Source organism: Simochromis diagramma, unplaced genomic scaffold (genome assembly GCF_900408965.1).
Source record: "Simochromis diagramma unplaced genomic scaffold, fSimDia1.1 OVJJ01000717.1, whole genome shotgun sequence".
Lineage (NCBI taxonomy): Eukaryota > Metazoa > Chordata > Actinopteri > Cichliformes > Cichlidae > Simochromis > Simochromis diagramma.
The window spans coordinates 279646-349019 of NW_024387503.1; the positions used below are offsets into that span (position 1 = coordinate 279646).

The 69374-nt window shown below is 44.6% G+C and overlaps 1 protein-coding gene across 2 annotated transcripts; it reads right to left on the reverse strand.

Annotated features, from left to right (window-relative positions):
• Positions 1-4355: 4355 nt before the first annotated feature.
• On the reverse strand, positions 4356-53204 carry zeb1b (zinc finger E-box binding homeobox 1b). Of its 2 annotated transcripts, none has more exons than XM_040018708.1 (8): positions 53097-53204; positions 19505-19660; positions 13924-14085; positions 12811-13013; positions 12448-12553; positions 10276-11978; positions 8810-8987; positions 4356-8133 (listed from the first exon to the last, which is right to left on the reverse strand). In XM_040018708.1, the coding sequence occupies exons 1-8, from the start codon at positions 53152-53154 to the stop codon at positions 7394-7396; spliced, it is 3306 nt and encodes a 1101-aa protein (XP_039874642.1). In that variant the 5' UTR covers positions 53155-53204; the 3' UTR covers positions 4356-7393. The 2 variants fall into 2 exon arrangements, with proteins under 2 accessions (XP_039874642.1, XP_039874641.1); XM_040018707.1 differs by having other exon boundaries at positions 8810-8990.
• Between the last annotated feature and the right edge of the window lie 16170 nt (positions 53205-69374).

Sequence of the window (69374 nt, forward strand, 5' to 3'; positions counted from 1 at the left end):
TTTTAAATAAACATTTCAAACTATTTACAGAACAATCAGCTGTTCTGCATCAAATTTGATGCCACACTAATTATTTGTGCCACTCCAAAAAATAATTTCTGTCCACTATGAGATAAAGGAGAACAACCCAAGTCTGATACCTGCAGGCCTGACAACAGGAGATGTAACATTCAGTAATCGCCTCATTGTTCTGACACACACAACAAAACTATTGACTACACTACACACCAACTACACAAGATTTGCGCTAAACGTCTCAAGTCTCTCACATCTCGAAACACCACTGTCACTCCTAAAACTTCCCCCCTTCATAAACAACTAAATGCCATGTTGCCATATAATTTTTGATTGGTCGACATGTTACATTTTTCGACCAATAGGAAAAGGTGTGGGGTTTTTTGGTTTTGCTCACAGGTGGAGAGTGCTTTCCAGCGTTTTCCTTATAAAACGCCTTTTTCACCGTTTCTTCCAGCAGTAAATATAAACAACGATAGTATTCAGGAAGAAAACCAAACATTGCAGATATTTTTATCATAACTCTGGTTTTACGTGGCCGATCAACACAATTTAAAAACTGGTATAAAGTCCACACTTTTTCCGTCAATTGTTCCGTCTGTCCTGCTCACATCTCCAATGGTTGTACACGTTGTCATTAACGTGGCTTCACTCCACATCAGCCACGCCGCTTTGCTAGCTAAAACACCGGTGTCGGCACATAAGGACGCTGTCATAGCCTGTCAACGACGTATATGCGAATGTGAATTGGGCTATGGATCGTTCTAATCCCATATGGGAGCAGCCAGTCACTGACTAACATTGCAAAACAGAATTCTTAAAGTATTAATTTTAATTTCAATTCAGGTTAGATCTTTTTTGTGTGCAGAGACCCAATTACACACGCGCGGGGCTTAGAGGGAACATTGCTTGTGACTTAGTATTTCTTTTGTTGATAAGCCTGTGACCCGAGGCGCTGAGTAAAGTCTGGAAAATAGGACTATTTACTGCCTTTAAGGGGCATAGGAGACAACTCCCATGCATAAACTGTAGTTAAAAGATGGTTTAAGCTTCAAAGTCTGAAAAATGAATGGAAGGACCTTAAACCTGTATTCTTTTTAATGGCCTGCAGGGGGGCAAGCTAAGTCTATTATATTCCGGTGCCTCTATGGGAAAGGAAAAAGAAACTAAACATAGTGTCTGGGTAATTCCACTAAGATTCTGATAGTGGAAGAAAAAAAAGAAAAGTGAAAAAAACTATTTAAGATACCCATGGAACACAATTAGCTTATCTACTAGCGTCTGTTGACCCAGGCTTATATAATGGACCATGAACCCAGGGAGTCAAATACAGTCTAGAGATGGTTGGTTTTTTAATTGTATCCAAGAGAATTGTATTTTTTATATAAGATGCACACATGTATAATAATAAAATGATATCACTTGTAGAATACAGTATTCCATGATTCCTGATTCCTCTACACTGATGAGGTTAGTAATCAGCTAACTAGTAGAAAAAAAATGAATGAAATGGATGGATGCCCTGTCGTTCTGAAAATTGTCATATTTGTTCAACCAATTCAGGATAAATTGCAGTCAATACTTCTGTTTTAACATTATTATTGTCAACAAGAGGACAAAAATGTTTTCTCTTCTGTGGGCAAATCCTAAAAGTGTTTTCCTGAGAGAAAATCTCCCTGAGCTCTACTTTTGTTTCAACTTTCATTTGGAAGCAGGACTGTGGTGCTGGCATGAGGCACTGAGAGGATTAAAAAGAGGAGGAGATTATCAAGGAGACAGAGGAAGAAGAGGACAACAGGTGTGTGTGTGTGTGTGTGTGTGTGAAAACTTACAATATAGTATTAACATTACATGAAAAAGCTCTGGCTGCCTCATTTTCAATATAAGGTACTTTAGAGCTTTTAATGAAATTGTATTGTGATGTTTACTTTCATCTTGCTCTCCATTTCAAACTATTCCATCTACATGTATGTACATGTTCCTGTGTGACGAAAAGAATAAAAAGCCTCATCAGCAAAACAAGTTGGCTCCACCAAACAGCTGTGCCCATGTGTCTGTAACTTGATGATCCGTGAATGCTACTGACGCTGACTGAAATGCAGTCAAGTCTCCACTAAAAGGTTTTGTTTTTCAGTTCTATCACATCAAATATTTCATGAAGTGTCTTCCTGTTTTCCGCTGAAGCTAAAAAGTGTTTCCTAAAATGTGAAACTGTTGCTTCATTTTGTTCTGCTTTTTTGGTCATTTGAGGTTTTTCCTCAGAACTTTATGAATCCACCCATCTTCTGTGGCTTATCATGGTCCGGGTCATGGGCAGTGTTGGGTGAAACTTTTTTAGTAACATTATACATTACTGCATCACTGAAAAATGTAATGTGATTACAGTAATTCGTAATCACATTACATTAGCCACAAGCATCTGCACAGACAGGGGGCTGTAGCTCAGGAGGCTGGACATCTACTAATTGGAAGGTTGGTGGTTCAATCCCTGGCTGCTCCGGCCTTAATGCCAAATACTCTTGGGCAAGATGCAAACCCCCAAGTTGCTCTCCAGTGAATCCATCTTGTGTGAATAGAAAGCACTTATGTGTGTATATATGAGTGAATGAGGGAAGTTGTATAAAGCACTCTCAATCATTTACTGCACGCCAACCCAAAAACTCAAAATCTTACCAAGTATATTTGTCTAATTTCTAGTCAAAATATCTCATCACTCTTAAAATGAGACACAATCAGCTACAGAGTAACATTTCAGTGAGATATAGAAAGCTGTGTTTAGACAGAATTCTGGAGAATTTTCACTTGTTCCTGTGACAAAGTGGCTGGGGTTTCATTCATTTACCATTTGTCACTTACATATGTTGTTAATTTGTCTTGTGTTATCTTATAATGAATCATACTGCTTTAATGTAGACACTGCAGATGTAATCTTGGCTCTACATACCATCCCGGTCTGTTTGTGGTAGCATTGGTTACATTCATTACACCTGTGCAAATGTTCTTAAAGCTAAATGTCAGTTAATCATTAGTTGATTTGAATCTTTCATTTGTTCATGTAGTTTGGTTACACTTACCATTCTGTGTTCCTTTGCGCAGGTCCAGTATATAAAACAGGGGTATGAGAGGGGCCGCCCGAGTACTTCCTGGTTATATAGGGTGTGATGTCAATGATCGAGTTAATTGGGTGTAACCAAATGAAGGCGTTTTTCTTTTGTGTAAAATTATTTATTTACTTTAAAATAACCTCATGAGTCGGATTGTGGGAAGAGACTGACTTTTCAAACTGTCAGTTGGGTAAATGAGTTTGTTAAGTGGAAGAATGATTTTATTCCTGTTTCTTTGTCTAGACTGTGTTATTTGGTCTAACCTGTTTTCTCAATGGTAGGGATTAATAAGGGTTCAGCTGTGGGTGGAATTCTGTGTAAAGCAGGTGGGATTTTGACTGCCAGCGAGCTTATGTTTGAGTGAAAAATTGTTGAATGGTGATGCCAGAAAACAAAGGACACTTAAAAGAAACTTGAACAGTCTGCTGATGCTTTCTTCCTATCACTTTCCTTGCTGCTTATGTTATGCTACCCCACAGTTCCAATGGCAGATTTCATTCCACTTATTTCAAGCAAAAATATCTCGTATTAAGTGGGAAAAAGTCTAAAAACAAGTTTGATGAGATATTTTGACTAGAAATTAGACAAATATACTTGGTAGGATTTTGAGTTTTTGCAGTGTAGCCAAGAGCCGAGAATGATGTTAAAGCCCGACTGCATGCTGACCCCAGCCCAGCAGCCGGACCCTGATCCTCAACAGGTAAAAAAGACAGGCTCCATTTCCAACTGTGTGTTTTTTAAAAGCAGAATCACCATGGCGATCGCTTTGAAATCTCTTTGTGCTATATTTCATCTTTGCTTTGCCTTAACCCCGTTTGTGTTTATATGGAAATACTAAAGGGAAGATCCTATCCTATGAGTAATGTAGTAAGTAATGTAATGAGTAGTGTAACATCTTACTTGCTCTGGCAAGTAATTAAGTAATGTACTGTGTTGCCTTTAAGAAAACTAACAAGTCATGTGTCTAAACTACTTTTTTAAAGTAACGACTCCTACACTGGTTGTGGGGCTCACCAACATCAATCCCAAATACAAAATGTGACCATGAACTGCATTTCTCCATGTTTTACACCACAGCCAGATTTAATTCAGTGTTTTCTAAAATGAACATTTCAAAATTCTTTTCAAAATTCTGATTATGAAAGCAAAAGCTTAGAAAGACATGAAAGCAGAAGTGCATGAAAGAGCATTTTGTAATTTCCAAACTCTTAATGAAAAATCTCATGACAAACCGAACAGCTTGTAATTGATGTATTTTATTGTGAGATGGGGAGTCATAAAAAATGAACAAAAAAGACAAAACAAAAACAATCACTATAAAAAAAGATGAGGGTGTTAAAGAGGGGGGGCATATAAAACTGGGTGCGGTCATGACACTGACATATAAAGTAACAAATTGGCACAAATAAAAACAAATAAGAACATACGTCAAATATTATTTTGGCTTGGCAAAAAGGACAATTTGTGGGATTAAGGATCATCCTTCAATACAACAGAACACACTCATGCTATTAGACATACAATTAGTTTTCAAAAGTTCAGTAGCTTCATATTAGAAAGGGGAAAGAAAACTAAACTAACATGAGAATGGATGCAGAGGTCACAGGTTCCAATTTTCAGGCTTGCAGGGTGCGAGTTTCTTTTTTTCCCTAAGAAAAACATCACTTCATTTGTTCCAAAAACATACTTCAGTATGCCAGAGTCTGATTTTTCCAGGCTTGTAGTTATTTGCCATTGATTCTTTTTTTGTCCCATACTAAAATATATTATCGTATTAATACAAACTACAGTATTGTACACTACATAGTGTAATAAATAACCATAAAAGAAATATAAAAAATAAGACACATAAATATAAAAGTTCTCTATGACTAAAGAGACATACCCAACTCGCTGGGGGTGGGGATAATACTGCCATTGCTGAAAACATACAGTACGCACACGGACACGGAACATAAAACAACGTAAGAGCAAAAAAAATGAAAACAAATAAAAAAAAAAAATCAAATAAAAAATAATACTGACAGGTAAAACGATGTTGGATTAAACTCCTAGGATTCATATTTGCCTACATTTTGTTACCTGAAGAGACATCTGAGCATTTCATGGTGTGTTTAAACAAGTGCACTGAATTAGCTTCAGAAAGGCAGGACACAAAAATAAGAAAGTGTATTTCATCATCACCCATTTGAAAAACAAAATGTGCATTGCAATTTTTTTTCCGTTCGTTTCTCAGATTAGGTGAAAGCAAATTCTTTAAAATCTATAACACAGGAACACATTTTACGCTAAACTCTACTCTCTCTGGTGCGGCGACCAGCCAAAGTTAACAGTATCCCGGCTTATCGGTTGATCTTGGACCCGGCAATACCTGATCATAGCTCCAACAGCAATATTCAGTGGCACTTTTGATATGCATGCTTCTCTTGTTTAGTTTGATCATTTTAATGTTATTTTTTTGCATAAGGCTCTGAGGGTGGGGGGGTGGGGCGGGGTTATAGGAAGGATGAGACAGTTTTCTACATCCGCTTTCTACTCGCTCTGAACTTTAAATAATTTGTTTGACATTTTGAGCTTTATACTTTCTTGCTAGTAACTAAAAATTAGCTTAGCTTAGCAATAAGCTAAGCTAATGGAAACAAAGGGAAATAGGTAGCCTGGCTCCGTCTAAAGGAGAGGGCGACGGATATTTGAGTGCTGCTTTATCAGCTTAAATGTAGAAGATATTGGGATACTTTTGGTTTGTTTTTAAGAATTGCAGAAATTGAGGCCTTTTATATTTGGTGTCATTACATAGCTGTTAGCTGTTGCAGCACATGTAGCAGAGCAGCATTACAGATGAACAGACTATCTCATAGATATTTAGTGAAAAACTTTCTTGAAAAGTTTAACATAAACAATTTCCCTTTTCAATATAACTCCAACATACTACATATACTTTGTATCTTTATATGGAACAACAGCCTTTTCTATAGGTGAAGTTAGCATTCCTTCAATAAAAAGCCAGTAAGATTTTTCCACTGGCTTTTGGATTATCGTGGAAAATCTCTGTGGAAACTTGAATGATACGTAACATGATTTGTTAAGCAAAATCATCTCCACAAATTGTTCTAAAGTTAGGCTTTGCCATGACTTTGGCATCACCAATACTAAGCTGCTGAGTATTTCCCAGAAACTTCTGTAGCCTCATTTAGCCACTCGTTAGCAAACGTCTGGTCTGGGACATGTAATAGCGTTTTCTAACATAGTTTACGATTGCACAATAAAATGTGACCATGTCTTATGTTAATCTTATAGAAGCTACGAAAGGTTATATAACTAAAGAAAAAACCCTACTGATCTTAAGACAGCAGAACCAGGAGTGGGAAATGCCAATTGAACTGCATTTAGGCCACAGTGAAGCATTTGCATAGGGGTAAACATGACTGTGTGCAGTTTTAGGGGATTAAATTAATGATCTATAATGTGCTAGTAATTGTTCAGACGCTGCCAGGCTACCAATATGGCTAAGTGGTTTTGAGCTTTACACCAAATTGGTATCAAGAAAGCAAATATTTGCCCAACATGTCAAACAATTTTTGTTAAATGCTGATTTTAAAAAAAGAAGAAGAAAACAAAGTCTCAAAGGAACTAAATGCTGATGATATTTTCTTCATAAGGCTCATGATCCAATCAAAACTATAAAAAAATAAAGAATTGTAACGCTAGCATCTGCTAGCATGATGGCATTGTATATCTAATGTGGTAATACTGAAGGGTAGACAACACAACTCAACTGCTCCATCAAAAGGTAAACCAAGCCACTTGTAGTGCACAGGATTTTTTCTTATTTTCCTTCCAACCTAACAAAATACTGACTTTTTTTTGTTCTTGGCAATAAAAAGATATAGAAATATCTCCCGAACTGTACAGGTTTTAAAGGTTAAAATATGAGTGATAAAATTAGTAACACTGATAAAAAGAAATGACCCAAGGTGTTTTAGTAATAAAACATTATCTAAAACGTGTCGGCTCTAGCTTCCAAAGTCTGTATAATGCATGTCCTTCATTTGTTAAAATTCACGTTCGTCTTCGTCTTTTTCTTTACAAATGGATTTTTCTAACAGCGAGAAACCGTTCTCCTGTGGAAAAGTCACTAGTATTTTTTCAGGCACACCTGGATTTCTACACAGTAGTGAACTGTCAGAGTGACCAGACATCATCTCGTGCGTTCTTCCTCTGCACACAGCGAGGAGGAGTCTGATTGTGTCTAGTAGAGGAGTCTGGTTCCTCGTTTAGTCTCCTTTCTCCCATGGCGTCTGCTTCTCATCTTCACAAACCTCGTTCCTGTTTGTTTCGCTTCGACTCTCCTCTGCGGCCTCTCCTCCTTCTCTTTCGCTCAGGCCACCTTCAGTTTCAGCTTCAGGGGAGCTTCCTTCAGTTTCCATCGCCTTCTCCTCCTCCACGTTGCTTTCTTCCTGAACGCTCCCGAGCCCATCCTCCTGTCCGGTGTCAGCCTCCTCTTCTCCTGTCTCGCTTTTTTCCTCCTCTCCTCCCTCTTCCACCGCTACTCTCTTCATTTCCTCCTCATTCCGCTCCTCTGGCTCGTCCTCCTCTTCCCCTCCTTCGTCCCCTATCTGCACCACCTGGATATCATCCATGTCCACCACGCCTTCCTCCTCCTCCTCCTCCTCGCTCTCCTCATCCTCTCTGGTGCTGCTCCCTCGCTCATCTGAGTCCAGCTGGGACGGGGCCAGGAGCTGTCTCTGTGCCCCGCTCAGGACCTCCATGTCGATCTGGGTCTCGCCGTCCTCCTCCGGGCTCTCCCGCCCTCCCGCTTGGCTCTGCGTCTCCTTCTTGCAGTAGGAGTAGCGGTGGTTCATGTGCTGGGAGTAGGAGCCCGAGTGGGAGAAACGCTTGCCACACTTGTCGCACTGGTACGGCTTCTCCCCCGAGTGGAGCCGCATATGTTCGATCAAGTGGTGTTTGTGTTTGAAGGCCTTGCTGCAGATGCCGCACTCGTGAGGTCGCTTCCCTGCAGAGAATAACAAAGCAAATAGATGTCAACACATCAAACATATTTATGCAAAGAGAAAATATTAACAATAAACATTCAGGGAGCAAATCCCCCATCATGCTGTCTGAAAGGTGCCAGTGCTGGAAAGCTGAAATCAGTATCTATCATCAGTGTATCCAAGGAGAACATTTCCAAACAATACAACAAAATCACAACGATTGTGCTTCAAAACTTTCAAGAAAACTTTATCCAGGCAGGGAGCAGCTAGTTTCACCTAGCATGAGATCATTTGGAGCCGAAAACTGTGGTCCCGAGCCAGGTATCAGAGTAATAAAGAAAAAAAACATCGAAAATGCCTCTGAGAGTGTTGACCTGAGCTTGGCCACAGAATCATCATCATGGAGCAATCCAAATCACTACCAGAGCTCGCCTCTTGCTTCACATGAGAAGCTGGCAGCGCAGAGGTGGGGAGTTGGCGGAAAGAAATTCTCAGACCTCTTCTGTGCATGTTGAGTAATACCTGCTGGAATGGAGGTGTCCACCCTTCTTTATGCTGTAGCTCAAAATCCCCCTTTTGCTCGCACTCTGACTCATCTTTCCCAGGACCCAACAGAGTGAGCGATGGTGAGACAAGTTCCGGTTCTGTTTTTCTGGCTGTGTTTGTGTGAAGGCCCTGGGAAACACGAATGTTTACCTGTGTGTTCGTATTTGTGCCTCAGGAGCGAGCTGCTCTTTTGGAAGATCTTGTCGCACAGGTCGCAGGCGTACATGCCGCTATCAGTCTTCTTCATCTTCTTCCTCGGAGGGCCCGAGTCTGAGTCGTTCTGCTCCTCGACTGTGGAAACACCCTCTGAACCCGTGTCTTGCCTGTCCTCCTGGGGAATATGAGAAATTAGACACACTTGTAGGAATGCATAGTTATGCTCAATCTGTTTGACAGCAAAAGACAATTGATGACTCAGAATACCAGTAAACTATGTGTCCTTTGTGGGAAGTGGTACTGAATCATCCCCTGATCATAGGTTTTTACCAATCTTTTCCTTTTCCTAGAAACAACCGCACTCTGAACCTAGCAACCTATCCACTGCTGTAGTCAAACAGGCTGCTTGGCATGGCTAAGGAGCAAATATATATGCATAGGGCTCCTTTTTACAAGACAGGTCTATGCCAATCCACTTAACACAAAAGTATAATACAACAGCGATAAATCAATGCGGCAGGCAGAGGTGCGGCGCTTAAACAGATTCCAACAGATCAATAGAAGCTTTGCAGTAAAGTGCAGCCTCATGTCCTCTGGGTGACAGCCCAGGAAGATCACTCACACACCCAGGCATCTACATCCATCATTAGAGGCCCATTAGATGTCTGCACAATGAAGAACTATTAAGGGCTATCATTTTTACAAAGAGCCCAATTTTGACATTTCTATATATGACTTATTGATTTGATTTTGGATGGTTTCAGACTATCTATCATGTGATGGTGGTTCTGAACAACAAGCCCGTACATGGATTGAATGTTTTGACTGATTGCTCCGAAAAAGATAAAAGCCAACTTGATTCCGATGCACTTGATTCTCAAAGTTGTTCATGGATTAAACCCTCAATCCTTTATATAACTCACATAATTGAAGGCAAACATATTTTCTGATAACTCGGGAAACTAATTAAGCTCTTTTGTAAGCATTAGAATTAAAGTGTTAATTATGAAAAATATGCTTAAAGGGAGCTATTCTGCTGAATAAAGGAGTGGCACCGGGATTATTCTGAACTGTAAATCATGCAAAACTGCTCTGTGAATAAAAACAAAGAGCTGGAAATGGGTGTAATAGTTTAGCGTTTTAAGCTAGCGATTAAACGATTAAGAGATGAAGCTACCACTAGCCTCTTAGCTTAGAGTACCATAAAGCCTTGAAAGGGGCGTGACAGCTGGCCTGGCTCTATCAAAAGGTAACATAACCCTTTCTGTCTCCTTTGGCACGTAAATAAAAGGTAACAGTTAATTAGTGTGTCCTATTAGTGATGAGTCAGAACCTTTGTTTTACATATTTACATAAGCTAGCTGATGGCTAGCTAGCTTCATATTTAGTGTGCAAATACGAGTAGCATCATTGTATCAGCTCTGCTGCTAATAAAATGAGGGGACATAAATGGTGCACACCTTGACTCCATTGAGGTGGATGGTTTCGTGCGTTTCGGTCCCTGCGGGGCTGTTTGCTGTAGTGGTATAGGTGTAAGCCAGCTGGGGGATCAAAATAGTCTGTTTGTTGTTGGTGGCTAGTGCTCTTAGGCATTGCATTGTGGTGACGATGTCAAGAGATTTGGCACTTGGCTGGCTGGCGTACAGTGCGGTGGGGCAGGTGCCCATGGCTGAGAGTGGCAATGCCTCTTTCTTTGTGCAAGTTAAGTTTAGGGGTTCGTCCATGTTGGCGGAGCCAGAGGAAGGGGAGGGGTAAAGGCAGGTTTTATTGGCCGCTCTCTCTGCTTCATCTCTGGCTGGCTTCGGCAGCGATAGGTCTAGGGGTCCCTCGGTGCTCTGGGTTTTCTTCGCTGGGCCAGGACCTCCGGCTGTCAGATTTAGTGGCGAAGGGGAGGCCGGCGAGCTGTGAGCGCCGTTGATCTCTGCTGGGGTAGCTTCTGTTGGGCTGTCCTGGGTCACAGGAGGAATTATAGTGGCTTTGTCCTTCCCTGGGACCAGAGACACCACGCTGTTAGATTCACAAGTGTCCTCTTCCTCTGAGGGAGGTGTTGGGGCACCCAGAGATATCTGACCCTCCTGCATTTTTTCAAACCACTTCTTTACCACAGAGACCGGGAGGCTGACCGAGTCAGAGATCTTGGCCAGCTCGTCCTTGGTGGGCTCTGCGTTTAAGGCAAAGTAGGCCTTGAGCAGTGACAGGAGGTTCTTGGGCTGGCTGCAGAGACCTCCGTCTGACAGCAGGGCAGCAACAGTAGAATCGGACCTATCCAGGCCTGCGCCATTCAGTTTGAGACAATCCTTCTTGCAGTGCTTTAGGGCATGGAGTGCATCCAGCCCACCGGGACAGTTGTCACACAGGAGACAAGTCTTAGTGGTCTTCTCCTCTTTTTCTTTTGTCTCATTGGCCCTGTTGCCTCTGATAGTCAGATCTTCTGGGAGTTTCTGGGACTTGAACGTGTTGGTGGTGGTTTGAGCTGGTGACATAGGCTCTGGCTCTTTCTTTAGATTATGGGCTGTTAGCTGACCCTGGTTGGGGTCCAAATTGTAGTTGATAATGATTTTTGCATTTCCATCCTGACCCACTATTGGCAGACTGATGGCTGAGATGAGTTGCTGTTGTGGGGTGTGAAGCGTTCCAGTGGTTAGCCCCGAGTTCACCTGGCCTTTGGCATTGTTTTCTAGCACCTGACGGATGACATTACCATCCACCGCCACTTTGAGCGCATTCTGCAGGTCTGCCAGATTGATGCTGATGGGCGATACCAGCCCCACAGTGGGTAGGACCACAGCTTGCACTGTGCCCTGCAGAGGAGCTGCAGCTCCTCCACCGAAAACGGCGCCATTCATGGCGGTCACAGTCGGGGACGATATCACTGTTGGCTTGTACTCGTAGTCTACAGGTTCTGTCTTGATCTGGTTTAGCGGCAGCTGCTCCTGCAGGGGCTTGCTGTGCTCCAGCTTCTCCCTAATCTGAGTGCGGAGGACCGAGGGTGGTGTTGAAAGTCCTGGCGACTGACCCTGGCTCTGGGTTTTGGCGTTTCCTAGGCGCGATCTGCCGTTAACTGAGATGACGCTGATGCACTTCTTACTGCTGATGTGGGAGCTATATGAGCCCGAGTGGGAGAAGCGCTTCTTGCAGTTGGAGCACTCATAGGGTTTCTCTCCTGGATAAAACCACAATATGTACAAGGGAGAGATAGAAAAGGGCGGTTGGGGGCAGGAGAAACAAATTTCCATTAGTGAATGAAGCTAAATGAGCAAGCTAGGCTATGAGCAGCACGACAGGAAAAAGCTCTAATGCATTTCAATGATGCTTAAACGCTGATGTAATAGCACCAGTGGGAAATGCCCTTCTCTAATTGCTGTCCCATAATGCCAAAAGAAACACAATTATTGCACATTAAGGAAGAGCACACAATGGACTGAAACATGATGAAGGATATCTAAATATGGGGAATTGGCTGAAACAGAAATAAAACATAAATATTGCTTCAGAGGAGACTCAAACATCTGCGGCCAACAGAGGCTCGCGAGGCGTACGCCCGCCCCGCTCACGTCCAAGCACACGCCCATCCACAAACACACACACGCATACACAATACGCTGCCATGGAGACAGGGGTTGTCCACTCACCGCTGTGAATGCGTAGGTGCTCCTTCAGATGGTGCTTGTATTTAAATGCTTTGCCACATTCAGTGCACTTGAATTTACGATTGCCTCCCGACTGTGTGATGTGTCTCTGTCGGGAGAGGGGTGAGGCAGTGAGATATACAGTGGAAACGCAACCTTTGAACTGCGACTAATTCATGTCATTAATCAATGGAGGGCAAAAGTTCTTGTTTATTCATCCTGTTTGGAAGCTGCTAAGGAAACTAAGCTAAGATAAGCAGGGTCGATTTGAACAATCGCTACAGCGTTGTGCAAGCAGGTGTGCTACTGGAACAAATCATCTCTAATCGTTCTGTGAAAAAGAAATTGTCAGAAGTCAGTTTCTACCTGATCTCGTCCACTCTTGTGGACCGTCATGTGCCTCTCCAGCTGGGCGCGGTAGGCGAAGCTGTAGTTGCACTCGGGGCAGCTGAAGCTTTCCTCCGTCTTTTCGTGCCTGTACTTGATGTGCTCCTTCAGAGAGCTGTAGCGCTTGTAGCCCCGTGCACAGTACGGACAGGTGAGCAGCTGAGAGAATGAATCCGGAGTTCCTAGTGGAAAAGAAGGGCAGAGAGTGAGCAGGGGAAAGAAGAAGGGGTTAAAAACTCCTGATGTTACACGTGGCCTGCCACAGTGCGACTCCTGTGCTATTTAACCAATCCCTGAGGGATCCTCCCCCACAGGTAAACAGGACACAGGTACCCAAATGGATGATTAATCATCTATCCAAATGCCTGCCTGTCTTTGTAAACAAAACATATGTATACGACTACATTTTGAGACTTCATTTGCATTTCAGAAGCACTTGCAGCTTTCACTCCCTTCATATCTCATGATCCGATGTCCTGTTGCACATTTGAAGCATTTCAAAAAACGCCCACGCACGCGGAGAAAAGTGAGCGTGGTAAACAACAGCCTCCCGTCTGGATCCAATCTGGTTAACACAGGGTCTCAGTTGGCCAGCTCCCACACAGGTAAAACATTACTTTGTTAACAGGTGATGTATTAAGTTTCCCCTGCGGGACAGGTGAGGGCCTCGAGATGGGAATGCACACACATTATCGCTCAGGTAGCTGTGAGTCAGAGCTCGCACAGACGTGACAAATTTACTCAGGTGTTGCTTTTTCCTCCTCCTCTCACTATCCCTCCCTCCCTCCCTCCCTCTCACCTCCCTTTTTCTTTTTTTCCTCTCAGTGGTAGCAGGTAAAAGCCAAAAGCCCGGGAGTCATAAAGGCCCCAGTGTGCTGCACTTAACAAATAGCAGTGTGTGTAATGATGTCGGAAAGTGGCGCTAATGGGGTGGAGTTAACACCTGAGGTGATACAGCGAGCAGGTAGAGCTGTTTCCCCCCCGCCCCCCTTGGGGCGAGTAATTACTGGGTGGGTAGCTGTAGCTTTGAGAGCTCAGAGGCTTTGAGATCTAAGATGAAAAGTGTGTTTTAGAGCGAGCAATGCCCTGTACCATTTTCGTCGTGGATGCCGGTATCGGGAGTGCCCTGGCGCTGAGGCTCGTCGTCCGGGGCTTCTGGATAGATGACGGCTGTGTCTCCCTGCTGGAGCATCTCCTCTACGAGGGCGTCTGTGCTCACATCATCCTCGCCATCCGAAACACAATCCTCCTTCACTGCGAGAGGACAAACATAGAGTGATTACAGCCTCAACTGCAGAAATGTTATTGATTACCTCATTATTTTGACACCTTTTTTTCTATTGATGCACGCTGCACACATGAAACCTTAACCTTTGTATATGAGATGCAATAATCCATGGTGTCAAAAAGAGTGTCATGACTGAACTGAATCCCACAAGCCCAGAACGAGGCGTGCGGCGTTGAGGGGGAAAACACAACATCCTGAATGCTACACTTCACAATAGGATGAGAAACTAATTAACATCAAAGGCCAGAGGCTACTGTATGAACACCATGCTCTTTGTTAGAAGTGAATGGACAGCCTCTGTTCCCTATGTTAGGTAAGGCACTTGTTGAGACTGGACTGATAATTAGGTGATGAATCTTGTCCTAATGCATTGCAGCAGACAGACATTTCACGAGACCCAGCACACACAAACACACACACACACACATGGACGCACAAACACTGTGTTCTCTGAAGAGGCTTGGCCTTTAGACTGTGCTTAATATCCCAGCAAATGAGGTGCTGTATGTGGAAGCCGAGCGCCTTCCTTCTCCACATCACGTGAGCCGGACTAGCTAGTAACGAGCACTAATTACCAAGCTGCGGTTATAGGAAGTGTAACCTGAGGACAGACTTGGGGATGCATGAAAGCTTCCTTCCTTCTTTCTATCTCTGCTCTCGCAGCGCTTCCTGGAGTGGCTGCCGGAACCAGGTATAGCATGTCAGCTATTAAACACAAGCATTATTCCTCAATGGATATTATGGATATGTTAGCGTGCCTGTGTGTGTCATTAAAGAGAATAATTGGAATAGTGAGCTATGAGCTAAAACCAAAGTTAGCCTACTGCGCTGGTGTTTACCAGGCAGATGTTTTATGGCTCGATTTAAGCTCTCCCCCTGCTTAGTGCAGATTTGAGGATTGTGTTTTGTGAATTGTGAGCATGCTGAACGACGGGGCCAGCTGTTTTCTCCTCAGAGACGGGAACAGGTGTAGCACTTCATGACTCGCCGACGCACAGTGAATACCAGCGCTCTTACGCACAGCCTCACTCCGGCTTCCTCTGGCGCACCTTAACAAAGCTGTGAAACAATATGAGGGCACTCATTTGTTGCTATGGTTATTAAAGACCATTTGAAGAAAACCTCCCATCCTGGAATGAGCCCGTGGGAGATAATATGGAGAACGAGGCGGTCTGTTGATGAACGTGTGTGTGTGTGTGTGTGTGAAAGCACAAGCCAGCAGCAGGTGCTGAGAAAGTCTAATCGAGGAATTCTCAGCCCACACTAGGGGGCTGAAAACCCCCTGAATATCACTCAGCTTTTCTCCCATGACCTCAGCAGCAACAGTAACACCCCGTAGACATGTTTACCTCATTTTTCATAGCAGAAGAAATCATTTGGCATTTTGGGAAATGGCTTTCTGGCTAAGGGTTAGATGAGAAAATCAATATCTAGCATTTGCTCTGACGAGTTAAAAAAAAACGACCGTAGCAGAGGTAAGCTGAATTAACCACCTCCCACTCAGCAAAAAGCCATTCAAAAGACAACCCTGCCACACATCTGAACCACATTCAGATTAGTTGAAAAAGTTAAAGGTGAAAAGACAGAGAGAGGAAGAGATCCTTTTCCATCTAAATTTGGTCACAGAGTTGAATCCCATCCTTCACTGCTTAAATCCAGTGAGCGTCACCGCAGTTGATCCTAACCAGGTGGACCAGTTTATCACACAGCTAACCCAGAGAGACACACAAATCATCAGCAGTCACATTCACACTTCCGCAAAATCCGACAAGAGAAAGCACAGCACGAATAAATAACAGAGGAACAACTGTGAGTAAGTAGCAGATACGCCTCAAGTACATACACTGTACTTGCCATATATTCACAGTATGAAATCAGCCTGGTTTAAAAGTGGCCAAGTATCCAATTCTGAGCAAGACGTGTCTTGCTACAGGAAGATCAATCAATTATTTTATCTCCCACGATACATACTGGCCAATCCAGATAAAAAGACAGGCCTGTTTTTAAAAAAACATAACACATGTGATCTAACTCCACACTGTGAAGTTACAGAAAAGGAAGCTCATTTTTAGACATGCTTTTCAATGATTTAAAAATATACCTCTCCTACATTTCATGTTTTAAACTTATCTCACCAACACTTTTTTTGGGTGGGTGGTAATATTTTAATTTCTCTACTGGAGCTAATGGGATCTAAACCCATCATTGGTTAAATATGGAACAGATCTGATGGGCAGATTTTATTCATTTCACTATTTCAGGGCTCGATAAAGGTCATGACGGGCTGAGCAAAATTAGCCCAGAAAGCAGCTTCCATGGACATCTGCTGCATGTTGAGCTGCGTTTAACTGGCAGACACGAGAGTCTGTTGGAAGTGAAAGCTTCATATTTTAAAGTTATGCTGACATGCAGAACATGTGTCACGTGTGGCAAACTGATGATCCGACAGCAGATCAGCACTTTGCTACAGCAAGCTGGGTTTAGCTCCCATCTCACGCTTAAAGGCAACATCCAAACACACCTTTAGGCTACCAAAATGTTAAGCGTGTGTGTGAAGTAGAGTCCCAGTTGGGGGTGCGTGTTGGAAAGGTATGACGTGTTTCTCTCGGCTCTTTGTTAGGTACAGAGCCCGGCCAGAAGGGTTCGCGGGCTTTGCCGAGGCGGCTCCGTGTTATCAGGCTGCTCCCCTGCTATGAAACATCACACATAGGCCATTTATGTTGCTGACATAGGGATGTGAATGCACCGCTGCACAAGCGAGTTACAAAACAGCTGCAGAAACTCGGCCCCCGTGAGGTTGTAGCAGGATGTTCTGTTGCAGCTCCTGTCTAAAAAACTATTTATTGCACGGTGTAACCCAACTACAGCACATCTTAGAACAAAATCACCAGACCACCCACTCTCTCCTCTTCTCTTTCCCTCGCTCCCTTCTCTGCCCACATCTCTGCAACAAGATACAATGCTGTCCCATGATGCATTTCCTGCCCTGGCCAACCTTTGCCCCTGCTGCTTCCTGTGGTCGTGCGTCCAGACCCGTCTGCCGATTCTATCTCGGCTGGGCGATGCGTATCAGCAATCGGGATTCACACAGGCACTCGTTAGAAAAGATGTTCCACTTTATCTCCTGTCAGCAGGAGAAGGGATGTGAGGTATTTCCAAGTCCCACAATGATTTACTTATCCTTGGCTTAGTGATATCAAACATTTGTGCTCTGAGTCTCTACTGAGCAATCCTTCCAACCCTCGGGGGTTTCTTCCTTTCCCGTGGCTCAGTTTTAACATCACATGATGTGAGGCACACAGGAACGCACTGTAGGTGTTGATGTGCGTCCATGAAGCCACAGAGAACCACAAAATGGAGTTTCAGCAAGCATCAAATATTGTCTCTGCATATTAAGCTAACAGTGAGGAAACAGGGAAGACTGTGTTTCCCCAGCCTTTCACTGCAGCCTCACCATATCAAAGCTCTCCAGCTCCAGCCTACCTATTCTCTGAGATGTAATCACACTCCTCGAGTCATTAAATGTAAAGCAGAGGCCCTCCCAGGTCACCGCTCTCTTTACCTTTCCCTCCTCAAGACTTAGTCAGCCTGTCCTTAGAGGACAGCAGACTGCAGTTTACTGCAACAATACTGCGCTGCTCCACAATCATTTAGGAGTGAATGAGTAATGACAGCGAGCAGGGCGACCCATGATACCGTATAATCAAGAGGAATGATTCCCAAGGACAGAAATGGTGAGGGAATGGATGAGGAGGTAAAAAAAGGAAAGTAGGGACGGTGCAGAAAAACAACACTTTTTTCCAGTTTGGAGCACAGCAGTCTCTGGAGAATGGGTGTCAAGGCTTTAATTTGAAGCAAACTGGGCTCTGCTGAGGAGAAGACTAGTGGGTGGTGGTCACTTTTTCAAGGCTTGCACCAGATACTCTGTTCTCAGGAGTGCAGGAGAGATGAAGGGCCGAGAGCAAGGGTTTGTTTAAAGGACTGCGGCTTTCCCGTGTTTCATCAGTGCGATCCAGGGCGACAGCTAAGATGCTGCTTGATGTATGAGATGTGGGCTAGACAGAGCGTGTGTGCTTGTACATGACTGAAGGCAAAAGAAAATATGCCTGATCAGGCATAACTGTGGAGCGCGGCCAGCTCACTGAGCTGTTTCAGTGTAACTCATGCTTTTGAAGTGTTTAATGTTCACAAGCCCGAGCCAAGACCAATGACATTATTCTTCCTCCAACTTTCCCTTGATGCGAGGAGCTACAGCTGGAGAGCAGTGATGAGAATGACAGCATCGTCTGGTGAATAGGTGGCTGTGGCGTGCACAGGTCTGTGGTGTGACTGCATTTGCCTGTGCGACAAAAACTGAAGGCTGCTCACTGCAAAGGAATTAAAATACATTAAAAAATCACTGCACAGACTGAAAGTGATATGTTACTGGACATTTTCACTCTGCTAACCTGAGCTCTTGCTAAACTGAAGCCTCCTTTCTGTTTCACACATCACAGCCCAAAACGACCAAGTAGCACAACAGGCTAAAATGCTGAATATCTCATTACCTTCAGTTCTTGGCACAAGCCTGAAGCTCACAGCGCCACAAGTGCGAATACAGATTTATGTGCGCATGCAGTGTGAGGTCAGCAGCACAGAGGCCTTGAGCCCAGGTTGAAACACCAACGTCCTTCAGCACCTGCAATTGTTGTTTAGTGTGGGTAGGAGGGGGGAGTGCTGTGACGTCAGCCCCTTCCTGTGGCGGTGAGCTGCCTCTGATGTCACTTCCGCGTGCTTTGAGGTAAAAAGAAGTTCACGGAGGCCCCGCCAATGCCCACCAGTGCCATAAAGCACTCCACTGACTCGGTGGGCCACAAGGTTATTTTTTTTCTGCTTGAAGGTCTCTCCCTCTGTTGGCATTGTCTTTGTTTAATATCATGCTTCCTGCCATAGCTGGATGTAGTACCTGTTTCCTCACACTCTGTTTCACAATGAGACAAAGCCTGGTACTGTGTGCAGATGTCAGCGAGGCCTTTCTTAACTTAGCCTACGGTCCATTTGCTGAGGTTAAAACAACAGCAAATGCATAAACAACCCCCCAAAAAACAAGAAGCTTTTTCAGAAATAAGTGTGGCACGAACGCCAGTCAGAGGAGAAATGATAAAAATATAAATGTTCTGATAGTTGTTCATCTTCAGATACTGAACAAACCAGCATTTGTCTACAGACAGGTGTAGCAAATACTAAATCATGTTACGTTCGAATCTCAAAGCAGAAAATCAGATTACGCGAGCACTCGTTTGGAGCTTTTTCCTGGCGCAAAAACATCAACTGTGTTTCAGAAAGAGGCCAAGATAGCTGGTAGGCCTGCTTCACAACAACTGACAACACACTGCACATCCTCACCTCGGTCCCAGCAGTGCTCCCTGGGGTGCTCATCTTCTGGCAGGGTGCTTTCGCAGTCGGCCCCGTCCGCCAGGCTGCCTTCCTCCTCCACGATGTGCAGCTTGTCCTCGTCGTCCGAGTCTGAGCCGGCTTCCACCACATTATTGTAGTTAGTGACTGGAAAAGAAGAAACAAGGGAAGACATCAGAATGACTGGGGTGCATGTTTTTGAGAAGCTGCTGGAGCGGTACGGAGATAATTGGAGATAAATGTTTGGTAATTGAACGGGTAACTTTGGGATCCAAACCCACAGCAGTATCACTTGTCATAGGCGGATTTTTCCTAAAACACTAATCTGTGGACTGTACGCTGAGCAGCTCCGTCTCCCGCTGTTCACTGAGTGAGCAGCAAGGCTTCAAAAAGCGACGGAGAGCAGCGGTTTACACTGTGAAAGGATGAACGTGAAGAGACCTTTGGTTGTTGTGATTTATTGTGAGTTTGTTGTGGCTGTCACAGTCTTAAAACTTCCATTATGTGCTGCTGACTGACTCCTAAGACCACAAAAAATGTATCCACAACAATCCTAGAAGCTGCACACATTTGGCATTTGTATTTTTTTGATTAAGGTAATAAGAGGTGTGCTGTATGTGCGTTGTGTTTACGAGCGCTGAGTGTGCAAGGAGCCAGCGAGGTTAAATATATGTACTATGTCATTTAAATGTCAAAACTATTAAAGGGAATGGCTGAAGGAGGAGCAGGAGGAGGAGGGGGCAGGGAGTGGGAGCACCAGTTAAATAAACCCAACCCAATAACCCAGGCTAAATAGATTAGATGAAACTTAAAATGACCCCTACCGAGGGGGGGGGGTGTTGTTAAAGCCAGAGAGAATAAAACCACACGGAGTGAACGAGGGGCCGTTAAAAATAATGCCGGAGACGTTTTTGATGCTCGGTGCAGTAAAATGTGAGCGATCTGAATCCAACGGTGAAGACAAACTTCTGAACAACAGGCTCCGTGCAGCAGAGGAACAGAGAACATTCACACTTGCACACACACACGCACAGGCAGACTAAAGCAGTGTGTGAGATCATTAGATTTCGTGCTGAAGTGGTGTGTGTGCTGTGTGGGAGTCGGTGTGACCTGCTCGGGCTGAAGGAGCCAGGAGACATCGAGACAGCCAGCCTACAGAGAGGGTTATTACGGGGAGTAAATTTTCCTGACCGACTGTCTGTTTCACATTTGTGTGTGTGTGTGTGTGTGTGTGCGAGCGCTGGCTGTGTGCTCCCGTGTCTTCTTTTCATTTCCACCATCTCTCAATTCCACCTGTGCTACTTCCACCCACTCTCCGTCCATTCCTCCCCTCCCCTCCTCCTCCATCCCTCTGTTCCACAGAGAGAGCTACAGATCCTCTCGGAGGCCAAATCAATTCTCCAGCGAGAGCAGCCCCGTCAGCAGAGGGCCCGGGCTGCGGCGCTCAAACTAGCTCTCCGGCTACTTTATCTCACATCACACAACGAGCTCTATCACACGCACACACCACCTGCATTCACTCACAGAAAATGCACTGAGTACAAAGCACCTGAACAGTTTTTTCCCTTCACTCTCCCCATCCCCACTCGCCCACCTCTTTCTGAAGTGGCTGCAAATTTGTCAGGAGGAGGCGTATCTGGGAGAATCGTGAGCCTCTGGTTCAATCAATGAGAATTGTTTCAGCGAGGTCGCTCTCCTTCTGTCTTTTGCGTCGTGCGGGTCATTTACAACTGGTTCGTATTCAATCAGTAACTGTGCAAAAGGCCGAGGGGGGCGGCGAGGGATGAAAGGCGGTTGAGGAGGGAGAGGAGCTGTTATTCTGCGAGTCGTTGCGCGGGGTCATCGCTGCTGTGCCGCAGCTGTGAAATCCAATCGGGGTTCATCAGGAGAACTATTTCACTCACAACCTCTTTCCTCTTTCTCTGAGAAAAAGAGTAGGTTCTCTTTTTCTTTATCGTGATGTGAGCGCCACACTCAAGAGATACATTCGGCAGGGTGTTGCACATCCTTTGGCTCCGCTATCCAGGATACATCCTGCAATCTATTTAAAGACCTTGACAGGCAAGAACAATTGAAGCCACAAAGCTGGGATCCCATTCAAATAAAGCTATAATTAATTAGCTTGATGTCGCGTTGCTATGTATGAACTGCTCTGCATCGGTTCTTCTTGCTTGTCTGCCTAACAATGCCAAACTCTCTCTCTGCTGTAAGAGCGACCCAGCCGGGGATTGTCCGCTCAGGGTGCAGCACTTCATTGTGAAACAGAAGCTGCTTTGGGATGAGTCTGAGAGGCTGTGGGGCCACAGCCACTCAGGTGTGGAGCTGAGGTCAGCGATTACAAAGCCAACGCGCTCCGCCAGGCAGTGTCAAAAGAAAATGATCAACTATAAAGCTGTAGAGAGAAAATCAATGTGCTGGCGTGTGCAGATGGGGAGGTGGCAGCGAGCAGGACAATAAAAGCAGCAAAGTACAGCAAATGGGGTGAGAGATAGAAGTAGTGGATTGCGGGTGCCCGTGTGTGTCTGTGTGATAGAAGAGTTGAACAGACAGGGCCCTTCCTGTGCCAAATGGTTGGCGGTGTTGAAACAAAAGTGTGTGTTCGAACAGGAGATGTAACACCTAGCATCAACAAAGGCTGCGGTCCCTTCTGGCTGACCAGGCTGAGCGTTTGGACAGCTGGCTTCATTAGCGCTAGCATGCTAGCACACAACAGGAGGATGACTCCTACGCATCTGAGAGAGAAAAAGTGCTGGTAGGTGGAGGAGGTGAGGAGCTTTACTTCTTCAACTATGCTTATTCTAGGTTTCAATGTGTGGAACACCTGAGAAAATAACAGCCTTTAAGTGTGGCTTAGGCCTGAAGATGCACCAGAACTCCTCCGTGTGGATCACAGCACTCCATGGTACCTCGCGTCTCCTGCAAAAAGCTCTCTTTAACACGCTACAGATGCAGGCTGTCGTTGAATGCTTTAGTAAAAGACTAAAGCCACAGTTGCTCGAGTTTCTCCACCCTCGCCATCACTCGCCACCCTCCTTCCCCATTTGCAAAGTTCCCAGAGTCTTTTGAAAGACAGTGCCAGGCAGTCTGTGTCAGCCACACTTAAATAAGCCTGCTGGAGAGAGAGAGGGGCCTGTCTTGTTATGACACCTGCCAGGCTGTATCAATTACTGGCAAAGAACCGATGACTGGGTGGGTTACTCCCAAAACAGGTCCGGCGATCACCTTGGCAGACGTGTTGTCACTGATCTTTCAGCGGCACGGAACACTGAGTGCCATGTGTCCCCGAATGCAGGTTCACTTTTGTTGGTCCTGCACGAGTACTTAGTGTCCTGTAATTGTGTAAACACACCGGCTCTTATTCTAAGCTCTTGCTATTTAAACCTGGCCTGATTGATGAACAAGAGGGAGGAGTGCTTGGTGCAGTTTATGCTCTGCCACACTGAGGTGTGTCAGAAAGGAATGGCACTATCTCAGCTCAGCCTTGTTGGGAGGTTGCTATCTCTGTGCTCTAGGGCCCTGAAGGTGTGAGTGACTGGCTTAAAAAGTGAGCTTTGGATTTGGACACAGTGACACAGACAGTCTTTGAACAAACATTCATTAACTACGAGGATATCCGTAAGGAACCTATAACTCATCGCTGCTGACTGACAGCCTCGTGTACTAGAATGTGTAGGAGCTATGTCTGGAATGTCCAACCAAAACACTTTTCTCAGAGTTTGTCTCTTAAAGAGACAGATCAAAGGGTGTGTTCTCTGGCTGCTGCTAATTTCAGTCAACTGACTGACACATATTGTGAGGTCTGCTGTAGTTCTGCTCACGATTAGACAGATTGACTCACAGCGAGCACCGGCAACTCTTTGTCTGCCCTTCTACCTCTCTTCTATCTCTATATTTAGCTTTAGTACAGGCTCCCTCATTGAGGTACGCCACTTATCTCATTTGGAGCTCAGGGCCAGGCAGGCAGCGGTGAAGCTACCACAGGCATCCTCAAAGAGGACAGGCTCTGCCGTCACTGAGTCTGCCCTTGTGGCTCTGCAATGCCATTTTCTCAGGGAAGGCAACCACTACAAAAAAACCCCAGCTCGAACCAAAGTAAAACAAAGCCGTGCCATTCAAAACCTCAAGAATGCCGTCTCAAGGTGAGGCGCCTCATTCAGTGCTGAGGTAAACGCTGCTGGTTTTGTTAAAACAACAGCCGTCCTCCCACAGAGTCAGGAAGGTCAACTCAAGTGGCGATAACAAAACAAAAGAAATGGGGATTTTTATGGTAAGCTTGCTCACAGGCTGCAGGTCGACAGAGGCTGACCTGAACTGCTTGGTTTGAGAGATATAACTGTGAATAACACAAAACAGAATCCCTTCGCACCACTTAGTTAGCTGTAGAGGACGTTTAAGTCTCAGAAGACTGTTTTTCCCAGCAAGTTTGCGACTGGCTTGTTCCTCCACAGATGCAGCACAACATGCAGCTCCAAAAACTCCCCAAATGACTCTTACTCACCGTTCCAAGCAAGGCTGGGAAGGCCAAAAAAACAGAAGCACTAGTACGGGCCAAAGTTAAGAATAGCAGTCCTGAGAATTAGTCACTTTTAACGCAGTTCTGTATTTACTTGCTACGACTGCTAGAAATGAAAAATATTCCCGTTCATTAACACATATGAGACTGCAGCATCTGTCAAAGCACTCCAACAACTTGTGGAGCAGAGCGCTTCACTGGAATCACTTTAGAGGTGAGCTGGAAGACAATGGGCTTTTGTCTTCCTAATGACACTGATCAAGGTTTTAGCACGTGAGCTAATGAGCCTCTGCGGGTCACTCATCTCCCATCTGATGAGCACTTTCCATGATAACACTAAACCTAATGGAGGCTATTGTTCTCTTAATCTGCATGATGATACTTGGAGGTGTAAAGGTGGGTGTTAATGAGTGTAAAGTAAAGCAAATAAAGGGGGCCTTGCTTGTTAGGTCATATGTTTTTATTATTAGTCAGAGTTAGTCCTAATAACTCCCCAGATAAGTGTACGCGCACTGAGTCGGAGGCTGGTAAAGGTACGAACCAGAGCGGCCGGCGATGGTATTTCTCTGCAGGGCTAATGATGAACCACACACATTCACTGCACTGGGTGTCCACAGTGAGTTGCTGCTTCTGGCTCCTCTTAGCTCTTCTAAATAAGGCCAGGTGGGCTGGTAGGAACCAGAGGGTGTCTTCACACCACACACACACACAATCCACAGCATGCCCTGCCACCAAGTTTACACTAGTCCTCCAGCTCATGTTTATATTGGAGGTGAGAAGGCCCCATCCAAGGTAATAACACTTGTACACCTAATTGAGAGAATGTGTGTTCTGAATGTAGCAGTTAAAAAATCTGCCTTGTTTATTGAAGGATTTTAATAATTACGAGTGACTGTGAGAGAAAAGAATGTAACTGATACATTTACATAACACAGATGCCCCCCCCCCCCCCAAAAAAAGAAACTAAATTATTAACAAAAAAAAAGGAGAAGTAAACCTCCTGCTTTGCTACCCACTTCCAGTATCTCTAAAGCCTCCCTCTCTCCATCAGTGAAGAGGCCTGTTCTCAAACACTCAGCAGGTCTGTGGTGAGAAAATGCAAACTCCCGCAACCGGTCCAGCCATCCACAGCACAGGCAGGTGACAGGGAGGCAGTGATGTAGGAGTTGGGTAAGTGTGAGGTGGTGCAGGGGGGGAACACGGAGGTGAGGAGAGGAAACATCTGCTGTAGATTCTGGTAAAACCTGCAGTCACGCTTCCAGCAACCACCTTCCTTCTGTTCTCTTTTACCTCTTCACGGTTGATCCGTCACTGTTTTTTCTTTCTTCCTCCCTTTTTCAACCACCAGGCCAACAAAACTATTTTACCTGAGTGATGCAATTTTATTACTCCTCACTTCTGACTGCACTGGCACCCCCCCCCCACACACACACATGAAAAAACACTGCACCAAAAAGAGCAACACAAATATTTAGCCAGCACAGAAAACCTTTAGCGCACACCTGGGTAAACAGTTGTTTTCCTTCTGTTAACAGCCACTCTAACTTTAAGCGGAAGACGACTGAGCACAAACCTGGGCTAATGTTGCGTTAGCCTTCGTCAAATCTCATTTGGTCGTCGCAGGCAGAATGAAACGTCCCCGTCACCTCTGCTGTCAGACTCCATTCAGGCTGCATGTACAGACTGATGAGTTTGGAAAGCTGCACAGCACTATATTGGTGTTCTTCTCCTTTCATTTTGCCAATTTGTATGTCTGGGCTTGACATTTGGAGTGGAGGCTCTGTGAGGATATTATTAGAGCGGCTGCCTGAAGGTATTCAGCCTGTTTAAATGTAGTCAGCTACATCAGGAGCATCAAACTTCATTACATGGCTTGTTTCCTTTTTCTCCAGCCACTTCAGCATTAACGGCAGTAGCGCGGCCGGGTCAGCAAATGCCGTTTGAGCAAACACAAGTGAAATTAAAGTGGGATGTGTGCAAACTGGACTATTTATTTGTCATCAACAAGTGGGAGAATTACATCTAAATGCCAGAAACTCAACTGTTCTTACTTAAAAACGTAAAGACTGAACATGTTTGAATCCAGAATTGAATTCAAAATCCTGCTCCTCACATACAAGGTCTTAAATAATCAGGCCCCATCATATCTTAGTGACCTTGTAGTACCATATCACCCTATTAGAGCACTTCGCTCTCGCTCTGCAGGCCTACTTGTTGTTCCTAGAGTATTTAAAAGTAGAATGGGAGGCAGAGCCTTCAGTTTTCAGGCCCCTCTTCTGTGGAACCAGCTTCCAGTTTGGATTCGGGAGACAGACACTATCTCTACTTTCAAGATTAGGCTTAAAACTTTCCTTTTTGCTAAAGCATATAGTTAGGGCTGGACCAGGTGACCCTGAATCCTCCCTTAGTTATGCTGCAATAGACGTAGGCTGCCGGGGGATTCCCATGATGCATTGAGTTTTTCCTTTCCAGTCACCTTTCTCACTCACTATGTGTTAATAGACTTCTCTGCGTTCAATCACACTTGTTATTATCTCTGGCTCTCTTCCACAGCATGTCTTTTATCCTGTCCTCCTTCTCTCACCCCATCCAGTCGCAGCAGATGGCCGCCCCTCCCTGAGCCTGGTTCTGCCGGAGGTTTCTTCCTGTTAAAAGGGAGTTTTTCCTTCCCACTGTTGCCAAAGTGCTTGCTCATAGGGGGTCATATGATTGTTGGGTTTTTCTCTGTATCTATGAAGCGCCTTAAGGCGACTTATGTTGTGATTTGGCGCTATATAAATAAAATTGAATTGAATTGAATTGAATATGGAAATTTGAATGGGGAAGAGAGAAGCAAGACCCCCAGTCTTAAAGAGAGCAGGCATCAATAAAAACAGATAGCACACTGGGGTAGAGATGGGTTGCAATGCAGCTTGCAGAGATAAAGCAATTGTGAACACGCCATGTGAGTATAGCCAGCTGGATCTGTAGATGTGTATCAGCTGAGCCATTGGGTGTGCAAGGTATTTTTTTAGTTTCCCGACTGTGGAAACTACGCAGGACTAGTTTGCATATATTTAAGGCATATATTATCTTACTTGCTACTTACACTCTGAATATTTCTTTCCATCTAAGCAAAAATAGAATTTATATTTGAGTGAATTTTTCCTACAAACTTCTTATTTCCCTTTGGGAGAACGCCAAAACCTCCTTTTTGGAGGGGAGGGGGGATTTTTTTTGCAACTGCAAGACTGTGGCCTAACAGCTTGGCTGAAGCACACTGAGGTGTGTGTTTAAATATATGCAATGAGCAGGGATGATGTTATCCAACCTGGTTGTGTAGTGCAGGCCTATATTAGGTTAGTGTAGCACAGGGCTGTTGCATTTTAGGAGCAGGTGACTGGACATTCCTGCCTGTATTAGGCTTGACAGTTTACTGTGGGGGAGTGCAGAGCACGGAGAATTACACTGGCCTCTGAAGAGGGAGGGAAGAATGGAGGGAGGGAAAGAGGGAGGAGTGTGGTCAAACAAGTCTCCATGTGAAAAAACCTCATTAAATCTTGCTTACCTGTAAGCGTACCTTACTGCACAGCCTCATCACTGCTAACTTCAGTTCATTAAACACGAATGAACATTCAGCCATCAGCGCTGTCACGTTTACACTGTTCAATTCTTCACTGTGGCCGAGAATGCGTTTACAATGTAGATTAATACTGAGAAGGCCAGTCGGTAGCAAGAGAGCAAGAGATGTGCAACAGAAAGAGGGCAGAAGAGGTAAACAGAGGGGAATGGTGGCAAAGTGGGAGGACAGGAACTGCTAATGGCTTAAAAAGACAAAGCTGGGCTGTCACATATGATGCTCAACTGAACTGATGGCTGCCCCGGGGAGGGAGTGACACAAACTGTCTGACAGACTGGCATGAAAAACAGAGAGAGGAAACAGAGGGCTGCAAGAAGAAGGCATGAAGGAGGAAAATTATGTGAATAATAACAAATAACAAATGACAAATTAACAAATGAAATCAAGACAACCAGGGAGTGGCAGTACGAAAGAGGGTTAACCCAAAAGAGCGAGGGCAAGGGACAACATTTGGTTGGTGCACAAGTGCCTCAGTAAAGGTCAGGTGTTGACGCTGCGGCTCTGCTTGACAGATGTCTCATCGAGGGGACAGGCTGCAGGGCAATAGGCAACACACACAGACACATTTGCACACATTTGTACACACATTCACGGACAGGTGGAAGTGCAGAAATAACCCAGAAGTTCCCTTTTGCTCATTGGTTGCATCTAGTTTTACAACACTTGCAAGTTCCCCATTTATGGCGATCAGCAGGTCGACACACCTCAGCGAGGACTCGGTCCAGATCTGTGTTGACAACCTACTGTGGCTTCACTAATAGCGACGCTAACACTCAGAAGCGCTGTGCGAGCTCTTCCTTTTTTATGAAAACTCTCCTCTGTGTAGCATTTCAACAGCAGCTAACTACTCTCCTGTTTCCAGAATGTCATCTCTGTCACAAGACTCCAGAGGCCAAACGTCCTGCACAACCCCCGACACACACGGCGCGCAATCAAACACATCGCCCGAGGCCACCACGCAGTTGTCACAGTGGTTTCTTCTTATTCGCGTGAAGCGCAGAGAGAAAGGGGTTAACGACATAAACTTGCATCCACAAACGCTCTTTTGTCACCTCACTCCTCCGCTAACAACCCCCACTCCCTTCACCACTGTCCTTTCCTTTCTCCCCAGGCAAAATGGCCTTTCCCTCTGTGATCAGGAAGGGTTAGTCCCCCCCTACAACACCAGCCCCTGGGGCGAACAGAGCTGAAGAGCAGTCAAGCAGTAGCACTCACACCATTACCCTGCTGTTAGATGAACACAAGGGTGGACTACAGACGTCCTGTTGGATGGACAGCTACAAAAATCTGTCTTGTTAAACCAGGCGAGAAGGAACGTGTGCATGTGCGTATACATGATGCAAGACCTCAACTAAACCGTGTATGTGGAGTGGGGTCACATTATTCCACAGGGCTGCTCAACACTCACTCCCTTCAGCTGTACTTTGTGTAACTAATACATAAGCTATGATGAGTAGAACAGGGGCGGACAGATGAAAAATGGCAGGCCGAGTGAGCAGCGTCACTGTTAATGCACCCTCTGGATGTGGCGCTCTATAGTGAAATGGCTGAGGCAGCAGGCAAGCGCAGGTTCATCATGCAGTGATGTATCGACGGGCCCTCTTTTGTCCATTACGTTCTCAGGCGCATGGGCGTGTGTCTGGGTGCCACCGGCCCGGGGAGACCATTAGTTCCCCGTGTCAGAATTTGGAGGGGAGTATCGACGGTGTGGCTGGGGTAATCGATATGGGCAAATCTCTCACTCCTCTCTGCCATCTATGCTAACGGGCCTCCAGCGAGTCAAACACAGCTTCTGTGTACTCCTGCCATTACGCCCTGCTTTGTTTCCTCCAGCTTTGTAAACAGGAGAAAAATGAACCGTTGCTTTTGAGGAAGGGGAACACGTGTGGAATGAATTCGAAAAGTGCGACTAATGCGACTGCCAACCAAACAATGCAGTCACTCTGTGCGAGTCACATGCAGCTGTCTTGTCCTTCATTCAGCTTAGTCATGTTCTTTCCTGCTCTGTTCAGATGCTCGTTTCTGCTCCGTGAGGCCAGACCAGGGTTTCTTTGCATGCTGCAGCCAACAGGGTGGGACCCTGATTACCCAAGTACACTGCAATCATTGGACTGGACTCTCGGGACTATTCCATGTGAAGTCACCTATAATGTGAAGTAATTTAGCAGGGAAACAGCCAGGGAAATGTTCTCTCTTTTCTTTTTCTTGTTAAGTACTCTCAAGTAGAAACACTTGAGAGACCCTATCTGATGGTCCTAGGGGGGAAAACCTGCATCAGGAAAGATGATGTTGTTAAGTCCCCTTTTCGAGCCAACTTTCCCCAAACTAACCCTATAGCTAACCAGCAGCATTACTTACAGCAACTGGCTGCTGACACATTTCCTGACCTGTTTTTATTAAACAAGTCATCCCGGCCTACACTTGATTTGGATTCTGCGAGAGCTGAGATGATACTGGGAGAAAAACACGAAAGAGCAAGAAGAGGATCCTGCTTTTTGTGTCTCTGACAGCACGGTGACTGAACAGGGTCAAACAGAGCCACGTTTCTCCCTGCCGGTCAGGGGGAATTCCATCGGGCAGTGTGTGACCCTGAACACCGGCCTTCCTGTTTGACCGCTGTGATTTGACTTTGTCGCCGAGAGGAAGAGGAAAGAAAGACGGCTCTGTCCAAGCACTAGCTCTTCTTGTCACCCCACCAGCATGACTGTTCCTTGTCCTGTTGGTTGTGAAATAATTAAAGCAGTAAGGTGAACATTTGAGCAATACTATGGGGATCTGGTGGTTTCTGGGCTGAACTCAAGTCATCTGAGTCATCTGTTACTGTCTCTGCAGTCAACAGATCTCAGTCTGGAGATTTTGAACATGTTCATACCAAATGCTAAGCAATACCAAGCAATACAAGACACAAACTAGTTCCACACAAGCTGAGAAATTCACTCAATGCAGAGATTCTGCAAGGCTCCTGATGGAGGCGTACGATTCAGCTTCACCGTTAAACAGATTCAGTAAAAGAGTTTGGAGCAAGACCACCGGATTTCGTGGTAAAATCTGCTCTCGTTGGCTGTTAGGCGTCAGGATTTCTGGGTTGCCAAATAGTCTAAAAACATGTCAGTTACTGTATTTGCATGAGATATGCCAGGCAAAACTTAACGTTTGGTCTCTGCACATCATTAGGCAGCTCTCACTGAAGCTGTTCTGAAATGTGTTGCCAGCATATTAGAAAGGTATTTAGTGTTATTTTTTTTATTTTGTCACCCTTTCGTGTGTATATAAATATAATTTGTGTGCGTGTGTGTACAGGTGTTGCCAGATCAGTGATAACACTCTTGCTTTTAATAAACTCTGCAGCAGTGCCGTGTGTGTGTTGGTGTCTTAGTGTGTGTGTGCATGTGTGGCTTGCTGAAAGGTCCTGGGCGTGTGATTGATGGGAGCTTTAGCACAGTAAACACATGCAAACGCACACACACACACACAGGAGATGGGTGGAGAGAGGGGTGGTCATACGCAGCAATGTTCACCTAACATTATTCATCCCGTGTTCATCCGTGTAAGCTGAGCACACTGCTCCCCATACTGATGAGCCAAGTGGTGTGTATTAGTCACTTTATTTAAACACACACAAATAGCAGTGAAGGAGGCAATTTAGAGCATTCGTGCTCTTTTTCTTTTGTCTTTCTCAATTTTTGCAGTACTTCCCTTTGTTATCTGCACGATGGGCTGATTCAGAGCAAGGAGGCCGGGAGAAGGCGGCTGAGAAGGAGAGAATGGAGAGAGAGAGCAGGCAGGGAGGAGGAGAGGTTATTTTGGAGTCTCTGAACTGTAATCACCACCTACAGCTGCTTCCTCCCAGGTGCTCCAACTGGACATCGACAAAGAGAGGGAGGGTGAAAGTAGAAGAGCGCAGAGAGAGAGAGAAAAAAACACTCCTGGAAGAGAAGTATTGGTGTCTTTCTGTTCATAAGTACCCCAAATTTCCATTTATCACTACATAACTAACCATACACACATTCTAACACCTCTGCTGCAGACAAATTGTGTTGTGTTTCCACAGTTTTCCCTCCTTCTGAGACCCTGCATGCAAACGGGAAGTTTTATCTAAGGAGTAGGAGGAAACTGAAGCTAACACAGAGCTGACACGACACTTCCAGTACCTGCCAGAGGAGACAGGATGGTGACTACACTTTCAGAGGAAACTAGTCTGGCTGTGAATTACACCAGACAGCGTGTGACTCGCACAAATAGCAGGTGAGACTGACTAATTAGCCCAGTTTAGCCCGTGTGGTAACATGGCCTGCAGTTTGCATCACATTCACAGCACTGAAAGTTAATGGATAAATAAATTAGCATTGGTGTAAAAGGTAAGGTAACACAGGTACGGTGAAAATGTGCAGTTATGCTGTGGTCATGTGTGCTTAGGTTAATCTGATAACCTAACAGTCCATTAGAGGGCTTGCTCTATCAAAGTCCATGTAATCAGGCGACTTCTTCAGCAGGAGCCTTATCGTACAGAAGGAATGCATAAACCACAAGTCTGAACATACAGCAGAAGCTTGTTATTAGGGTGAGCTCATTTAATTCTGATCATTAGCAGTTCAATCTTTTCATTTGCCACTGCAGTGAGATGCAGCAATGCCGTCTGATTAGCTTCTCCACTTTTAAAGCAATCTCCATTTAAAGCTAACTACTGAGATGACCATATTAGGAATATCCATTCCTTTTATACAGACCAGAGAGCAGGAAAACAACAGCTGGAAACTAAGCATTTAGAGCAATCTGAAGCATGAGCCTTTTGGCTCTCTGTACTTTGGGCCCCTATCTAAAGAGAGGGTCAAAACTGTAATTTCAGTGGTCACAGGGACATAATGACTGCATGTGTTGAATGACCAAAGCTGATTTAAAAAAAAAAAAAAAAACAAGAAAAAACTCTGCGCATAAATAAGTCACGACAGCTTTATTCCAACGAGATCTCCTCTACTTGACCCACGAGGGCACCATACAAATGCTAAATCCCTGCTACAGTGCAAGAACTTTAGATTTGCTCTTCAGCAGTAGGGGTGGGAGAACCACCACCTCTGCCATCAGGGAACCCTGTAAATTTCTATTTAGTATTCCTCAAGCACCCCATCTCCTCCTTCATTAAACCTCTCTGCTCACAGGGATTGCTTAAACATATGCTGAAACTTCTATCATGTTTAACAAGGGGATCCACCATTCTAACAACAACAAAGTAAGCAAAAGCACAGTGTGTGATACTGTACGAACACTGCACGTGCTCCAGTGTTTCCCCTCTAATGCACATTTTAAGGATCTTCCACCATCGGGCACAAACACACTTCATCATTTCAACAGCCGCAGCCAGGCACAGTTGTCACTGCATAAAGTCTCAGAGGCCAAATACATCACGCATCACACAGCAAAACACCTTCCACATTTCTGCACTGCTGGTGTTTAAATAAAGAAAAAAAACCCTCCGTATGGAAGGCTGCGGGTGCGTCCCTCTAAGTCATCCATGGCAGCCTCCCATTATTGTCCAATAAAAGTAGTTGGCGCCATGTGAGCCGTACATGTCACCGCCAGCAGCTCCACTGTCTGCTGCATTTTCCGCTGGTTGCTGCACATAGTAACAACGAGAATCTAACAACAAATATGGATAAATATATCAAAAATGTCTCGAACAGACGAGTTCAGAGTGACGCAGAGAAAAAAAAACCTTGTGTAGTCTGGAGGGGAACTTATTCTACTCTTTTCCGACTCAGTACTTTTATTAGACTCTATTAGAGTAGCTCTGGATCATTCGTGGTTTGAAACCATACAACTGGCCTTGCTGAAGCCCTTCATCTAAAACAAGCTCCTCCCTTTACGCCAACTTTCTTCTGATTAGTTGCTCATCACAAACGAAGAGAGTATCACAGAGATGTGATGTTTGCCCCATTCCTGATTATTTACTGTTTTGCACATTTTTCACACTTAAATGTTTCAGATCATCAAACACTTTTTAATTCTGAGATAACTGGATTCAATACAAAAGACAGCTTTTAAATGATCATTTCCTTTATTCAGGGAAAAAACGCATCCAAACCTACCTGACCCTATGTGAAATGGTAACTGTCTCCTCTTATTAAATCATGAATTAGTTGTGATTAATCACATTTCAGTTTCACCAGCCACATCCAGGTCTGATTACTGCCAGACCTGCTGAATCAAGACATCACTTAAATAGAACAGTGCCCTTTTCACAGCACCGTATATCCCTGTATATCAGAGATATCCTCCCTTACTGACCGTCAGAGCTACGAGAAAACAAGAGTGTTTAGAGCTCTGGGCTCACATCATGTAGTTTAACCCCATACATAGTTTAAGTTTAGAAGGCTGCATTTTTGTATCACATACACTTGTGTAATGAAGTGCCTGTGCTCAGATACAGACCCCATAAAAACCATCAATCCATTCATGCATAAACAAAAACTAAAAAAAAAAAAAAGAGCTGCACTGCAAACCACCAGAGGTTAAGTGTACAGCACTGTCATCCTGTTAAAGCTGGAGCTTCTAGCCTGGCCAAACAAAACCTGGCTGATAAGGATGGCGGTGGCATCAAAGCCTTACAGATTATAGATTACCATCAAATCAGCCCGTGCACTGCTGAGATGGACAGGCACCTGCTACTTTACTGTAATGCCCCTTATCCACGGTGCTGGTGATTAAGACAGGAAGCGTGTGCGTGTGTCGGTGTGTGTGTTTAGGGGTCGGATCTGGACTTGTATACACAATTGCTTTTCATTAATAAGAATGAGAGAGGTCTCCATAAAACAATGGGATGCTGGTGAAACCCTCTGATGTTAGCCTGTTTTTACTACACCCACCAGTCGGGTTTACATATGTATGTACTCATAATCTATAGCACCAGCATCCACTGTTATTCCAGTGTAGCCGTGGCCCAGTGCCAGCCTCGCCCCTCTCACATCACTCAGTTACAGCCGTGCAGTTTGCTGCCTCTCTGCCCTCATCGTTCTCCTTTGCCAGCAGCAGTGTGAGGATTAAAGGAAAATCCTGACCTCTTCATCCGACTCTCTTTAATACCTGCGCTCACTTTAAATGGCTCCTTGAAAACCTAACTGGCTGGATTATGCGCTCAGGTGCTTGCCCGCCTCCTCCCTCCCGCCTACCTATGCTGAACATACCTCACTGGCATGACCTCAGAACAGGTGGAATCCAACTAAACTGTGGGAATTAGGTGTATGATTGAGATGCAGCCTGTACGATCTGGCAAGCATTAAAAAAAGAAAGTGCAGGTCATAGGATGACAGTCAACAGGATATGCTGATGTTCAGTTTATCTCCAACACACACACACATACACACACACACACACACACACACACACATACACAAACATTCCCGCACCCTTAAAATTTCACCAGCAGGGCAGAAATGCTCCCTCCTGTCTGTCTCCCCGTTGGAGTCGCTGGCCCAGCACTTTTCTCCATTTTCATCTTCATTCGTAACCTTTATCTCCCTCCTCTCCTCCCATCGCCTCACTTTATCTCTGCCTTTATTCTTGTTTTTTTCTCCCTAAACCACACTTCTCTAAAGGTGGGAGATGCTGATATTGTGTGCGCTCTACATGAAACAATATATAAGAGAACCTTGGGGCCTGTATAGGTGGGGGTTAGGCATGCTGCCAGCTTAGTGGCACCGCTATGTACGTGCACCTTTTGTGCTGCTGTTTTGCAGGTATAAATATTTCAAGATGACTTCAAGCTTCCTCACATGAAGATTTTAAGGTCTTTACTGGATTTTATGCTAATTTAAAATAGCCAAATTTAATAAACAAGACAACAATCAGACCTATCAGAAAATGGATCTGGGCTGAATGCAGAGTGCTTTAAATTCTCTCTGCTCCCCACAGAGCTAAGAAAAACATTAGGATAAATAAAAGATTTCAAAAATCAGACAATACTTTGTCATGTGTGCCATCCTATAGCATCACCATATTCTGTCGTGTCACAAACTGGGCTCACAGGTATCAGGAGAGACCCGCCGTGCATGTTTCATTCATGCACAGCCATCATTCATAGGTAGGTACACTCACGCTATGGTCGTTTGTCTCTCTGATGGAGAGTGAAGCAGCGGCTACAGGCGGAGAACAACTCTCATGCTACTTTAATGGGGATGAATAAAGGATGAGTCGAGGCTCAGACAACAGGTTAAGACGCGGTTTAGCACCTCTGGCCCAGCGCCCAGTGTTAGAAAGATGGGACAGATGGTGGAAAGGCGGACAAAGAGAGACATTAGAAAGAACATCAACATCAATAGATTTAAGGAGGTGCACTGGTTCCTAGTGAGTACTCTGACTGTAGCATTTAGCAGAAGTACAGGGGTCTTTCTGAACAGCACACTAAACAGCAGTGAAGGAGAGAAAGCTACTTGTTGACACTGAGTCTGGTTCCATACGCCTCCACAGAACTCCTCTCTTTGATCCGCCTTGGAGAAAATGAAAGGCGCTGGAAAAGTGGAAAAAGAAAAAAGAAAAACACGGGAAGAATGGGGACCTGGGAAGAAGGATCCAAAGCAACGCCTTTGAGAAAGCGATCTTGGGTTTAAGGTGAACACGGTGCTGAAGCGGGTCGGCGTAATCGGTCATTGGTGGCGGACTGGGAACCGGCAGAAAAGGCGCTGGGCTGACGATGGTGCCAGTCTGCTACCTCTGATGCAGTCATAATAGCTGCCACCTGTCCTGGGTTATGGCAGCTTACAGGGAGAGCTGATGGCAGCAGCCGGCAGCACCTGTGTTCAACAGTCAGATCACCACATCAAAACAAGCCTGGAGGGTTATAGCACTGCCTGGGGGGGCGGAGGGTGGAGCTCAAGGGCATCTGAAGAACCAACAAATAGAGCTTTTCAAGATGTTTTCCCCTTCGTCAACCGGGATCATTGGAACGAGGACTGTAGTTTGGGTGGAGGTTAAACCATTTCAATAACTCTATTTAAGAGCAAATAATTCAGGGTGTGACTGCAGAGCTGCCCCTCATTTCCTAAAAAGTGTCAATAAGCGTTCGCCGAGGCTTAGGGATGCCAATTAAACTGCTCATCTGCCACAAAACAACGCAGAACAGTGTGAACACACTTTCAAGCTTTTAAAGTCCGGGGGAAGCATTTGAGGAGCTGTGGGCTGACGGCTGGTGCCATGTGACATGGTGTGAGTGCATCTTATTTTAGAGTGAGAGGTTGAGATAAGGTGTTAAAAGGAGGGGAGGGAAAGGAATGCTGAGCTGTCCTTGTAAGCCGCGACTCATGCTGGATGTTAAAATGTTTGATTAGAAGCAGCGAGTGCTCAAAGAACATCTCCTCTGTTGCATTTGTCCGAATCCAGACCGTTCACAGTGAACATATATTCCACTTCAAACTGCAGAGGCCCAGCCTGTAATCGTCTGCTCCTTTCTTCAGTGATCATGACATCTGAACCACCATCCTGTTCTCTCAGCTTCTCCTGTGTGTGTGTGTGTGTGTGTGTGTGTACCCCACGCAGCAGTTTATTTAGCTGCCATGTTTACATTCCTGCTCAGTCAGCCCCTCCCAGGGGAGGATGACTGGATCTGAACTGTAGCTGAGCCTCTCTCGCTCTCATAGCTCGCTCTCATAGTACATGATGGTTACTACAGATACCCGTGGCTGACACACACGAGCACACAGTCAACACTCTTTGTTGGCTCTGGCAAACAAAAGAATATTTGTATACAGACGTGTGAAGTAAATCTGTCAGTCCTACACGGCAAAGAAAAGTGCCTTTTTTTTCCTTCCATTATTAGGATGGGCGTGGCCACGATATGGGAAGGCTAATTGGATGGAGTTATAGGACGTCCTGAGTGCTCAGGTCCCCAGCACTTCCCTGCCCTCATCATTAGACTGACTGGCTCCTGTGGCCTCCGGCAGAGTGCTGTCTGCACGCCCTAATGACCGCTGACTCACTCAGCACGCAGCAGTGCCGCCACATTAGCCCAGCCCAGAATAGCCCCAAATAAAGAGAGATGAGAAGGGAGCAGGGATGTTTGGCGCCCCTGCAGTCCTGTAAGACATTACTCTCGACCGCACGCGATATGTGCTATTGGATTCGTCTTTATCATAAACTCAATGCTGTAAGAACCGCAGTGGTTGGCTCACCGCATCCAGCCTTTGTGGCATTGTTACAGCTTCAAAGTAAGGAAAAACAGGGCCAGCGCTCCAAGTCATTGTGCTAACAGGCATCCATGAAAGCCCTACAAACTGTAGGTCAACTGTCTATAAGTGCGCATGCGCCATTAGCAGCCTGCTGTAACCCTAATAACCTTCGGGCTTAATAAAGTATTCTGATTCTGATAACTTAGACTTAACTTAACTCAACAAACTCGACATAATCCAGTACCCGACATGCACTGGGTGGTGCCTGCAGACATGTGAAGTTTCTCCGCTGCTATGGCTACACAACATGATGAAATGTGCACAGAAATTAGTGCTCCAGCTAATGGAATTAGCAGTAGCGACAACAGTTTTGAAAACATGTTTATACCACTTATACCGTTATATCAACGGTTTGTTTTATTTTTACAAGACAAATGCATTAGGAATATTATAAATGCAGCATGGAAACACTGCAGAAAAGCCGCTGTGGCTGTAGACGACCTCGCCACTGCCTCTTGTTAATGTTTTCTGGGTTCTGCCATGAGCCCTAGACGACTGTGCCAAGCTAATAAATTTAGCTGATACATAAACTAGTCACTAAGATTAAATTATATCATTTATGAGTTTGAAGAAGATTCATTCAAATGTCAGTGAGTTTTTTTTAATGATCTCTGTTAGAAAACCCCCCAGGAACAATTTGAAACAATTAAGTGAAAAGTTAACGTTGATCACATAGGAAATTTCCACCATGACACTTTAATTTTTTCCTCTCTGACAGGCTTTAGTGTTATCTGTTGTCTCATGATGCGGTGGAAAAACCCAACTCCAATACAGGACAGTTTCCATGCAGCGACCCACTGACTTGCTTTAACACTTAGGTTTTTATATGTTGTTAAACGCAATCTAGCGTGCTAAATCAGTGCGCTTTTGAGGTGATACACAGTGTGTTTCTTTTTAATTCAAGGGTTTCCCCCTCTTTTCCAGTCTTCATGTTCAGTGCTGACAAATAAATGGAAGAAGCAGATCAGCACATTTCCCAGAACTAGCCCTTTAATTGCCTAACACAAAGCTCAGTAAATGAAAACACTGTGTGGCTCAGCTGATAGCTATGGGTTAACTAGGCTGCAAAACCCACATGATGGCAGGACAGAGGACTGCTCTGTGTTTAACTGACCATGGGAGGTAGGAGGAGATGGGGAGGGAGACAGGGGGAGTTTTTGTACTGCTGTCCTTCCAAAATGAAGTAAAGCTCCCCCTTGAGCACGGTGGCCATGTCTAACAAGTGTTCAGTTCATACAGTAGGTGGGAAAATAAGTTTCATTTTGATGACTGACGGATCAAAAAGGAAGATTGCTGATTTAATTTTCCTCAATGTTTGTAAGTCATCAGACAGACAGAGTGAAGGAGGGAGAGGACACATCTGCGAGGGATTTGGGACCGGCTGATTTCACCTTCTGTCGGAAGACAGAATAACAGTGAGAGCGAGTGTGAAAGAGGCACGGCCTGTCTGAAATACACCAACCAAGTGCAGTATCAGCCAAAAATACTCCTCCTAACAAGTCAATGCCATGTATTGATTAGTTCTACTCAGGGCTTATGCAACATCACCACCTCAGTATACAATTATGGTGTAATCACTGTGCACAAGCAGGGGGGTTTGCACAGCAACCTGCTTGCCCCGTAGAGATGGAAAAGTAAACTGTTCATGTGTGCCATGGGGTCCTTAAATCAAACTGCACAATGTGAACAAAAGACCTGGAAACACTGAGAGAACTGTGCTCGCATAAACCCATATATAGGGCCAGAGGCAGGGAGAGAGTACAAAGGAGGCAGGGGGGAGGCATGTTAAATGTTTGCAGGGCTCTGAGAAGGCCTCAACCCTGGATATGACTTAAGAGATGAGAACTATTCTGCATTCATAAATCAGGAAGAGCCGAGGCGGATGTCCAGCTAAAGACTAAGAGAGAGGAAAGTGTTGGGCTGACTCAGATGCAATCACCTGCATCGTCTTTTTTCCTGCTCTTAAACCACCATTTACTCCTCCCGCTCCTCCTCATCTTCCTCCTCTGCTGAAACCCAACACAGCCCCATTCCCACCGGGTCTCTGATGTGTGCTATGAGATGGCCGTGCTTAATCGATAGCGCCAGGTTGCCAAGACAACCTTGATTTCCTGTCGTCGTTTTTGCCGAGCGCCGGTGATTGCGCTGGGTGTCCGTTGCACCTGCCGCCCTCTCCTCCAGCCCCGCCCCCCCTCCTCCTCCACCCGCCTCTGTCACTGTCTCATCAGGCGCCCCTTATCCCTCGCCTCCATCTCTCCGTGCTCGCAACATATAGCCGCCATAGACAAAAGGAGAAGGCGGTCGCACAAAGGCAAAACAGACGACGGGTCTGAACAATCAACTTTGTGAACTCGTGGTGCTGAGAGCGAGGCCACATGCACCCACCAAACACTTTGAACAAACGCACACGCCCCGTCATCCCTAACAAAAGTGAGATGTGACAGCTATCACGTCTACCTTGGACGATGATGTCAGTGCACCTGGGGAGCGTTTACTCTCAGGCCCTCTCTCTTTGGCACCTCTAGTTTTTTTTTTTTTTTTCATTAATGGAGAGCTCATTAATCGTGGCTGATAACGAGGATGTGGGACAGGGACATGATTAAGGGGCTCTCTCTCCTTTAGCTTGGCGCCCTTGGGGATAAACAGCCCTGTGCGTGTGTGTGTGTGCGTGTGTGTGTGTGCTTTTGTGTGGGCTGCATGTTAAAACTGCTAAAGGACACCCACACTCCCAGTGCTATCTCTAGGACATCTGTGGGATAGGAGAATACATGTTTCCACTTTTTCCACAGAGAATTTACATACGAATGTGCGCTAACCCTTCTTCCCTCGTTATGTGGATTCCCTAAAGGCTCCACTTTAATGCTTAAGGAGCTGACACTCGTGGAGAGGACTTGAGTCTCTCCAGAGTTTTTCCTTGACTTCCGAGACTCTTGAGTTTCTCGACTAATTCTCACAGATTGAGGAATTGCTTGAGAATAAAATTAAATATTATGTCTGTCAAAGTCTTTTGAAAAAGCTGCATTTTGTGGTCATTTGTCAGTTCACCAGTGCATCAGACTGCGACTAATTTCTCAGCGTCAGACTTGCTCCAGACTATGAAATTATTGATCCAAAGTTAAAAGAGTGATGTGCCTTGCATTTGTTCGGCTGTGCTTTGTGTGTGAGCGTGTTGGCTTGCATTGTGTTTGACACTAAAACATTACTGAGACCGCCATAAACAGTCAACACGCCAACTCCCAAACAGAACAAGGACATATAAGTACACTGTGCAAAGCTCATGTAAAGATACAGGATACTTCGCACAGTAAGCAACCATTCTCTGTGAATGCTGCGGATACGTGTTGTGGTTTAAAACTAAGTAAAGGGTTAACAATAGCTAGCAAGAGACCACAGCAACCAAGACTCCTGCAGCAGCTGATCACATTTGACCAATGCTGCTCTTCAGCTGACTGAGCTTCACACTCTGTTCAGCAGACAGTATATACTGTAATATATTTGACAGTAATAAACTATTAACAAGATGGACACATAGCATTATAATAAAAGCAAACAGTTAATAGTCCTGTTCTGTACAAAGAAGCAATGTTGTACTATTTACTGAATGACGCTCTAAAATAACACTTTCATGCCGTGAAATTAGGAATCTGAAATCCTCATTTTACATCTTATATCTAATTCTATAATACTGCATTTACTATTTTGCATTTTGAAACACGCATTTTGATCTGCCAAATAGAGAAAACGATGCTGTTGAGTCATTAAAACAAGCTAATTATGTGTATGCTAATATCAAAAGGAGGCCATCAAATGCTGCCAGTCAAGCAAACACTTATTGTGTAATACATTAAACAGGTTTGTACAGTTTCTGAAGCATGAAGATGTAGAGGTGTAAATGACTAACTGGTTGAAATGGCTCCAAACTAGGGCAAGATTAGTAAGGTTTTTCTAATTTAACGAGAACCACAAATGTATCTACAAACACAATGGCATGTTAGGACGTCTGCAGCACAGAGCAGAGATCAGCCCGCACTCGCATGAGGGCTTTGTAGCACTGCAATCATTTAGTCTTACACACACATTAAATCCAATCTGTCTGGACCAGGACCCTAATCCCCTCTCCCCCAGCCGTGGAGACAAGAAGACAGTAATCCTCTATATTTGTATATTAATAGGACCGGCCTCCGCGAGGGCCTCTCTATATGTTGTGATGTATGTTTTATTAGTTGTGTAATCTGCTTGTTGATCAGAGGGCCAGACCATTTAAACCGAGGTTTTAATAAAACACAGGCAGGCCTGCCTCAGGGATAAGCTCCCCAAGGACAAGTGAAAGAGCATAGGCTCAATAGACTCATCATCAACAATAAACAGCTTTACATCAATGCTATCTGTCAAGGGCCAATACAATTATTAGTTGAAATTCAACCCTGAGGCCTCTGCCCTTCCCAAGAAAAGGGATAGATAAAGCCTAACCCAAATATGAGCTTGTTACCATAATGCATGCTTCGTCCAACCATCGAGTTATTTCTGAGGGTCTGCTCTCGTGTCACTACGTGTGTCCGTGACAATCCAAGTTACTCTGAGAATTTCTCCCAGTCCCCAAGGACCCTCGAGCAGCAGAGTAGAGGAGAGCCGGAGAGGTGAGATTCCTTTGGATCTGAATCACGTTGGAGTCATCCGCTCACCTTCCAGCCCGTCTAGACACTGTGTCACTGCCACACCCCTCTGGACATCTGTCCTGATTCAATAGATTTTTCAGACAGCCATTAGATTACAAGGGCACTGCTTTAAATTAGCTGCTGAGTTGGGGAGTGATGGAGGTGGGCTGGACAGGAGGGCCATTACAGCACAGGGGACACTGTCCCTCATGCTTACCAATGCTATGCAGCTGCCAGCCATCACCCCCAATGTCTATAATCAGTTGAGCTGCAAAGGCTGCTGATGTAATTCGTACGAATGGCTCTTTAAAATATTTTACAGAGATATGTGGCATCAGCTTCCAGGCCCAGTTTATGGTAGGCATCAATCAAAGTGACTTCCATAGAGTAAACAAACAAACAGCTTTTAAACATCTGGTGAGGAGAGACAGAGAGACCAAGCGAGACACCCTGGGGAGATGTGTGGTTTTCCTCTGAGATGTGTTGATTAACAGGAAAGATGGTCGAATGGGAAGAACATGAAACAGAAAAACCCTGAAAAAGCCTCAGAGATGGGTCATACTCAGGTCAGGATTCAGGTGGAGGTTAGGAATGCACTCAAAAACCTAACACACACACAAAACACAGAAAACACACAGCCTTCGAATGCAGTGCAGCTAGACCATGTGACTGTCACGGGGTAATCTCATGGGAGCATCCCCCACCCCTGAGCTCCCCCCGTTTATGGACTGTAACAACAGGAAGTCAGCCCGGCCTGCAACATCACACCACACCTACAGATAACTGCTGACAGCAACACTCGCACTCGCACAGAAACACAAGATTTACAAAGTCTTCACAGTTACTTTTAATCCCTAAGAAAGTGTGCGGTGTGGCCGAAGAGTCGGTGGCACCGCGCCCGCTGCTGCTGCCGGCGTCGGTGTTGCACTGGTAAGCGAGGCGCGCTGCAGCCTGGCAGTGAAACAAGGAGAGGCCAAAGCTGGCAGGGGGTGGGCCTTTCACTCACTGAATAGCCCTTGTTTATCTAGGTCCCTCTGGGAAGTCAGGACACTGCAGTGAATGGGAGCCAGTTAGCAGCGATGGCATAATAAGACGGGTGGGGGTGGCAGGGTCATTGAAATTCAGCGCAGGCTACTGTCGAGACAAACCACTCTTGCCAGCTGTGGCAGTAACTTAAAGGAGCAAAGGGAGTGTTTTCAAGGTTTTTCTGGGCTACCGACACACCATCAGGTGACCCATCCAGCATTGACGTGCCATTTCTAACACGTAAAAAAGACCCTTCAGAAGACCGGGCCACTGTTTCACTACAGCTACAGATTACAATGTATAATGACACTCAGTGCTGTTGACACTCTGCTGCTTGATGCCAGGCACATCTCAGTTTGGCTACAGCTAGCTAGCTAACCGCCCTGATTTTAGTAAAGTTTGTGAAAACAGCTCAAGGCTTCACAGTGGAACTTCACTAACTAATGTATATATGGTCTGTGACGTCTACTCTAAGACTATAGCGACACTAAATACGACTGACGATGAGCAGTTTGCCACATTAGCCATTTGAAAATAGCAATAAAGTTACCTGTGAGTTTGGGTAACGTGGCTAACTCTGCTCTTTTCTTTCAAACACATGAAACATAAACTGATTTCCCTAACATCTATATTTATTTATGGATCCTTACCAAGATAATATTGGAATGCAGTTTAAAAATAAGGATGATCTCACTCTAAATTTGGCTAACCTTGCTTCATGACCTGGCTTATAATTTGCCCGTGTAAGCATTTGGTAACATTAGGAAGAAGAAATACAGCAAAAAACAACCCTAACTTCAAACACTGGCAACGAAAAGTGTTAGAAACAGTTACATGACAGGCACCGTGTCATTACGAGTGTTTGGAACACTGGAGGTGAGCGAAGCAAGAGCCTCTGCAAAAACAACAAAACATACAAATAAGTAAAAGGAGCCAGTGCAACCATTAAATGTGTGGTAGAAAAGCCATATATTTCTAATGAAAAGAAATGCTCTTTCTCTTTGCCCTCTATGCGCTCCAAGCTAGCGTGTCAGCTGTAGTGCCGGTTCCTTTTCCAGCCTTTCATGTTTTCTGCCCCGGTTTGAGGCCTCCACAACCCCTGATGAGGATCCTTAAATAGGCTGCCACAGGTGCCGGGGGTGCGCCGAGGTGAAGGAGGGGGAGGTGGCCTGGATGGGAGCAGGTCTGCAGGAAGCCTCTTGTTTTCCCAGAGATAAAGGGCTTTCAGGTTGCATCCTGGGCCGTAATCTCTCGCACACTTCCTGGTTTTGTTCGCGGTGAGTCCAGAGAAAAATGACAAACTAACCTTCGCCCCGAAAAGCTGATCGATAGCTTCTGACGAGACAGGATGCGTGTAATGTTGAATTTGAAAAGCGTAAAACGACAAAGAGACAGCTCAGATTTGACTCTGAGCGGTGTTCATTAATGGCCCTTGATCATGGCTGATTTATGGGTTCATTTATTCCGAGTGCTGGTTCATTACTGATGATGATTATAAAAGTGTGCATATAATTTCTTTTCTGACCTCTTCATTTGCTTTTAGAGCACAATTAACATTGTTCCAAGCTCTTACAACCCAATTACAGAAAAGACAACGCTCCCTTCCTTCAAATTCAAGTCCCTTAACCAGTCACTTTAGAGCTGGCCTTGTGTTTAAAAGGGTCCATTTACTAGAAATTTGCATGAAAGGGGTTTATTGAAAAGTTGGCATTGAGCAGGAGTGCAAACTTCAGAAGAATAGGCAACACATTCACATATCCACACAGAGGAAAAAAAAAAAAAGCTTCCGTTCCAGTTTTTTTTTCTGCCTCTCCCACATTTTCTCTCTCTATTCTGATCATGTCCTTCTTGAGGAGGCCAGCGTTTGACCGTGAGCCACACCCTCTTTCCTCCTGCCAGAGGAAACTTTCAATCTCAGTCTCCCTCCCTCGCTTTGCCCGTGGCTCTGGCTCTCTCATACTTTTGTCAGGTGTTATTTATGAGTGCTGTATGCCTACAGCACCTGCTGGTGCTGGAGAGTCTGAGCCAAGGCAGCTGCTAGAGAGAGGAATGAGAGACAGAAACGAAAAGAATACATAGAGGAGGACGCGGGGAGTTACAGAAAGTTTGTTGACGTTTAAGAGCACCGACAGCTAACGATGAGCTGTAGGAACACACCAACGAGTGATGAACAAGCACTAATTAATAATGTTGTACAGCTCCAAACAGGATCAATTAAAGGCCAAGCTTCACTGACTTTTGGTGCCGCTGTAATGACAGAGGGGAGGGCGCCATCAGCAACGAGGAGGAACAGAGACAGGCTGGCTGTGGAGATCCAGAGGTATTCACTCCTTTCATTTCATTATCCATTAGAGCCACACACATATACATGAAACGCACACAGGGAGGTCAAAGTATGTTTTCACTGTAAACACCTGAATGCTGGCAGCAGTGAGCTGAGTCAGCACAGGTGGGCTGAGACAGGTCAAAGGTCACTGGCTTTGTTCCATTTCCAGTAAGAGACCCAAAAAAACACTTTGTCCTTTTCTTTAGAAGAAGATATGTCATATAAAGAGCTTATGAAGTTCCTAATCGATTTTGTGGACGTGGCGCCCCTCTACAGCACCTGTCGCTAACAAGCTAGCTCACAGAGAATGAAACAAAAACAAAAGTTGATAATTCTGAGTGACTGGCGAACACAGACTGAGTGTAAATCCACCTACAACAAGACTGTTTTTCATTTCATTTGCATTATCGTTATTATGTTTGCATCCACCGAGCAGCAGCAGAGTCACTAAATAAAGGCATCCAGCCACAGCTCACCATAACTGAGGATGGTCTCAAAGTGCTGGAGCTGTAAAGGTAAGGTTCATGCTTACATGTAGCCAGTTTCATGGCTAAGCAATATGTTAGAGGTAAAACTGTTTTTTTTTTAGGCCTGTGAGGTGAGACTTGCAGACTTCTGTGCAAAAACAAAATTACAGAGTCATTACTGTGCTTTTACATCAGGATGTATTTGGTTTTATTAAATGCTCCACACTGCCAGCAGCTGTGAGATTCAGGCTCGTGAAACAGATTGCTGTGAGTTGGCTGCTTGACTAAACCCTGTAAAGGAGACTAAACTTTTCATCATGGGCTTGTTGAAGCGTTTGAACAGTGCAAACTCTATGTGAAAATTCTATATGAGACATTAATTACTGATTAAATGAAAGCATGTCAACATACTATACATATATAATATAGTGCATGACTATGACATGGCTCTCAGCGAAGCAGATTTTGAGCCTCCTGTCTTATAAGACTTGCAGAAAACACTAACAGAAAGTACTTTTATGTGTCTTTGTTTTAATGCGTTTGCTGTTGCACAGACAAACTATCACTTGATTCTTTGTCCGATACTGTAGCTTCCTTCTTGTAACGGTAAGTCAGCTCGCAGTTGTTGGACAGTGAGGACCTCAACAAAACGCTCAAGGGTTAAATGGGGCAATGAGGAATCTCCATGCCTCCGCTATTCTGCCCTCCCTCTGTTTTCAGACTGCCCATTCTCCTCTCATTAATCCTGTGAGGATGTTTATCCATGTTGACATTCAGCATAGCGGCCGGCCTTCTCTTCTCTGACTAACAAACAGGGTGACTAAGATTTTTTTTTTGTCGTTTCTCGCTGAAGCAATTGCAAGGCTAGCCCAGCTTCAGCTACCTTGTTGCACAGGCTTGGGAAGGCATAGGAGCAGTCGATTTGTTAGTCACCGTGTCCCTCGGGACATCACAACCAGACTGGGCAACTGGAATCAAATGTGAATATGAATGTGTACCCCCCCCCCAGGAGTGCCATTATCAGTTCTGTGTGCTATGGAGAGGAAAATCAATATGGTCATCATAAGGGGCTGGCAAAAAGCCAGCCGCTGGGTTGTGTTCAAAGCACAATACACGGCAGTGGATTACTTTTCAACTGATGTCATCTAATTTCATCCCTCTAGACAGAGACGCTCTGGGACCGTAACAAGGTCGGGCACAATAAAAAAGGATAAGATGTCCAACATCTATGTCTCAAAAACACGACAGAAAGGTGGTCAGCAGAGGTTCGCCCTGATGAGCTTTTGCTGCAAACACAAGCTGGTGTAAAAGCCCCACACCGGGTGCGCCTTCTGCCTATTGTGTCAGTCCAGTCTTTTTCATTAACCGCTCCACTGAGGACCCCAGGGAGGGAGGGGGGGGGGATGGGTGGGATGGGAGAGAAGGAGGTAGCGGCGGTGATGATGTGAGGAGGGGTCTGTAGACAGACCCAAAAACATGATTAAAAACACACATCAACAGACAGCAACGGACAGGGTGTACGCAACGTTTACCTCCGGCAGGATGGCAATTTAGAGGTAATCTCTCCCACAAGTATACACACTACTCAGGATCACTGTCCATCACACCCACACCTGTGTGGAAGGAGCGAGGGAAAGAAGAAAGACTGGGAGAGTTCAAAAGGTTGCAAATACACCTTTCTGCCCATGACTCACTGCTTTGGAGTCAGGAGAGGAGGGCAAAGGAGGCTTTTCTGCTCAGTTAGCTTACATGATACACTTAAGTGAGCTCTCCTCCCTGCACTGCATCAAATACCAGCCTACACCGCTTTCTGTGGCAGTATCTGTGGCTAGGGTCAAGGCAGTCAGAGACACACACCTTGCTCAACAACAAGAAAAGCGTGGATGCTGTTACTACACTACCAACATGACCTGGAGTGAAGTAACCCAGGATGATTCTGGATGGGCGGGAGGGTGCGACAGTTGTGTTTTTGTCCAGTTCACCGAGCTGACGCGTCGCTACAAGCTCCCACCGCTTACCCCCATTATCCGGACCCCCCGCCCCAAACACCCTAAGTCAGCAACTCCAGGATATTTTTGTCCTTCGAGTGGCAACGACTGCCGTTGTGCATACGGCTGCATCATCAACAGTTAGGGAGCCTCGGAGGCTGTCATGCACATCATGCTGGGGATTTGGGGAAACTCCTGCCTGCTGTGCCAAATTAAGCCTTCAATTCACCCTGACATTCAAATCAGCAGAATGGGCGAGCACACTTTAAAACATACATGGCACAGAAATGCCACGGGGATGCGTTGCTGTTAACATTAAGGCGAGTGAGCGTGACGCAGCCACAAGCTACATTTCCGAGACAAAAATGTCAAACAGAGCGCTTCGATGCCAGCCTCTCGAGGGGCCCTGAGGGCCACGTGAGAGAGGGATTTGATGAATTCTGCGAACGTTCCACGGATTCCTCCCTCACAGGGACCTTTGGGAAAAGAATGGGTCATATGCAAATGGCATGCACAGTATGGAGGAGAAGTTTCCCACAAGCCCAGTGTGAAAAGGGCTCTCCCTCCCCATCCCGGGGCCTGCTGAATGGCCCTTTTCTTCTGCCACTGAAAGTGTATGAGGTAGAGCAGGCAAACTCCAAAGGTAACCAGGCTCTTTCTCCTCAGGCTTTCTCACTAAAGCCGTGACACACAATGGTCCAGTTAAGCATTCAGCCACACAAACCCCCCCAATAAAGCACATCCAAGCACAGTTAAGGGGGTTACTGAAACTGACTCTGGGTTTAAAACTCCTTCTTTATGGAGGGAGAGCACCTTTTTATAGGCTAATGCTCTCAGCCTCCATGGGAGTAGCTAATCATTAAGCCGCCTTAACAGAGGTGGGAGTGTGGTCGTACATCACATCGTTTTAATTCCACCGAACGGTCAGATGATCTCAAGCTTATTTCCAACACGAAGAATGTGAAGCTTAGCTAAAAAGCAAAAAGTTTTAATGTAGGCGATTTCTACCTGCATTGTGTTATTTTTATTTTATTTATTTTTTGCTGATGTTCAAAACAAGTTGTGCAACTACTTCAGAGAGGTCTGGGAGCTGGCTGCCTATGCATCATTCTTTATATCTTGCCAGCATCGTTCCCTCACTTGTCACCTGTTGTATAAATCTTTCGCCGCTCCACCTCCCATCCCCTTTCGACTCCACTGGGAACACGGAGCTTGCAATTTAGAGGGGGTCAGAGAGGAATGGGGGGGGGGGAGAGAAAGGAGGAGCAGAGAAAAAAAAAGTGCTCTAGGACCCCTCACCATCCCCACCACCACCATCCTCCTTCTCCCCCTCTTCCCTGTCATTGAACAGACTTAAACACAAACACAATTGGACATGCTGGAAGCTTCACAATGGCACAGAGGGGGGAAAGTGAAGTCATACTCTAAGCACGCATGGGTGCCTAGGTCAGGGGGCAATCAACAGCACCCCTGGCTACTGTGTCCCAACCCGCCCCCCTGTCCAATCCCCCAAAACTTCCCTGCCCAAATGTGAAATAAAGGACGAGCTCTAGATCTGGAACAAGGAGTGAGAGGGGACAGACTGCGAGCGGAGAGAGAAGGGAGGAGGAGGAGGAGCTGAGGGGTTTTGGGGGGATTGGGGGGGGGTTTCTTCTTACTTGGCACTTTCAAATGAAGCTGCCGGGGAAGTTGGTGAAAAGCAGCGAGATAAATGAAAAATTTCCTCCTCTGCTAAACTCTTCCCACAACAGGGGTGGACCTTTTAAATGTAAACAGATGGCTTTTAAGATGCACAAGTGGCAGCCAATCCCCACCTCCTCCCGAAGCCTCCGCTACGGGCCCAAACATCACTTGTTTCACACAAACAGCACAAGCTGCAGCTAAACTATTGGTTTGTTATGTTTCTTTCTCTTTTTTTAATTGTTATTCCACAAACTTACAGCATGTGGTTGTATTCAGTGGTCTCTAGACAGGGCGAGTGAGTCCAGGGCACCAAGTATAGTTTAAGTATAGTTTTACCAGGCCAATAAACATACTCTTCAACATTACATGAGGTGTTGCCAAGTGCCGAGCCCGCAACCTCATTTGCCTTATTTGACGGATGATTCATCAAGGTGGTACAAGTGTGTGTGTGTGTGTGAAAGAGAGAAAAAGGATGACGGAGAGGGAGCAAAAGAGGGAGTGATGCAGGGCGGGAGACACGCGAGGAGATGAGGAAAAAGGTCTGCGTCATATTATCAAATAAACAGAAATCTAAGCTACCTGTGCACAAGCTCCTTCACAGAACACCCCCCCCCAACGACCCTGTTTATTTTTGCAAAGAATGTTAATACCGTCCGCATTCCTCTATTCCCAAATTGCTGTTTTAAATTACCGCTGCTATTCCTGGGGGGGGGGGGGGAGAAGCGACAAAGGAAGCTGTAGTATCCCGCCGATTGCAAACACCTGTTGTCCTGCAGGCTGTTAACACCTCTCTGTTTACAACAGGGAATGGGGCTCACCTTGATCTCGGCTCCCTCTCTGCTGGCAAAGTCTCGGACTATAACAAGCCGAGCAAAACTCAAGGGCTTCATTCATTAAAAAAGCAACAGGGTCTTATAATTAGGGAGAGACATCAAATGAGCATAACAAAAACAAACCAAAAAAAAAAAAAGGTTTATCTAACTTCTCTGAGGAATCCCCTTCAGCTGAGAGGTGCATTTATGTGACAGATCACCTGCCTTGTCAGGTGGTGGTAGGAAGCAAGGACTTTAAAAACACAGGCCTCAACATCCCCTTTGAAGGAAATGCAAATGAGGCAAGGAAACAAGGAGCACATCTGTTTGACTTTAAATATCAATAGGGCCGTGTCATCAGTGAGAAATGATTAATACAGGCCCGTTAACTTAAAGAAAGGAGAAAGAGCAACAAAGGAAAGCACATGAGAAGTCATTTAAAAGCTCCCTTCCTCCCAGGGGTAATAGAAATACCCACACTTTGACAGCAGGACCGCTATCTGAGGTGTGTCCACACGTTGGACACCGCTCCAGGAATGAAATGCAAACACACCCTTATGAAAAGAGAACAAAATCACAATGGAGAACATAAATAGCAGTGGCTCAAAGTTTTTGTTTCTCTTTTTGTTTTATACTCTTCTCCTAAATTGATCAGACATCAACAGAAAATCCACACGGCACAATTTGCTTGCATTTTCCCACCCACTAACTCGTTTTCAGCAGCGCAGGAGCCATCGCATCTTACTAAGCAAAAATAAAAGCGATATTCGCGTATCACCTCAGTTCCCGTGAGCTACACTGGGTGGTACACAGGCTAACGCAGGACCGAGACTACTTGATATGGACGCCACACGCTGTCAGATCCACGACGGAACAACTTGTTTTGTCAATCAAAAAATAAGAAAAAAAGTAGTCCGAGCACCGGAAACGACGATTTCACCACAGTCCAGCACGTAAATAGAAAGAGCGAAGCAGGAAAAAACAGACGTTATATACTCGCAAAAGTCCATTTATGCGCGTCACACAACCAGGAGACAGATATTTGAACAAAGTAGAGCCGCACATGCGACTTTGTAACGGTTCACCAGTATTTTCACACCACCCTTAAATAACAAAAAAAACCCGTCTTGCTTCGCACGTCGGCATGTTAAAACATTAAACAATGTAACCATTTCAAATGTTGCTGCGGGCTACAAGCTGTAATGAAGTGAGTAAAGACAGAAAAGTAAAGAGGTTCGCTCGCGACCACCGTCCTACAACAATCAGGATTCCCAATGCGCGACAGGAGAGGATCCGCTGTCCTTATATGGGCTGCGCTCGCTCTGCTCACACAAACAGCGCGTGAGATACTCCTCGTTCTCCGGAACCTCCGGCTACCCCATCCATGTTTCTCCCAAGCTTTCTGCCACTGCTTCACTGTCAAACCCCCTCTGACAAGTCATATTTAATGTTCACGGCGTGTGCGGCATCGAAATGAAACAGTTAAGTTAGAGGAAAGGCAAGTGTTCAAAGCGAGCTCCAATACACCGATACAGTTTCAGCGCTTCTCGGCTTTAAAGCTTGAAAACTGTGTTTACATTCACACTTAAGTGTCTGGATAACGGGACAGGTCGGGTTAAATGGGGGAAAATTCGTTTTGTCAGCCCTCGTAGCGCAGCAACAGTGTCCTGTCGCTACCTGCTGCCTGTGCGCGAAAGAAAGAACAAACAGTTGTGTCCCCTCTGCTTCACACGCGCACAGATAATACAGATAATTATCAACATCGTCGAGAAAAAACAAACCAAACCAAAACACAGTTCTGCTTAATGATTTCTTTTATCCATATGTAAAAACACAATGTGTCCGTCGAGGTCCGCAACAGGAATCAGGTAGACCGTTTCCCCTCAGAAACAGGTCCGAGTTTAGTGGTGGGCTCAATAACTCGACAGAATGGGACTAAATCAATGGATTGTCAGCCTGTAGAGACGGACAAAGTGTGTTTAAACGAATAAAGCAGTTTAAAGTGGAAACAAAAGCTTTTCCACTCATAACGGACTGAGGTGCGTATAACGGTCTCCGGCGCAGAGAGCCGCTAGGCGGTGGGAGAGCCGCGACCCAGGTATAACGGTACACCACATAGGGCTGTAATACAGCGCTCACTTGCTACTTCCCAGCACTTTCGGTGAGTAAAAACCGGACTTCTGGGCCACGAAACTTTTCGGCAAAATTACTGGGAGACAGGACGGCGTTCACACCGTATCTCTGAAAGCAAAGCTCCGAGTCGGAAGTAGTTTTACTCACCGTTGGTCCTTTTCGGGTTCGGCTGCTTTCTGCGCTTACACCTGGGGCCATCCGCCATGATCCTTTCGTTGTGTCTAAATGCTGCCGGAGAGTCACCTCCTCTCTCACCCCCCTCTCTCCCCCCCTCCTCCTCCTGGCTTCCCTTCACCTCCCCTTCTCCGCACCTGGTTTACGACACTCTTTACGGCATCACCTTCCCGCACCTCATCGACCCACGCTGCCAGTATCCTTCACGCGGAGTGCTGGGAGTGAGAGCGAAAGCTGCGTGGAGTCCGTACCTGCTCCGCTGTCACGAATGTGGCGTGTTTTTAAACAGCATAAATATTTTTCTGCGTATTTTTCTTTGATGATACTGAAAGGTATTTCCACCACATTTTATTTTTATGACCACAGCGCAAATTGGAAGTTAGTTAAAATATATTTTTCTCCAAATTATTATTATTATAATTATTATTATTATTATTATTTGGATGCTTTGTTGACTTTTAAAGCACGTGGAACAAATGTCAACAAAAACAAAACGAACAAATAAAAAAATACATGACAGAGATGTAAATAATAAAAGAATTAGTAGTTATTTAATCCGTTTTGGATAAGTTTGGGAGTGTGTGTGATTGTACAGGTATGAGTGTACATATGAAGACTGAACTCCAGTAGGTAAGCAGATTAGTGCACTACAAGGAAGAATGCAAAAAAGCCTGGAGCCGGTTTGTATCTGTCACGTGCTGGATCTTTGTTCTTGGAACCTTTCAGAGAATTTGGCCCTGGAAAATGAAGGTGAACACTTGAAATGAAAAAGGCCGCGTTTGGCACAAGTTGAGTTAGTATGCTCTCTTTTTATGGCTTCCCAGCACTACTGCTCAGTCACTGCCATTCCCAAATCTCCTTCAAACCAGATTTTAGGATGATCAGCCCCCACCCCCCTTACCCTCACACTGATGGGTTTTGTAAAGTAGGTAAGTAGCCACGGATAGAGGAGACTGCAAACTTTAATGAAGATTTAAAAGAAGCATTGCTTCCACAGGAGACTCCTCAGGTGCATTTTTAAAGGAAGTTTGCTATCTTTAATCATTTTCATTTTTTTTCACACCTGAGCCTGACCTGTTCTGTTTGAATGTATGTTTTCCTGTGTGTGAGCACAGTAGGGTTGCAAAAACAGCAGACAGGGCTTGTGTGTGTTTGTGTGTCAGAAAGAGGAAGCAGTCATGAGACTGTCATCACTGATTCAATCCTCCACCTAAAGAAAGACCCTGCTGTTCTCCTGAGCCGAACCCTCTACGGCGGTGATGAAGAGGACACAGACATGCCAGCACAATCAGCAGGTTCAGACTGTATCCAATCAGACCTAAAACCTTCACACACACACGGGCACACACACACACACACACATACACACACACACTCAACCACACATGCACACACACACACACAGGGCGAACCACACTGTGTAAACAGAAGAGAAATATCCAGGATCACATGTTTGAGGTGAATTCCTCTGGATGCTTGTAGTGATGGGGAAAGATGAAGTTTATATGATGCTCGCGGTCCCATGACTTGCAGCAGTGTTAGAGTCGTGGCTATTCTTGAAGCAGATGACTACAAGCCAGAAGTGTCAAATGTAGGGCCCAGGGGCCAGAACAAGTCAACGGCTTTGCAGAGTAAAAATTGCAAAAATAAGATGGCATACTTTTTTTTCACTTGATTTTTCAGCAGAGAGAATGGATCACATCTTGAGAGAGTTATCAACAGAGTTGGATATCCTAATCATCAGCTTAACAGTCTTTCTAGCGCTTTTCTTAACTCTTTTCCCCATAAAGATGACATTTGATGACCTCCCCTTCACCCTTAATGATGAGCTTTGACACCTCAGCAGCCCTGAAATATGACAGTTCAGAAAACAGCTTCAAGGGTTTCTCCTAGTGAGCTTTTAAGTTATAGATAGATGTTTTATAAAACATGAATAAGTGCGGAATATACATTAACTTGTTAACAGCAAAAAGAAGAAGGCTTTTTTTTTTAAAACCACGTCTTTCGGCAATAATTTTAGTGGTCGGGGCCACTCAGGATCAAAGTGGGCTGTAATTGGCTTCTCACGCCTGGACTTCTTGTATCTGAGATGTTATCATCTTTCAGCCCATACTGACTGCATAACCCTGGTTTTGCATCAGTTTGGGGTATCCCGCATTGTCAAGGCAGACTGTTTTAAGGAGGATGCAACGATTTCGAGCTGCTAGTGCTTTAAGAAGCAAGCAGAAGTCTCAGAGATATATTTGGATTAGACTTTGCAGATTTCATCATTTAATCACACACAACATTTCAACATATAAATCTGCCCGTACAGTATTTACACACACAGAGTAACAAACCCCACATTGCAGGACAATCAGCTTATCACTCAGCTACATGTGACAGCTTGTATACACGGGATGGCAGACCTCTGAGGTGAATAATTCAGTAGCAGCAGAGCGGTCCAGCTCTCGGGGCAGGCTGCCCAGACGCAGAGTAATAGCTTTAGCATAAACAACACCTACAAACTTGCTCTAGGTGGCCTCTTCCACCAATAGGCAGCCTGCTTTTCATTGCTCTGTGGCTACCTCTCCTGATGAAAAAGGCCCCAGAAACAGTCTGCATCAGCAAAGATCAATGATGAGACACTAAGCTAAGCGTGCGGTCGGAGCTGCACACAGAGTCTGGAAAAATAGGATGCTTGTTATCCAGTGGAAAGTCAGATCTTTCCCATTTTCCTTGGATCACGCCGCTATTATAGCATGAAGTCATTTTTTTCTTTTTCTCAACGTCTGTGGAAAACAAAGAATAACAATTACACGAGGACCGCTAATACGAAATAGACCGAAGACGCCTCTGATGTGTTTCAAAGTAAGTGGAGTAAAACCAGAGCGATTTATTTGCTCTTGCAAACCTCTGCAAAGTTTGCACTGCAGCGAATTCACGGAAATGGGAAACGCACGCTCTCAGTTATACGTAGGCACCCTGTGTGACCCCACTGTGATTGGGATGAATGTTGGGGAGGGAAGAGAGTCTATTACAAGAGACAGATCGAATGTCATAAAAACAAGCTCCTCAGAGTGAAACCCTAATGAAGATGGAGGCCGTTTTTATCCCCTCTATGACCAGGACATACAGGTGCCAGTCACCTGAGAAATGACAACAGCAATAAAAGCACGATCTTGCCTTAAATAAAGTGGCCCATGAAATGAAATGAAAGGCTGACTCTTGCTCATCCAACGGGGAATTAAAATAGAGGAGGGGAGGGGGGTGAATGAAGGGGGGGCGGGAGGGATAAGCAGCCATCCTCCACTACATTAAGGGATCATGCTGCTCCCTGAAAATGAGTATTGATCCTCTTAGGTCCAGGATCGTTTAGGAGATTAATGTGAGTAGTGGTTGAACTCCACAGTACTCCACACAGGACAAGGGGGATCAGCTCGGCAGGATGGCCCAGCTGAAGCAGCCTATCGGTGAGTGAGGGGCTGACAGTATTCAGTTTGTGTTTTGGGGGTGGTTTGGTGTGTGTGTGTGTGTGCCATCTGGGCTGTCAGCTAAGAGAATCAGCTGGATGTCCAGAGGTCGAAAGGGTGAAAAACATAAAAGGGGAGGGGGGGAGGTTATAAAATAGAGAAAGAGTCTGAAGGAAAGCGAAAGAGTGTCACGAGCAGGCAGAATAGAGGGAAGGAGAACAAGCAAGAGAAGGAGCAGAGGAAATGAGAGCGAAAGAGAGGAACAGAAACTGCCACAAACAAAAACAAAACAAAAGGACGACAGAAAATGCGCAGCCTGCCTCGCTCCGAATACAGGGGACCGGCTGGAGGCAGTGATAGAGAGAGAGACGCAGCAGAGACTAAACTGCTTAATCTCTCCCAAGAGACGCCAGCCTAAATGTGAGGTCCCCCCCCCCCCTTTCAGACCCCCCCCCCCAACAAAACACTATCACAGCCATTCTGCTCAGCTACAGCCAGGGCTGACAGACACGCACACATATACACACAGTTTAAAAGTCCTGAGGTTGAGCCTTCAGTGCAAAGCGATACTGTGGAGATGAGAAAAGATCCATTTCAGTGCCACACATCCTCGTGAGTAAGCACTGCACGAGTGAGCAGAGTTTGTTGATTTATAAAAGCTGCTGCTTTTAACAATCTGGCTCGTCGTGAATCAACAGAGCCTGAGAATTTTCTCATGTCTCTCTTCTGAGGTCAAGTCGGCCCCCGTGGGGAAAACTCCTAAAACAAATATGGGCTGAAGTAGTCAGCGGCGGCTCAATGCAAGCTGTCAGGCTCTCAGAGACAACAATGCAGTGTTTTGAGGGCTAGATGTCAATCTCGGGCACAGTATTCTCAGCTCGCTTCCGTCTCCTTCCATGGATTTTTTTTTTATTTTGTTCCCCCCTCAAGACAGGAAGTAGCTGACATGCTTGCTGGAGTGAGCCACACCTCAGATGTTTGAGTTGAGAGAAAGGTGAGGAGGACGGAGCAAGAACAGCTGTCAGACCCCCCAAAGAATCTGATTACACTTTCTCCACCTACTTTCTACTGTCGTGAGTGCTTACCCTGTGAATACTGATATACAGCTCCAGTCTGAAAATGTACTTTGATAAAGAGGATTTTTTGCCAAACACAGCATATACCAAACACACCTCTTTAAGGAGCTGCAGAAGATCCACCAGCCCAGCATCCACCTGAATGATGAGCTGGATCCTAGATGCCAAACTAAATGCATTTGTCTGCTGTGACAAAAACTACACACTACAACTGTAAATAGCAGGCAGTTAATAGTGGTGAACTGATAAAGATTGAACACACCAGTGTATATAGTGGCTAAAAGCAGCTCTGACAGACTACAAAAGGCTGTTTAATCTGTGTAAAATAAATGTCAGTACACTGCAGTGCAATGTCACCTAAATGTCATTCGAGTTGCGTGTCACTTTTATTTCTGATGTCAGACTCCATCTTTAGAAAGCCATTTCCCTGCTGTTCTTTGCTGAAAGGGTTGTGTTGCTCTACTCTGCTACCCTGAAGGTTTTCTTCTTGGATTTAAGCCAAGTGACTTGGTCCTAGTTTTCATCATCTCTAAAAAAAACTTGTGTGATTTTGGCAGTGTTGGTTTGGACCATTATCACACTGAAATGTTCCTTTTCTGCCAGACTTCAGGAGACTGGGAAGCAGCTTGTCAGTCTGTATTTTGGTATAACTACAGGCCATCTATAAATGTCATGTGCCCAACAACTTTTCCTCTTATGTAGCCTCATATTATCACACTCACTGCTCGGTCCTCCGATGATGGGTCTGTGTATTCTGCTGTGTTGGTCTGATCTGGAGAATTTTGGATGCCAAGTCAACACCTCAAACTCATTGTTATGCTCCTAGAACCATTCCTGAACCATTGTATCTATAGATATGGCATTTCCAAACTCCGGTGGCCATGTGACTTTACAGCTGAGCTTTGTTCAGCGTTATTAGTAAGGTAAGGCTTCAAAAGTTGCATTTATGCACCTACAGGATTTTCTAAATAAAAAAGAATTAGAACCTTAGAATTATAATCTGATCATGCTTATCAGGCATACTGACTAATATTACGATATTAGGCAGGCTAAAAGAGAGTGCTAGGTCTGACTTTAAGCACAATGTAGCTCGCTAACCCATTAGTGTTGCTTCATAGTACACCCTTCTGGTCGCAGCTACTTTATTTCCATTTCTTTGCATTCCTCCCTGTGCTAAAAATCGTCCTGACCCTTGATGCCATACAAAGTCTGCATATTGTCCGATTCCATCCGTGTGTGAATAGCACATATATTTCCAGCGTTTGGAAGTCTTCTCCTGTTGCCTGCTACATGTGAGAGTGGACAACTCCTGATACTCTCCAGAGTTCATGTGAGACACATCTCAGCTTTCCTTTCAGAGCCACAAATAACATCATACACGTGTTTTCAGAGGTCAAGTAGCTCTCATCATGGCTAATAAGCAGGTTTTTGTTTCTCGTTAAATTAATACGTGCACCTTTTTACCTGAGACACAACTGGAGGGAAGTGTGAGCAATAAAAAGTCCCTTTATTGTATTTTCTTTCTTTCTCAAGTATCACCATTAGATAATAACTCACGCAGGATTAGCATGCAGCAGGAGTTAAGACCCCTCACAGACACAAACTCCCTTTGCTCCCATGATTACACAGGGGTGGGTGGCCACGGGGCAGAGAGCTTTTGACCCGTGGGTAAAAGTAACGCTGCCTGTCTAGACACCAGGCCAAGAAATATACTTGTTTTGGCTAGGAAGACGTGTGTGTGAACTTATCCCCGCATGTGCACGTGCACACACATGAACGCACACCTCCTTGCTCCAGACATGCTTGCTTCAGTCTTCCCCCTCCTCCTGTGACTGTCAAGAGGAGACAGCCACACTGTGGAAAGCCCAGTTTAAATTTATACTGTATTTATTGGAACTCCCGTTGCATTTTACTGTTCATTTGTCCTTGCGGCTGGAACGGCGTTTGAGTTCTCTGGGAAGATGTCAAACTTGGTCCATCAAGGTGTTATTTTTTGAAGGCATCTTCTCTCACAGTTCAAAGGCAATCTGTGGTGAAAGAACAAATGTGAAATGAGGTGCACTGCAGTGAAAAGAAGATGTTATTAACTGGGTGATACGGCAAAGATAAATTTGGTTTGCCAGTTTTTCTAATTTTTTCCATTCATGTCTACTTGATCTATCACTGGTGGTAACTTCTATTTTATGTGGCCAAGCTTTCAGAACATGTCTGTTAGAATAGAGGTAACTGAAAGCTGGAGACATTATGGAATTTTATTACACTGGAACTTCTTTCTACTCAGTCTCTCTATGTTTGCACCTCCAAAGTGAACCACAGGTGCCCCACAGCGCTTTGCAGACCTGCAATAATCTGGCGTAACAATATGAACACCTGCCTATCTGGTGAATTCGGGGGCCAAGCCAACATCTCATGCTCATTCTTTTGTGCTCCTTCAACTATTCCCAAACCATTTTTGATTTGTGTCAAGGTGAATTATCCTGCTGAAACAGGCCACAGCCATCAGGGAGTACTGTTTCCATGAAACGGTGTACATGGTCTGCAACAATGCTTAGGTAGGTGTCAAAAGAGCATCCACATTGATGGCAGGACCCAGGGCTTCCCAGGAGAACATTGCCCAAAAGCATCACACTGCTGCCGCTGTCTTTTATCCTGTCTTCCTTCTCTCACCCCAACCAGTCGCAGCAGATGGCCCCGCCCCTCCCTGAGTCTGGTTCTGTCTGAGGTTTCTTCCTGTTAAAAGGGAGTTTTTCCTTCCCACTTTCGCCAAAGTGCTTGCTCATAGGGGTCATATCATTGTTGGGTTTTTCTCTGTATGTATTATTGTAGGGTGTACCTTACAATATAAATCGCCTTGAGTCGACTATTGTTGTGATTTAGCGCTGTATAAATATAACTGAATTGAATTGAATAGAATTTAATTGAATTGCTCCGTGGTCCAGTTCTGATGCTGACATGTCCACTGCTAGTGCTTTCAGGAGTGTACAGAGATCATCATAGGGACCCTGACTGGTTTGCGGCTTTCCAGCCCGATACATAACAAACTGATGTTCATTTTATTCTAACTCCTTTATTCTAACAACCCACAAAGATGCAGTTTCAGAGATGCTGTGATCCAGTCATCTAACCATCACAATTTGGCCTGTGTCAAACTCTATTTCTCGTTCTGAGGATAAAATGCTACCTAATCAATCCCACCCACTAACAGGTGCCATGATAAAGAGAAAATCAGTGTTACTGACTTCATCTGTCAGGGCTCATAATGTTACGCCTGATCGGTGTATGATATAATGTTTAAAATGATCATTATGACTCTGCAGTTGTTTTGGGGGATGTCCCGCTGTAGAAAAAAAACAGCTGTAAAATGTAAAAAGTAATAGGATAACTTATAACTTATCGTTAAACTTAGTTTAGTGTCCTCTCAACGTCTGAGCTGAAGTGAAAGCTGCAAATGAGTCATTTGGCTCTGAGTCTCATCTCCTTCATGCTGCTGTCCCTGAAGTTTGTTTACCTTTATCTTTTTGGTAATCTACACACAAAACAAGTAATGCTGCTCCACTCTGCATGGTTTGGTAGTTTAAAATTAGGTGCAAATTGTACGTCATGTCAAAAGCTTTTCATTTCAACCACTTCTGTTAGCAAAAAGGCGAACATCTCTTTTAGCAAATGTTTTTATTTAGAACATTTTCTCCTAATTTTCCTCTTCATGTTACTAAAATTAAATGCGGTGGCTCCCATAATATAACGGTGTACTTTTCGCTGATTGTGTGACCTTTTAATACCCACTTCTACACGTCATTCCCCCAACTGATGATATGAATCTATATGTCACAGTTCCATTACAAGGAAACACATCTGCGAGTATGCAGTTACAGGTACAATGGTGAGGCTCTATGAGTAAATAGCGCGTGGGTGGTTTATGTTTGTGTATGTGCTTATGTTTCAATCTGTGATAGGCCACTGATGTTTTCACTGGATGAATATGAATACCACACACCTACTCCTTTCCCACACACACTCACAGAACATCAGAACATTTTTCTGTGCACATGAATAGCGGCGGAGCACTATAAATGAACATCCAAAATGCCAGCAATTACTATGGTGTCCCTTTACTCAACCTCTCCATATTAAACCCCGCTTGTCAAACAGATTGTCTCCGGTGCTCCGAGCAGCCTGCGCTGCGAAACAGTTTTCATTAAGGGAGGATTGCCATGGGCCTTAGCCTGGCGGCTTAATGTAATTTCACAGCTCAGCGTCCGTGCGACCACTTCAGGGTCCAAGCACGGCCACCCACACCTTTACAAGAGCCAGCCAGAGGTGCTGAAAGGGTGACGGGCTGCTAGTAAGTTTTAAGAGCAAAAGGGGAGCCCCAAAATGAAATTCCAGCACAGGAAATGACTGTAATAATAACATAACAACCAGCAAGGCTTTGGAAATAAACATGTACAGAGATAGAGCGCGTTTTGTGTCGTAATGGGGTGTTGAGGACGAGGAAACTCACTCAGCAGTGGGTGCTGTTTTTGATGGGGAAAGGTTTTAAGAAATACAGTAGGATTCTTGTAGTTATGGAAATTATCAATGACGCATTGCAAGATTTGGTTAAACACTGATTTATTCTAAGCCTTTGCTGGCAGTACTTGAAAGGACAGTATACTGTTTAGAATATAGTGTAATGCTCATGTTGTTGGCCTAAATAAACTGTGTGTTTTTTGCAGGGGAAGATTATATGACGATACCACGTGTAGAACTTAATACCAAATCGCTAATTTAGCTTACTGGTCCTTTAAGGTGTACTGACAAGAGTGGCAATTTATATACAGTAGATTCATGTAGTTGAACCAATCTCTTCACCTCAATCACCTCTTGAGTATTCACCCCGAAGGTGTAAGCCAAGTGTGCAGTGAAACTCCATATTAGAAACACGTGGAGAACATTACACATCTGTACTCAAAGCGACATCTGGACAAAACTGAAAGTCAGATAGACTAGTGTTTCATTTTCATGGTTTACAGCTTTGAAAGGAGCCAAAGAGTCTTGACTTCAGTGCTTTGGAAGGGAGAGGAGCAACAAAGCCAGGCAGAAGTTAGGCTGTTGGAAACTTTAAATAGCCACAAATGCAAGGACACCCACAAACCAGCCATGGGGGGGGCCAAGGCTGTCTACTCCCAGTTTTGGTCCCAAGCCTGGAAGGAAGTGCATCTGGCATAAAATCATGCATGTGGATCGTAAAGAATGAGATTTCCACAGAGGAGCGGTCGGGCCTCGTTTAACAACAGTGGCAACTACTTTGGTTGAAGACAAGGGAGCAGGAGACAGGGAAGGAGTGAGGAGACAGTGAAGGAGAAAGAAAGGAAGGGAATGTGGAGGTGAAATTAGGGACAAAAAATGGAGGGACTGTGACTGGTAAATGGAGCGATCTGGCTGATATGTTGGAGAGAAGGAAGGTAGATTTATTGTGTATGTAGGTGACCGTGTGGAAGGGAGGTGAGGCCAGGAGCATCTGAGGTAGATTCAAACTATTCTATCATGGTGCAGGTAGATGTAACATTAGATGTTTGTCTCTAGTCTGGGTTTGGAAATCAAGAATATGAAGAAGCAAGTGAAGGCAGAGGCCAGGATTAAATGGTGGAAGTCAAAGAAGGAAGAATGTTGCAAAGAATTCAGGATGGAGTTGATGGAAGAAGTGAGCATATCAGAAAATCAGGTTGAGCAGTTTGGAGACAAAGTTGGAGAGGTAAGGCTGAAATGGTTTGGACATACTGGATAAAGAATGTTGAATACCGAGCTGCCAGATACAGGGGACCTGTAAACTCTGTTTAAAATTAAAACTTACTAAGTTCACTAAACTAAATTTGTGATATTATAAACCCAAATCTGAGCCGGCACATTGGATTTCTCTAAAATGTAAAGAAATCAATGGAGCATAACACTGAACCATTACAGCAAATGTATCTGTGTGATACATTTAATCAAAAAAATATTTGTTTGCACATATTGCTGGATGAAAGATTACAGAAACATACAACTCATTTGAGAAACAGTCTATTAGCCAACTCCTAAGAAGCCTAACAGGAATGCTTACGCCATGATGTCTCCAGTTGTCTGTGTCTGCAGCACAGTATGGGCTACTAATGTGCATTTTTCTTACACTATCCTTAATCTTGTGTTTATTTTAGTCAACATAATATATTTAATATAAGATAAAACATACTTTCCATCAAAATATATTTAAGTGCAACACTACATAGCAAATTGAAGTTTTCTGTTTGTTTATTTTAATAACACGAAAAAGGTATCATGAAAAGGTTCTAAAATTAGTGAAACAGTTTCTAATAGTTCTAAAGTTTCTAATAAAAAATGATAGAACTGGAAATGTGTTTGCAATTGCGTGGGTGAAAATCACCTGATATTACCATTCTAGGGTTAGGAGGCTGCGAAAGGGTCAACTTAAGATATATACTTTTTTTTTTTACCAACAGCTCATGCAAAACTACTATACATGACTCCCAGAACAAAAACGAAGAGCTGAAAATAGTAATCTCTCTTATAATATTCGTTGTTCAATAGCTAAATGCCGTGATAGTGCAGCTAACATAAGCTAGAGTTTAGCACTAGCATGGGGTTTAGCATAACATTACAGGAAAACAGCGATGCTATCTCCAGGGAAACAAAATCTGCCCATCAGCACATCTGCATCTCAATAACTGAAGACTTGTCTGATAAACTCTGCCAACCCTACATTCTTATATTTGCATGGGTTATGGCTTTAGATGGTTTCGCCTTTTTCAAATGTTTGTGCTAAGCTAAGAGGCTACTAAATATAGCTTCACTGTACTGACATAAGTGTGGTATTGATCTTCTCATCTACTTTCCATTTTGAGCATTTCCTCAAAAGCTGGCCTGTTCCTTTTGATGTGGCTTCTTGGGAAATTCCCCCTAGCTTGGCCACACACAATTGGATGTGACTTCAATGCAACCATATTGCACCTAAGGCACCACCACCACCACTGGTTTATGAGTTAAAACACAGAAGTCATTATTTATTGAACGGAAAGGGTTAATTGAAATAAAGGACCAAGGAGCTCAGGTTTACTTTTTCACTGTAAGCCTTGGTAAAACAATGGATGACGCAATAGGTGAGCCAAAAGCAACAATCAGCCCAATCTTCGCATTATGAGTCACGACCGAGAGATGCTCATGCTTATTCAGTGTGTCCATTGAGGTGTGCAGCCTCTTCATTTAATATTTCCATAAGGTTGCATATGAGTGTATGCCAGGCAGTCCCTGTAACAAGGAGGTAATGTATTCTGTGCCAATGGCAAAAAGGTACGCTTGAAACATCCCTCATAGGAGCAGCAGTTTCCAACTTGACAGTGGACACATACATAATTAAGCCAACTAAAAAAAAATGAATATTTCATCTCAAAGCATTTTCATCTCCAAACATCAAAACACCTCAACGTCTCACATAATGAGCAAGGTAAAATACTTTTATTCATAGAGGGAATATGCAACAAGGAATGCTCAGAGTACCTCGCTGAAAAATATATCAGCTGGAAAAGGAGAGGGAGGCCTTATACTGCTCTTTTTTCTTAGGTTGAGTTCTTGTACTCGGTTCTTTAAGCTCACGTAAAGAGCTCATTCTTTCCTACGAATGTTGCTGAACCATTTTTTCTCATCTGCAATTGTGTTATTATGTTATATTACAATGTCAGCCTTAATGTTTTGTAGGCGGATCCGGCTATAACTCACTCTGACCTGTAATTCATGACATGTCATCCATGAGTCGCCTCAGGACTTTTGGTTTCGCAGGTATGTGCGCGCATGCCAAAGAAGAGGATAAATTATTCCATAACCTTGCAGTGGTTAAATTTTACTAGTGCGGTCTATGTCAGAGTTTGCCAGAATTTCTTCACTTTTGTGATGGCACAGAGGTTCTGAAAGGTCTCAGCTTCCAAAGAATATGTCATAAATCATTTTGCAGTGGTTTTTAGCGGGGGTAGTGGCTGCGCATAGACCCAAAGCAGCAGCACCACGCTAGAGAGGATTACTTTGACCACCAAACCTGCCTCTGACTGGCTCCCCATACACCTTCATAGAAGGGAATTAACCTGCCATGACTTGAAACGCTTTGCTGAGCGCTGGTCGATACTGTCATTATCCTAAAGCAATTCTTAATTCTATTTGGCCCTGAGCTAAAGATCCTTGTATTGATCACAAAGTAGGGATGCCACAACAACTTTTTTCCATAGTTAAGACCTCTATGTGTTGTTAAAAATAAAAGCTTCAGCAGCTCCTATGCACAGCCCAGAGGGAAAGATGCAGCCACAGAATGTAATTTTGGATGTTTAATCATACGTTTCACAGTGATACCTGATGATTTCATCAAGCGTTACAGTTATGAGACACAAATGCTCGAGAGTGGTACCTTTGTGTTTCATCGAAAAAGGCAGCTCTCTTTCATATCCTGTTTTGGGAGATGAGAAATATTGATATCACTCGCCGAGCACTATCAGCATGAAACAGAGGCTTTCAGTAAAAGCAGCAGTGACAACACCTGTACTGAAGTTCCTGATTACATGCCTTTGTTCTCAAAGCTGTGTGTGTCTGAGCATGCATGTGTGCGCAGGAGAAGAACAGAGACACACAAAAAAGAAAGAAAAAAAGATGGAGAAATCTGAAGTAACATGTAACCGAATGCTTCTTTTTCTGTCTGTCATCCACACACACAAGCATGCAAAAGCAGACAGCATCGCCACCTGCCACAGACTATACACTGCGGCCTTTGACAGCGGTTAACAGAATGGGACATGTGTAGCCCCAGGTGACTCAAATTGCAAAACTAACAACAGCATGCTTCATTGCACCAAGAATGCAGTGTGAAACACCAGCAGAAAGGCAGTGTGTGTGTGTGTGTGTGTGTGTGTGTTTGTGTGTCCGTGTGCGCATCAATTTACATGTATGTCTGAATGTGTATGTTTTCGGTTATGCATAAGTGTCATAACTGACTCATCCAGTAATGTAATGCAGCAATTAATATGGACTTCATTAGAATTCTTAAAGGAGCCCGAAGCATCAACAAACACGAACTAGATAATGCAGAAGTATTGCTATCATTAAGACTAACTGCTCTGAGTGTACTTGTTATCCTGTCCTCTATTATTGAAGGATCAAATACATTTATATAGAGAACACTACACTAAGAACTCAGTCTATCTTCACTATTCAAATAATAATAATAATTAAAGGAAGACGTTTTAATCAGAGGACAGCATCAAGTAAGTTAAACTTGTGGGATATTGATGTGATCAGTTAAGTAGCGGAGGGGGTTGTTGATCAGGTTCAGCTGCTTTGGTGTTATAATGAAATTAACAACAGCTGCATTAGAGAAGCAACAATGAACTTACCCCAACACAGGAAGGGTTTTAAGGTGGAGGCCACTCCTTATGACTGTGTTTTTACTAGTTTTATGCTCAGCGAGGGTCAGTGTCACTACTGGTAGCATGAAGGAAACCTGGACCCTACAGAGGTTACACAGGTAGTCCAACTCAACCAGGATAGTACATCAATATGTGTCATTGCCGTGAGGTTTGCTGTGTCTCCCACACTCTCAAGAACATGGAGGAGATTCCAGGAGACGGACAGTTATTTACTGAGCTGGACAGGGTCCTTAACCCATCAGCAGGACCAGTATCTGCTCAATTGTATAAAGAGGAACATTATGAGCACTGCCAGGGCTACAAAATGACCTTCAGCAGGTCACAATCTCTGACCAAACAACTAGAAACAGACTTCATGAGGGTGACCTGAGGCCCAACGTCCTTTAGTGGGCCTTGTGCTCACTCCCTGGCACCATGGAGCCCAACAGACATTTTCCATAGAATACCAGAATTGGCGGTTCCACCACTGGCGCCCTGTGCTTTTCACAGATGAGAGCAGGTTCACCCTGAGCACATGTGACAGATGTAGAAGGGTCTGGAGAAGTTGTAGAGAACGTTATGCTGCCTCTAACATTGTTCAGCTCGACCAGATTGGTGGTGGGTCAGGAATGGAGGCACATGCAGACCTCTACAGGCTAGTCAATGGCACCCTGACTGCCATTAAGTATCAGGATGAGATTCTTGGACCCATTGTCAGACCCTGCGCTTGTGCAAGTAGTCCTGGGTTTCTCCTGGTGCACGACAATGTCCGGCCTCATACGGTGAGAGTATGCAGGCAGTTCCTGGAGGATAAAGGAATTGACACCATTGACTGGCCCCCATGCTCGCCTGACCTAAATCCAATGGAACATCTGTGGGACATTATGTTGTGGTCTATCCAGCACCACCAGGTTGAACCTTAGACTGTCCAGGAGCTCAGTGAGACCCTGGTCCAGATCTAGGAGGAGATCCCCCAGGACACCATCCATAATCTTATTAGGTGCAGGAATACTAGCATATAGGGGTCATACAAACTACTGAGTATCATTTTGAGTTGCTCCAATGAAATTTCAGCTAAATGGACTAGCTTGCTGCATCATTTTTTGACTTTCATTTTCAGGGTGTCATTTCCATCAAACGGCGTGGGATCCTCTTGATCCTAACAAATTACCAGGTTTACATAACTTGTACTTAGTTACAATTGTTTAAACCAAGGATCTTGGAATTTGCATTTGTTTAGAAATAGCCCCAAGACACCCTCCTTGAGTTCCTTGGACTTCCCCATTGTTCTGAGTATTAGTCATTCTGATGAGTGACTAATACTTTTTTTGCGCTGTGTAAGTGAAACTACCAATTATAGTCATTTATGATCAATAACAAGAAGTTAATAGGATATCGTATAAGCTTCAGCACCACTTAAAATATATATATTATATTAAATCAAAAATAAATTCAAATTGGTGAACTCAGTTTTTGTTTATAAAAGTCATTAAACATGTATGCTGTACAATCATTCCACCCTGGAAAAAGAACAGTTTAAAGCAATCGTCATAAGTGCAAAATTATCAAGGAATAAACAGATGAATTGGGTGTGTTGATAAAGTAATAGAGGTGGTCAAGCCACGTATCCACTTTCAAGCTTGCTAGAATTGTACAAACTGTTTTTGCTTTTTGTTTTGTGTTACCGTTTAAATTTGTGCAGTTTCAAAAAAAATCACTCCACCTATTTAGTGCTTTCCTGGTAAAATACAAAGAAAACAAAAACGTGTGGCTCAAGACTTTTGCACTGCATTACATATGGAATTTAACTGATTGAAAAGACACTCAGATGCAACAGAAAATCTGTAGGAAACCGAAGTGAATTAAGTAATTTCAAAATAAAATTAAAATAAAACAGTGAATGATTATTTTTCATCAGTGTTTGAGACATCCCAATCTTTACTGTGATTTTTTTGATGCAGAATTATAGTTGTTTTAGATGCTACCTTTATATACTACTAATACTAATAAGTAAAAACTCAGTTAAACAAAAATATATGTAAGAAGGTATATGCACACACTTCCTACAAGGCAAGACTGAGGCCCCTCCAAAGGAATGGGGTCCCTTGTGTCACTGCAGCCTTAAATAAAATACCCTGTTGCATACTGCACACATACAGTAGTTGTATGTGTGGTTACGTGCTTTCGTCTAAAGTTTTGAAACACCGTTATGCGTCTGTTACCGTGTCCTGCAGTGACCCCCACCAGCCCGCTCCTATATGTTTGATGTGTCTGAGTTTGACAGCTTCAGTGCTGTGCTGCGCT

What these genes read in the sequence shown, in the direction of transcription:
- zeb1b (XM_040018707.1), bottom strand. Translation starts at nt 53,154, where the DNA reads ATGGCGGATGGCCCCAGGTGTAAGCGCAGAAAGCAGCCGAACCCGAAA. An exon ending in CGGCATCCACGACGAAAATG is followed by an intron (nt 13,014 to 13,923) that starts GTACAGGGCATT and finishes CTTTTCCACTAG; the next exon opens with GAACTCCGGATTCATTCTCT. An exon ending in GCACCTACGCATTCACAGCG is followed by an intron (nt 11,979 to 12,447) that starts GTGAGTGGACAA and finishes GGTTTTATCCAG; the next exon opens with GAGAGAAACCCTATGAGTGC.